General features: G+C 44.6%; 3 protein-coding genes across 3 annotated transcripts in view; 2 read left to right on the top strand and 1 right to left on the bottom strand.

Moving 5' to 3' along the window:
• The window catches only part of zbtb44 (zinc finger and BTB domain containing 44), a gene marked incomplete at its 3' end in the record, with an annotated part of 23,563 nt that extends 16,768 nt beyond the window's left edge, over positions 1-6,795 (top strand). Inside the window, exons 6-7 of the mRNA XM_083637884.1 lie at positions 6,183-6,277; positions 6,479-6,795. Of these exons, the coding sequence (XP_083494010.1) occupies positions 6,183-6,277; positions 6,479-6,795 (412 nt within the window). The remainder of the gene's footprint in view (positions 1-6,182; positions 6,278-6,478) is intronic.
• An 11,514-nt stretch (positions 6,796-18,309) lies between these two features.
• Positions 18,310-47,382, bottom strand: LOC310776771 (A disintegrin and metalloproteinase with thrombospondin motifs 8-like; the record flags this gene model as incomplete). Its single annotated transcript, XM_083636948.1, has 9 exons — positions 18,310-19,168; positions 24,883-25,058; positions 28,048-28,220; positions 30,362-30,548; positions 33,758-34,050; positions 37,628-37,795; positions 39,274-39,406; positions 44,361-44,600; positions 46,696-47,382. 9 exons carry the CDS (start codon positions 47,380-47,382, stop codon positions 18,424-18,426), a joined length of 2,802 nt encoding a protein of 933 aa, XP_083493074.1. The 3' UTR covers positions 18,310-18,423.
• A 1,996-nt stretch (positions 47,383-49,378) lies between these two features.
• Positions 49,379-69,091, top strand: LOC310776699 (A disintegrin and metalloproteinase with thrombospondin motifs 15-like; the record flags this gene model as incomplete). Its single annotated transcript, XM_083636855.1, has 9 exons — positions 49,379-49,853; positions 50,416-50,885; positions 56,792-56,924; positions 60,078-60,245; positions 62,535-62,818; positions 64,640-64,817; positions 65,206-65,381; positions 66,674-66,849; positions 68,317-69,091. 9 exons carry the CDS (start codon positions 49,379-49,381, stop codon positions 69,089-69,091), a joined length of 2,835 nt encoding a protein of 944 aa, XP_083492981.1.
• Between the last annotated feature and the right edge of the window lie 2,998 nt (positions 69,092-72,089).

The raw sequence follows: 72,089 nt of genomic DNA, 5'->3' as shown, positions 1-72,089 counted from the left end.
GTCTAAAAGTAAAATGTGAGAAAAATGGCTTTAAACATTCCACCACATTCCATTTATTTTCTACAATGGCATTCCACAAAAACCATAGAAATAAATACTTTCCCTTTTGTTTCATGAAAATAAGTATTCAGCATGATGTTCTACCGACATGAAAGTCAGCAAACCACGCAACATTTCAGACCTACTTTGGCTCATTGTCAACAATGTGAAGGGTTCTCCCAGACCACCACACATTCTGCTGATGTTTACATTCATTTGAATGAAGTACTATTAGTACAGACCAAGCTCAGTGCTTACTGAAGAAACGATCAGTTTGATAAAAGCTATAGATGTGTTATAACGGTGTTTATTATCCTGAACGTGCAAACCACAACTGTAATCATTTTGTCATCTTTATTTGACCTGTGTCTATATGAATGCATTGTTATTAAGGGACCACTTTGTGGATTTTCAACCAGCTTTGTATCAAATACAAAATTGATAGTTTGCAAATGACAAATGTTTAACTTCCCTTCATCTTGACTGACCGAGAGCTCCCCGCTCATTCACAGAACTTCCTGGTCCAAATGATGTCATAATGATGTCATTTGTAGGAGTTTTGCCATGGTGTTACTCAGTGTTGTGCATGAACGTGCTGAAAGAGCGGCGTTCATTGAACAAGCTCATATTTTGTTGAAAGCTTGAGCTGATTGAGCTGATTTTCTTCTGTGACTATGTAAACACAGAATATCTCAAAAGTTTCTTTCTGCCTTCTCTTGAATGTAGGTCATTTTCACTGTCTCTCCCAGAAAGCCAAGAAAAATGCCTTTTTCAGGGCCTGAAATTCACTTTGCTAACTAGGGGGAATTCCCCCTTATGTTCTTCAGATAGGGGCGATTTATAGATTTTGGGGAGGATTTATAGACTTTGGGGGGGATTTATTCGGTCGCCGGCTAAAGATTTTGGTCGTTTGAAGCTAGGGCAGGGCGATATGGTCTCTAAATAATATCTCAATATTTTTAGGCTATATTGCTATACACGATATATATCTTGATATTTTGAAATCTCCTCTAAAGCACTTCATAAATGTTCGATTTAACCCTTTGATGCATACAATTACACCAGTATGATGATTCTAGTCCCTGCAACATAAGTCTGCATTAAAACATTCTTGTTGACAGTCCACATCAACAACACTGCATCACTATCACTTTACTTTACTATCTCTGACTATCACTATCCATATTGCTCTCTCTATCTTTGTTCACAGAACATCCTGGACCAAATGACATCATGTCATTTGGTCCAGGAAGTTGTGTGAGTGAACGGGGAGCTCTCGGTCCAGGCAAGATGGAGGGAAGTTAAACATTGTTCATTTGCATAATATACTACTGATTTTGTAATGACAAAAAGCTGGTTGAAAATAGGCAAAGTGGCCCTTGAATCCAATAGAGTGTGTTGTTTTTTAACAGAGGCAGAACACAGTGTACATACACAGTGTATATACACAGTGTACATACATACACAGTGTATATACACAGTATACATACACCGTGTATATACATACACAGTGTACATACACAGTGTAAGTCTTTTACAGTACAAGTGTGGTTTTATTTCCCAGACTTTTCCACTTGTTAATCAGCTCAAGCCCTCACAGGTCGGCAAGGCTCAAACGGGCCGTTGACTCCTCAAGAGTTTTATAGTAGAAGCTCTACTACGCCTGAGATCACAACACTGTGGAAAAGCAGTCAGACTCTCAGACTTCACATAAACACATGTTCACCATATTGGATTTCTTCTAAGTGGCTGATTTCCACACTACTTTGTCAGATTGAGCTGTAGCATAATGAAGCCACAGAAGAACATTTATGTATAACCTGCACAATTTATCCTGCATACCAAGCTGTGTGGCCCACTCTGTGATAGTCAGTAGATACCAAGCTGTGTGGCCCACTGTGTGATAGTCAGTAGACGTAAAGATACAAGAGTAAGATTCTGATGAGTCTGCCCTCCCTCCTGTTTGTTTTGTTATACTGCATGTTTTAATTATCTCTATTATAGGAATTCAATTAACTTGTATAGATCAAGCATGTGTAAAGTAATGTGTAGCTTTTGTTAGAGCAGTTGGATGAAAGGTTGTTTGCATTTTTAAAAACACATCCATTTTCACAGTTAGTATCTGAGGGTGGATTTGTTTCTTGAAATCCATGGAGATTGTACTGTCAACCAATCAGGGGTCCAGTATGATGCATACTCTATGTGTGATGACAGGGTGATGTTGGCACCTGCAAAGCATTTCTTGCCTGTCGCACCTTCGCCTGAGTAGCAGCTGCTGGGTCTTCAGCTGGGAGCCATCCTTCATAGATGCGTTGCCCCTTTCATCCCCAGAACATCTCAGGAGGTGGTGGGGCGGCGGTCAGGGACGTCTCACTGCAGCTGGATTTCGAAATCAGGTGGTTCCACTGTGTGGTTTCTCGGCTCACCCAGCTCTTGTCTTCTCCGTAGCCAAAAACCTCCTTTTTTCTGCTTCTTCAGAGAGATCTTTAAGGACTTGTTTGACTTTTGCTGGTGTGAGTGGCAAATCTTCAAATCTGCATTGTAGCTCTCAATGATGTTATTGACACACACGGGCACATGGAACACATCTAGGGCGAAGCTTATTCCCTGATGTGGGACATACCCATATGCGTTCTCCAAGTCCAGCCATACAACATGGAGGTCCTTCTTGTATCTCTTGGCAGACTGTAACGGATCCCAGATTAGAGTTGCATGTTCCATACAACCTGGTAAACCAGGGACTTGTAGAACAATCTTGCTCTTTTGGTATTAGGGTGGCCACACTGTTGTTTCCAGATCACCCTCATCAGTTTCCATACTTCTTTCAGGACATGAGGGAATCTTTTGTAGAGCTTGGCCTTGCTCTTCTTACTATGCCATTCACTTCCTTCAGCTTGGGTGGTACCACCTCGAACTCTGTGGGGGGCACATAGCCAGTGGAACCAAGAGGGAGATGCTTTTCTGGATCTGACATCTGCTTCCTTACGTGGTCCTCAAGTTCTTCATTTGCCATGACCAACGTGTCACTCTTTTTCTCCTCCAGCAAGCTTCTGGCTATCTTGAAAGGGTCTTTTGTGAATTTAGAATGTTGTTGACTCTCTTCTTTCTCCTCTTTCTGATGCGTTCAGTCCTCCTGAGCGATGTTAGGCGGCTCTTGAGGCTTTCAGACCTCTCTTGTGTTGCGCCACCTTTTCCCCAAGCCTTGTTCGTTCTTTCACAAGCTGAAGGATTTCCTTTTCTTTCTTTTTTCCAATATTTTATTTAAAAATTTTCAGAACAAACAAAAGCAAAACAAACTCAGACACACACACAAAAAGAAGAAAAAAAACACATACCAAGATAACAATATGGTGCTACCAGCCGCATAAGGTGCTCAAGTGCTTGTAAGAGATGCTGTACGTAAAATCCCGTGCAAGGAGTCCATGAGAAATTAGCTTGGCGAGTTATTCGTCGCTTCTAACCTCATCAAAGTAGGCCAGGAAACACGATTTTAAAACACGATTTCAGACGGACAAGCCCGTCTTTATTGTCACACGGTTACACATCAACACATGCACGGAGGGCCACAAACACACACATGCTGACGGTGGCCGGTGAAATTTGTCCTCTGCATTTAACCCATCCTGGCTTTGTCCTTTCCTCCGGGGGGCAGGCCAGGAGCAGTGGTCGCTTTCTCGTACAGCGCCCGGGGACCGACTTCGGATGTTGTCGTCACTGGTCGGATGACGATGACGATCTGATCTTCTGCATGTTTTTAATGGGGGGGGGGGGTTATATACGGAGGAACCCCCCTGGGGGAGCACGGGGAGAACATGCAAACTCCACACAGACAGAAAGGCCCTTACGACGAGATACCCCACCTGGGCAGTAGGCACTGAAGATATGGGGGGAACACAACCACAGCGCCCGCAGTGTCCCAGGCGAGAATCGAACTCAGGACCTTCTGACTGCGAGGCGACAGCTCTACCACTGAGCCACCGTGTCCAAATAGTTGAGAACTTCCTAAGTGAGTTGGTCCTCAGGAACCCGAGTCTCTCCATACACACAACCGAAATCATGTCCGCCAGCCACAGCTGAAAAGAAGGTGGAGAGTGTTGCTGTTTGGATGTTCACCTGGGAGTTGGTGTTGGGGGGTTCTGGTCAAGTGTGACCATGTGCAACAGTGGGCTCAGTAGCGCTGTGGTGCTCAACCTGGCTCTGTGCCCTTCTTGTCTCTTCTGCCTGGGCAGTGCAAGGTTGCCTTTGTTCATCCCGGGCACACTTCTTCCCTTGGAGAATCATCTCTGTTCTGTTCGTTACCATAAGATCTGTCCTGGTTGGCCCTTCTCCCACACCTCCTCTTAGAGGACCATTGGGCTGTCTTTACTTTTCTTTGCTTGCAGTTGGATTGGGTTGGCCTGAGGCCTATGGGAAGGGCAACTAGCCCACTCACCCCAATAGCAGTCTTACCTGCTGCCAGTCAGTCTTTCCTGACATTCCTCCAGTCTTCCCTGAACTCCAACTGCTCTATTCTCAGTGGTCATTAGTTTCCCAGAAAGCTTAGTTTGATGACAGGTTGATGCTGGAACCTGCAAGGCACACATCAATGCAGAGGCGTTGTGAAATGTGTCTTCCACATTTGACCCATCCTGGCTCGTTCTCCTCCATGGTCAAGCTATGAGCAGTGGGCAGCTGCAGTGAAGTACCTGGGGACCAACTTCTTCCAACTGCCAGTGGTCAGACAATGATCTTCTGCATGTAGTGGGGGGTTATTATGGAGGAAACCCCAGGGGAGCATGCAGAGAACATGCAAACTCCACACAGAAAGGCGCATTCTTACAAGATAACCCACCTAGGCACCAGGCACCGAAGGCATGGGGAGACATACCCCCAGTGTCAACAGCGACCCACGCGGGAATCGAACCCAGGACCTTCTTGCTGAGAGGCGAGGCGATAGCGCTACCACTATGGCACCGTGGCCCCTGTCCCTTTCATCCCAGAACATCTCAGGATTTAGTGCAGTGGTCAGGGATGTCTCCCTGCTGCTGGATTTAGAAATCAGGTGGTTCCACTATGTGGTTTCTCGGCTCCCCCAGCTCTTGTCTCTTCTCCATAGCCAGAGCCAAAAACGTCCCTTTTCTGCTTCTTCTGAGAGATCTTTAAGGACTTGTTTGACCTTTGCTGATGTGAAGCCAATGTCTCTCAGGAAGAGCTTGGTTGAGAGGCTCACAAAGCTGTGGCAGCCGACTTCCACTGGATAGGTTGTTGCTCTCCAGCCATTCTGCCACTAGATTAGCATACCACAATATTTCTTAATTCCATATCGGTATTCTTTATTCATTATTAAATTCATTCAAGAAATACCCTATTATTTAATCTACATGTACTCAAAAAAACAGTCCCTCAAGGAAATTGTGATTTTGCAATCACAATAATTAATGCAAATTCAACCAATTCAACCAATCTCCGCAATATTTGCGGGGGCTTGCAATTTTTCAAAATGCCCGCGATATCTCTGCAAAAACTGCAAAATTGGTTAATCAACTTGCAAGTTTTGCCAGTTCCCGCAATAGACCCTTCTCACGGGGGCCATTTTGGGTCGAAAAGACAGGGTAAACACAGGTGCAAGCAAAACACTAATGAGGGTTTCCAACTTCCAATGATTGGAATTTGGAAACCCTCATTAGTGTGTTGCTTGCACCTGTGTTTACCCTGCCAATTTGACACAAAATGGCCCCCGTGAGAAGGGTCTATTCTACCACAAAAATCACATAAAACTTTCCAAATTCCATTGCAATTTTTGAGAAAAGTTGCCATTAAGGGGTAGTTAGGATTTTTTTTTTTATTCCTCAACTTGCAATTTTTGCCAGTTCCTGCAATTTTACTGCAAAAAAAATCACATGAAACATTTGAATCGCAAATTTTGAGAAAAGCTGCTGCAAAATCAGCATTTTTAACGCAACAATCATGAACAAAAACTCAGCAAAATCCTGGAGGGACTGAAAAAACCTCATGAAGCAATTGTTCTTATTCTGAGGCAATGTACAATACATTTAAAAACATCTGTTGAGTAATGTGTCACCCTTCAGACATGAAATGGGCAATTTAAATAAAAAATGTGTTAAGTTAATCAGAAGCTCAACTTACCCTCTCCGTCCTTGCAGTGATTTCCTCGTGCCCGACTACCTGAGCCAGGTGCAAGAGGAGGAGGAGGCGCTGGGAGTCCAGTACGAGCTGGAGGAGCCCCACCATCACCCAGAAGAGCCTCATCAGCACCCAGTCTACCCGGGCACCACCTCCACCTCTGAGCCCCACCACCACCCAGTCTACCCGGGCACCACCTCCACCTCTGAGCCCCACCACCACCCAGTCTACCCGGGCACCACCTCCACCTCTGAGCCCCACCACCACCCAGTCTACCCGGGCACCACCTCCACCTCTGAGCCCCACCACCACCCAGTCTACCCGGGCACCACCTCCACGTCCACCTGCACCACTGCTGCTGCCTCCTCCTCCTCGGTCCAGATGCCCTCTGTCATCTCCCAGGTCTCCTCCTCTACCCAGAGTTGCGAGAGTTCCTCTGGCTTCCTTTCGCCTGAGCCCCTGGACCCCCTGGAAGCCCCGACCTCCCTCAAGATGGACGCCGATGGGACGGCAGCCATGACGGAGGAGGAGGCCAAGATGGACAACAGCGGAGGAGGCAGTTCGCCGGAGGTGTTTGAAGAAGAGCAGCAGCATGACCAGGCTAATGAGCTGGCTGCCATTACCATAGAGTGATGCAAGTCCTCTACTTCCCTTCATGGCTTACGCTGCATTCACCTCATGTGGGAAGACCCGGCCAAACGACTTGACTGCTAAACGCAACGGAAATGTGCGCAAGTTTGGAACTTGTTTGAAGCCGTCTAGTTGCCATGATTGAAGTTTTTACTGTAGAATTGAATTGCACTTAGTGAGTGATACATTTGAGTTCACGTTTTACTGCAAAGTAAGTCACCCAACAAAGGAAAAATCCAGCAAAGTAGCTGCCAACGTAGCTGCATGGTCATTTTAGGCTCTTTTTTTTCCTGCTTTTTTTTCTTTTCTGAGTTGTGATCGCAAAATGACAGATGAGATGAAATGTGTTCATCTTGTTTGTTTAATTAGAACTGATAACATAATTTCCTAGACTTGACTCCAGGTATTTCCTTGTTGATGTCAAGACAGGGAGTCTGAGAAATTGGGGTCCAATTGGTGTGCATTGTGAAGTTTCTAAGTCATATTTACCACCTGAAAGAGGAGGTGAACGGTAGGAAGCTGTTACACCAAACTCTTCCCACATGACGTGAATGCATCGTTAGCTAGTTATTTCTCTCTTAGCTAATTGAATCTTTGTACTAAATTCTCTAAATACCAATGAATTACATTGTTTACATGAATTGTAAACTTCAAGCCCTGTGACTCAATTGCATGTGTTGTATTTGAAGGTGAGCAGTAGTCTGAAGAGGTTAGTTGGTGCTGCTGATCAAATGCTGCATTGCCTATTCTGACCTAGTTAAAGAGCGGCCATAGAGACGGGCACTTTAGCTGAGGGAGAATTGAGTACAAAGATTAAATTAGCTGTTACACTTAGCCAATTTGAAGTCTGTGAAGTCCAAGCCTTGCCCTACATTTGGAAAGTGCCTGAGAGTCCCCATTTGAACAAGTACTATGTCGAGGAGGAAGAGGTCTTGACTTTGCCAACGCTGACAAATCATGTCTTTGCAAAAGAGAAAAAAAATCATGAATAGTGATCATGCTAGTTTGTATGGGCAGAGACTGTGTTATTCCTTCAGTGCCGTCGCTATAGGCAAACTGTTAATGTCAATATTATCTATATTGCAAGAGCTTGTACTGTAGTTTTAATATTTGAATGCTATGTATGTTGGGTGTTGTGAAGTATGATATGTCAGGTGTGTGTATGTATGTATATCTTTTATCAATATGAACACAGTACATTTATAAAACATTTTTTTAACGTTTTCAAAACTTGAAATTATATTGACAGAATATTCCCTCAAGATGTTTGCGCAGTATGTGATTTTTCTGACGTCTATTCACCCCCCGCCCCCCCTGCTGCTGTCAAATCAAAACCTTGTTGAAATTGGACACGGTTACAATGTTTTCCCACAACTGCAGTAGTATTATTATATGGAGATGTAGCATTTCAGCTCACGTGTGAAGTTAGGCCTATTCTTTTTTCAAAAGGTCAGTCTCTGTCCCTCCCTCTGTTTGTGTCAGGAAAAACTTTGATAACACCCAAAATTCAAATTTGGGCTGGGTCCAGATTTATCAAGAGGGGCGCTGAGGTTCTACGACTATTGAAGTGATGTTTCACTTTCGTACAACATGATCATCTTTTAGAAGATTTACTTCCATGTCACTATTTTGCCCAAGTGTGCTTTACCAAGTGTGCTGGCTCTTCTTTCCAACTCTCCATCTAGAGCTGTAAAGGGCAAAAATTGTTACGTGAAAATTCATTGATTCTAATTGAGTGAACTTTCAATCTGCTAGTAGGGAAAAGAGAAGCGAAGACATGAGTACAGATATTTACTGTGTCAGAACACCGTATGAGACTGTTTGGTGTTAGCTCATAATGTGCAGAGACGTGTGTGAGAATGCAAATACTGTGAGTCAAATCACATTCATGAATTCAAGATTAATGTTAAAGAACCAGCATTTCCCAATCAAGCAATTTGGCAGTAGCTTCCTCTTTGATGTAGCTCATGTCATTTTGTTTTTGTTTTTCTTTTTTTTATCCAAACCTCAGACTCCTGTTAGCTTTGTTGTGCCAACCTAGTTGTCATTGTGCACTTGGACGTTGTTGTGCCTGTAATGATACCCCTGGTAATAACCCACGGGTTGAATGCTACTGACTGTGACTGCTTATCTTGTTCAGTGAAATCTTCATCACTTCATTTCATCTCAGACGCCGGCTGAAAACAGTGCAAACATTTAGGATCATCACAGTAGGAAGACCTCAACCCATTGGTACCCAAGTGCGTCGGCATTCTAAACCTAACGCGCGTTTGAAAACGACCCTCTTGAACAACTTAAATGGTCGGCGTTCACTAAAACCTTTATTTCTCAGGCTCTGTAGCAGAAAGAAACATGAAATGCATTTGACAGCTTAAACCTTTGACCTTTCATTAGTAATGATTATATTTGCCCTAATGTTCATTAACATTTATTTTTACCTTTAATCGCCAAAAATAAAAAATAAATTAATTAACGGATTTTAACAAATGTTAATGAACATTAGTGCAAATGTAAGCATTCCAAATAAGAAAGCCAAAGGTTTAGGCTCTCAAATGCTTTTGACTTCATGTTTCTACTGAGAAATATATAGGTTTTAGTGAACTTTGACAATTACTGCAGCCCCAGTAATGTTTAGCGATGTCTGTTTTGCAGTCATCTTCAACTGTCGCTCACCCAATGAGCCCTGGCTAGCGTGTCAACAGTCACATCATCTTTTGGGTCTGAATCTTCTGATTCATTCATGTGTTCGGTCAGGTCGTCATCACTATTTTACTTTTTTTTAAACGCGGCCGTGAGGGTTTTCTGGAACATAGCAGAATTGCTATGTTCTGAATTTAAGTCAACATTATTTTCACCCTCTACATAGTTGTCGTGCTCGGGATCAATGGCGCTTCCTTCACTCGCCTCGTCAGCCATGTTGAAATTCAGCTTTGAAAACTTTCCACACCTTCCAGGCAAAAAGAAAAATAATCCTACGAAACCCACAATGCATTTTGCCTTCCCCACGTATATTTAAGCGAATCACGATGCATTTCATAGGTCACGTGTCTTGAAACCGATACGACGAACAGACATCTACTATGCATGTCGCAACCGGCATTAAAGGGAAAAGCACACACACTGTGCCCTGCCTAAACACACCATACGCCAAAGCCACGCTGAAGCAACGCAGCACAGAGGCAGCAGTTTCATTTCAGCGTCTTTGTTAACAGGCAAGACCGATCACACCAGCCACGACACGCCACGCTGAAGCTACACTGCACTCATGCTGCACCTGAGCAGCCAAGTCTGAAGTCGATGCAAGTTGTGAGCGTGGGCAGGGCAAAAGTGAGCGAGGCATGGACAAAACACTGCTTCTGGTGTGAATGACAAGGCTCCTGCTTGAAGCTTCTGAGAAGTGCTGCTTCAGGTCTGCTTCTTCCTGGAAGCTTCAAGCAGGGGCCTTGAAAAGTAGACCAGACGCTGAAACTATCGCTGCAGCACGCGTGCAGCACGGTGAGGCGAGGCTGGTGTGGTCGATCTCCCCCTTAACAAAGACGCTGCAATGAAACTTCCTCTGCGCTACATTGCTTCAGCGTATGGTGTGTCCGGGCACTTAAAGGGATATACACGCAAATGCTGCATGAGGTATCAATGGGTTAAAGTGATACTAAGCCCCCCCAGAATCAGAGGTCTCAGGTCTGATGTTTGTCATTTCATTTCTGTTTTTGAAAAATTCACATTTTGATGAGCCTGGATTGTGGATTCAGACGTTCGAGCATGTTGATAGGATGAGATGTGGTGGGGTGTTGCATAGTGCAAAGCGAATGGGAGAGCTATGTGGGGGTAATTCTGGTGCATGCGTTATGTCATTCAGAGGCACATCTCCGGGTGGCGGACATCCACAGGGTCCCCCCACTTCCAGCAGCGGTGCAAGGCTGCCTGCTGAGCGCCGGGGCAGCCAGTAACCAGGAAATTGCGAGTTTCAACAATCCGATCCAGCAGCATCTATATCAAAATGAAGATGTTCATATATTTTCAGAGATTTTGACGTTTGGCTGGCTGGCTGTTCATTGGAGGAAAGGAACAAGGAGATGGAGGAAAGTCCATGCAATGCATTTGACAGAAACGTGATCATGGAGCTTTATAAAGAAAACCAACGCATTAAAATAAATCAATTCTGTTTGGACCCAGCAAAAACCCTGTATGGTTACATCTCCTCATCGCAACCCAACCGCCAGAATAACATTTTGGCATTTTGCATGTCTGAAAACCAGGATAATGTACAATATCAACGTAAATTTGAACATGTATACTATCCTAGTAGCCGTAGGCTATATACATTTTCCAGTGTCCTGTCTCTGCAATCTTTCGGTCTATCTCTCAATTCAAAAAGTTCACAGTCTGCGGGCGCCGTCTGCAAGGCTTTTTATAGACCGGGTGGGAGGGGCGTTGATGGGGGAGGTGGGGGTTGTTTGGTGACAACACAAACCGCCTACGTCAACCAATCATTTTTAGCCAATAAAGAAGAGGGAAATTTGAATCTAGTACTGGAGCTTTGAGCAGTTTAATTTAGTGATGGATAAAGCATGAGGAATTCCTCAGATTTACACTAAATGTCAGGATTTTGACTTGCATTCATCAATAACACTACTAAATTCCCATATACATACATTGATGTTCAGCAGTATCACTTTAAATGCAAGGTTGAAGGTGATTGTAAATTCAAAGACTAATATTGCTGTGAAGAAAGCATGAATAACACATTGTGCTGATGATCGTAACAGAATCGACTGAGATGTGTCTTAATGAGAGCGTATGTTGTGCCATCCTATCGGTCACTCTTCAAAGTTGTGCCATTTGCCCTCTTACCTGTGAGGTTTACCTGGGTTTACCTGGGTACAAAAATCAAGCTTTTTCTGATTGGACCAAATGTTCTCTGTCTCATTGAGGATTTGCCATGGCAAAGAGTAATTGCACATAATCAAATAAAGATAATCATTCTATGTGGTCCATGCTATTTAGCAAAGGGGTTGTGCTTTTGTGCCCCTTAAAACACTGTATGATTTAAGATGATGCATTTAAGAGGCTAGCCTTACTAAACGGACCTACTTAACTCGAGTTGCACAATGTCAAAAATGTTAAGACGTTTTCTATTCTCCATTGTATGTTATGCTTTTCATCCGTTCTGTTCGGTGTGTGTGTGTGTGTGTGTGTATTCAAACAAGTTTTTTATAATGAAATGCTGCTGTTTGTTGAAACGCAAAAGTGCCCAAAATATTTTTGTTAACCAATGGTGTGCAATAAATGGACAGGTGTTGTTATAAAGGTTCTAAGTTAGTTGTCTTCGGAACGGTGAATATAAGAAGAATGTATAATTTTTGTTTTTGTGTCAAACGAAAAGAGGCAAGGAACCCATTCAATCTGTGAAATAAGGAACAAGGCTTTGATATCAGATGACGGGTTGTGTTCAGCTCCCGTCTGTTTGCTTCCAAAGTAGCATGTTCAGATCCGTCTGTGAATTGGAGAGCATGTTCTGCTTGGTGTGTTCAGTTGGCCTTATTTGACAATGCCTTTGTATCCGACTTAGTTTTGTTTTTCTTCTGTTGTTCAGCATGACTTATATCGTTTTTTTCTTTTCCGTACGTATTCTCTTTTATGTGCAATGTTTCAAAATATCTTGATTATATACAGTACATGCCTTTTCAATGTACACTCGATGTTGTATACGTTTTCAGCTTTATTTAAAAGTAGAAGAAAACAAGACAAGAAAACTCACGGTAGCTCTTCATAACATATTATACATATATATATATATATATATTTTTGGTGACTTTTTGTATTATGGTTGCTGTTTCATGGGTATGCCATCTTTGGATATTGTTAAATGTGAATAGAACAGCTTAGTTTGGGAGTGTGGGGGCCTTGGTAGTCTTCACTTTGTGACTGTCTGCAATGTGTATACAGTACACACATACTATGTTGCATATTCTTTATACTGTAGGCTACTTGATTACAACCTGCTTTGAGACAGCTGTTGTATTTTGTGTCTTTGATACTGTATTTAAACGGTAGTTTGGAGAAACTGTAGAAAACATCCCGTATGATAATGCAGCCTGCACATTGTATATGGCCAACAGACGTTTGTGGTGTTGTGTTTAACTGGATCAAATTCCACAGTTGGCTATTAAAAACTGACAAGAGCAACTCTGTACTATATATATATATATATATATATATATATATATACATATACTGTATATATATATACATATATATATATATACTCTGTACTATAGAGCTGATGGTTGTTCTGACTCTTGGGTAGTGTTCTGATTTTGCAGTCCCGTTATAAAAAGAAAGAAAAAAAACAAGTTGTTTTTGTAAAAGTATAAAGTGTAAATAAAAAAACTTAGATTAAGCCAATAATGTTGTGTTTTGAGGTTTTTATTTTATTGCTGCACTATTGAGATTTGGACATGCAGTTGCACACATTTTCTTTCAGGTGTAATTCATTCATTTACTAATATAGCCTACCATACCATAGAGACAGTCCGCATGTCTGGGAACGCCCATACAGGCTCTAGGAACGCCCACAATAGACGCTGGTTAGCTAGCTCAGCCTGGCTGGGGGCGTGGTCAGGGTGGGGTAAAAAACCCCGTTCTATCCATTCAGCAAAGTTAGAATTTAGCTGATAGCCCAGCCCAGGCAGACACGATCAGGGATTTAACCACCGCAGTAAACGCACATCTGAGCAGACGTCTTGTGTTCTGCTCTAGAACCCCCAAACCTGTAGTTTAGAGCCGCAGCACCGTCTTTTGGTGAGTCAGCCCATTGAGATATATCGGCGGTTTTACCCCACTCGCGCGCCAGCCGTTTAACATTTTGTGGGCGTTCCCAGACATGCGGACTGTCTATGACGAGACGTGGCCTCAACCTATTGCAAAGCTGTGATTGTGTATCAACTCTAAACAAAGGTTTACAGAAAAATCACAATTTACATCACTCAAAAATAAAATAAAAATTATGTTTGTACTGGTTTCCATCAAAGAAGAATGCTCAACAGTAGTCGGTTTTTAACTAGTTTTGAGGTTATTAAAATCTTTTTATAGGTTGCTATACGAGGGATCAGCCGATCAGCATTTTGGTAAACAAACCGCGTCACTGGGTGGAAACGGATAACTTTATAATGGGACCCTATGGAGCCAGCCTTGAGTGTCTCACTCAGTCACTCTAGCCCCGCTGTGCTGTTTACAAAATTCACTTCATTTAAAAAGCTTTGACAGTTCACACAACTTCAACACGACATTATACATTAGACTCTTGAGCTTAGTCTGGGCACCTTTCACCCCGCTTTTTGTCATGGGGCGTAAACCACGGAACCAGAATGAACACCGGAAGGCAGTGCGCCAAAAAACGTCTTTGTTGCCGTTAGCTTGACGTCTCTTGCCTCGATTAATTGTCTGATGCAAAGCTTCTGTATTGGCTTAAAAGATGTGAGATTGTGAATCCGCAATGTTTCTAAAAGAACTTCTTCAAAAACTTTGTTCGGTACGTCCATCTTTTGTTTTGTTGTTTGCCGTTCTGATACTTGTGTCAAACTGTCAAGTTAACGTAAAAGTTGACGAGCTAGAAACGCTGCCCTTCCTGTCTAGGGCGGGCTCTAGGCCGGAACCAGGTAGGGTGACTAAATCAATTGTGAACCGAAGCCAGGCTCTTTCTCGCCGAGAAGAGCCTGGTGACGCGAGGTTACTTGAGCTACTTCTGCTCTCACTCTGAATGTCAAAATATAAGCGATGTGATGTATAGTTTTTGAGATACTAGCGTTTGTTTGGCACTAGTTAACTGCTGCGGGGTTCCGCATTTCTGGGTGGTTTTGATGGTCACACTGATCCCTCGTATATCAAGCTATATCTTCATTGGGCTACATACAATCTCACAAACTCATTCCTTCCAAATGAAAAACACTCAGATTCATTTATTTAAAGCATTTATTTAAAACTCAGCTACAGTACTACTGTATAAAGTATGATGGAAACACAATAGTTTGTCTTTCATTGGCCAAATTTAAAAAACAAACATTGTAATGTACTGCACCCAATTACTGATTAGACTTCTTCCCACATGTCAGAGAGGCCCACAGGCTCAACAGCAGGTCTAGTGTAGCAAATCTGACGCTGGTAAAGATCAAGGAGTCAGATGGGCAAAAGTTATTTCAGATACTTGGGGGAGCATGATTGGAATAAGGTGACTAACGTAGTCATGTTTAAGGCTAAACTGAAACAACTCAACTGTACGACTGTTGTTGTGAATACTTTTTGTGTTGGATGCTTCTGTGTTTTTATGTGTGACCAATGCTGTACTTCACTATCTCCATGTACATGCATGCACGCAGGCGCACACACACACGCCCACGCATGCCGCACACACACACATACACGCAGGCATGCACGCACACACACACACACACACGCATGCCGCACACACACACACACACACATACACGCAGGCATGCATGCACACACACACACAGACACACGCACACACACATACACTACATTTCTTTACAACAAGGACCACAATGGAAATAAGTTGTATAACTTGTTTGTGTTCTCCTTGATGTTCTTTAATTGTGCTTTAAATGTACTCTGGTGAGGTTACCAAGGAAGTGCCCTTTTATTTGAAATGTCAAATAAACTCAACTCAAACAACACTGGAACAAAAAACATCTGGAACTATTAGAGACATGATGAGCAGGCCAGGCGAATTTGCTGAAAATGAAACCAAGTCCCTGAACTTCAGGGACATGCCATCTCATGTCCTGTCCAATGTCTGCATGCACTTAGCCCACGTTCACACCATACGCCGAAGCAACGCTCAACCATACGCTCAACCCACAAGTTTAATTTCGGCGTCCTCGTCGTTACCAGGCGAGGTCGTTCAAGGCACAGTCAAGCCACGCTCAACCCGCGCTGAAGCGATCGTTCAGGATTCAGTCCTATTTTCCAAGCGTGAAGCTGCCAGGCATGGTCAATAGAAGTTGTGGGCGGGGTCGAGGCGTCCCGAACGAGGCGCTGAGGAAAAGAGAGTGCTTTTTGTGTGACCAAGCGTGAGCTCAGCTTCAGAGTGGCTTTAGCGTGGCATTGACATATGGTTGGCCTATGGTTGGCTAGCTTCCAGCGACGGACGTATATATCATCTACGGCTGGCACTGCGAGACTAGCATGCACTTCAGCAAGAGGTCTGTTACACCAAGAGCTCAACACAAATAGCTGAATTCCCCGTTGATCCGGAGTTGATCCGGAGATCGCACCGGAACTGCTGATGGCTGCAAACCTTTTGGAGTGTATGTGAAGTTGATCTCTTCTTCAGATGGCCACAATTTAATTGTGAAAAGAGAACATACCTTGATGTACAGAAAGCCATGATGAGCGAGCCAGGCCTATTTACTGAGAATGAAACCAATGAAGTGATGAACATCTCATGTCCTGCCCAAAGTCTGCTTGCACTTCAAGGTCCGTTACACCAAAAGCTCCACAGATCAACCTGGAACTGCTGATGGCTGCAAACTTTTGGGGAATGCTAAAATTATAGAGATAATGTAGCGGTTTAAATCAACCCAACTGTTTAACTTGTTGTTTTGCCATGTACATCATACAGTATGAAAACATGAATGACTATGTCCAAAATTAGATGTACGTATGTAACCTGCACATTATTTTCTTGTTTCCATTCTTTGATCAGTTTCTGTATTTAATGTGTGCAAAAAAAAAAGAAAAAAAAAATCACTTGTTTTGCCATGTACATCATATGAAAACATGAATGGCTATGGCTATGGCTGGACACACATCCGACTTGAACACTTGCCCAAATCAGAGTTGTGGCAGTGCGGACACACTCCCAAATCAGATTCGGGAAACCAATCAAGATAATGATGATTAATGACTTTAGCAGCAAATGGGATTTGCCTGTAGTGTGAACATGGCCTTAGACCCATGACGGTCTAAAATCTTTCCACTTTCCACAAGAATTGAGCATCATCAAGTAATTGTCTACCTTTGTAACCAATGGAGAAATGGATACAGTAGTATGGATCTGCATATTGTGAATCATTTCCTTTTGGTTGTTATGGAGGAGGAGCAGGAACAGTAAACGCCATTCACGTATTGACATAAATGTGTTTATTTGACCATTTTTATAGACACAAAAATCTCAAAGACAGCAGCATCTGAAATGTTAATTACATGTCCAAGGTAAAAACTTTACAAAAATAAATAGCTTAAAAGGAAGCTGTAATAATAAAATAGTATGTGGTCCTTCACTGAAGGTATATTGGCCAAATGCTTCATCTCTTTTGTTGTGTAACATACTGTAAATTAACAAGTGGAATGACGAATCAAATATACATACAATGATCTGAAAACAATTGTGAACGGTTGATACAATAACGTCTGAAAATGAATCAAATTAATGATGTTCCATACACACAGATAGATAGTATTAATGATGTTCCATACACACAGATAGATAGTATGCTTATCACTTAATGTTATTAAGTAATAACACCTCCAAAGAAACTTTGCACCATTGTTCCTCTCAACTGCATTAAAATTCACCTGTGAAAAAGTTCAAATAACACGACAGAGCCGAGGAAAAAGCTCTGTCACGGGTTTGTCTGAATACGTATTAATATGTAAGCTTCAACTGGCACATTTTAGCATCCACGTTATTCTCAGATTTAGTGTCAATGAAGGTTTTACGGTCAAACCTTCATGCATGTTGGGTCAAACTTTGACCCAACATCCATCTATTTAGCTATACCACAAATCCTCCTGGACCAGGTCACCGTTGTGGTGCTGCCGCACATGTGGAAGACTGCAGAAGGGGCACAGGTGCGCAAAGCATGTGGCACGCGTTGGCAGGAGTTTTGGGCACACCAAAAAATGAAAATGAAAAACAAAGGTGCTCCCATGGCGCATCATCTCCAGAGTCTCCACCCTAAAAATGAGGACATTTCCCAGAGTCATAAAATCCCAATGTATCCGTCTAATGTACCTACCTACCTTAATAACTTAGCTTCATGGCTCCATCAAAGCTTTATAGGGGATTGAGTTCTGTGGAGGACAATCAGAGGTATATTTACACTGTGCTGGTGTTTGACAGCAGATTTCATGCTATTGTGCTAGCCCCACTTTAAATGACAGCTAACTTAGAAAGACCAGGAGAAACTTGTACTGTCGATTATACCAGTGGTCGGAAACCAGTTGCAAAACCTCATTCAAAGTTATTCTCCATTTAGAGTGGGACTAGAAAACGTCCCTTTTGTGTCGAAAACACACACACACACACACACACACACACACACACACACACACACACACAGTACCTTCATCTAGTATCTACACACGTGTGCATCCTGAGGTAGAGAGATTTCTCTATAGTGGTTGTCAAATGTCAACAAGAGACGACAAAACAATGTTCAGGCAAATGCCCTGGATGTGACTTGATGTTGGTAAGTGCAGTCATTCAAAAGGGGCTTGTTCAAAGTTCATAGTTTCCACCCTTTCAGAAGGTCCTCTGCACTCGCTCGCTCGCTCATGTTCTTCACCCTTTCAGAAGGTCCTCTGCGCTCGCTCGCTCGCTCATGTTCTTCACGAGCACTCTTGGTTGAGGCATTCTCCGGAGACCGGCTCGGGGGTCTTGTTAGGGTCGCACTTGTGCGACTCCACCGTCTTCCCGGTGTAGTCTATACAGAAGACGCTGCGGCGACGCTCCCCCTGACCACAAGTTCGTGAACACGTGGACCAAGGCCCCATCTGCCATATGGGGCAGGGCAAGTCACCGCACGGCCTGATGTCCACGGGCTTCAGGTCTTTATCGCACTGGCTGGAGAGGAAGCCCGCGCTGTCCCGGCACTCCACGTTCCTCCTGGACCAACCCGATCCGCAGCTCTTGGAGCACTCGGACCACTCGCCCAGCGCCCAGTCGGGCACGCCGAATGGGTGGATCATATGCAGCGACAGCGACGAGCCCTTCCTCTCCTTGGATTTGTTGAAGGTGACGTCTCTCGGAATGAAGAACGTGTATTTGACTTTTGGGGGGTTGGAGTCTCCCGCTGTGGCCAGGAGTTGGACGGTGATGGCTTCCTGCAGCTGCCTGAAGCTCTGGATCCTCTCCAGGGTGGTGGAGGAGCCGCTGTACTTCAGCACGGCACCCAGCACGGGGATGTCCTGCTCCACCGTGGACACGGAGAAGTTGCCATTAAGGATGTAAGCGGCGCCCTCTCTCTTTATGGCCAGGTAGTTGCCGTCGTGTTTGATTCCCCGGTGGCTCCGCTGTTTGATGTCAATGTTGGTCGCGCCGATGGGAATGGTGACGATGTCACTGTATCCATAACTGCAGAGAAAGGAAAAAGATGGATTTAGAGTCTGTACATCCCTCTATCTTTAGTACTGGAATTCCCTGCCCCTTAACATCCTGTAGTCGATCCAGATATGCTGCTCTGAGCTCAAACTCTGCCCTGCAAGGCAGATTTCAGAGCGCAGAGCAGTAGATCAGTAGCATGCTCAACACCGCTGGCTGTTTTGATCTCGAGATTATAATGGCTATAATGGATTATAATTATAATAAAAAATAATTATAATATATTATCGTATATTTATATATACTGTATATAAATATACGAACTTGTGGTCAGGGGGAGCGTCGCCGCAGCGTCTTCTGTATAGACTACACCGGGAATTTTTAGAAAAAGTGTAATACAAAAAATATCTTTTAACACATTGAGTGCCAGCGACGCCATATGGCGTCATTAGAAATTTACCGTAGGCTGCCAGCGACGCCAAATGGCGTCAATAACTCGAAATTGTTTTTTTGACGGGGGGGTGTCGATCTATGCCTCTTACATCGCCTCTTACAATATGAGAGCTATTGAATGTGTCTAACCTATTTTACAGAACCCTTAGGTGGCGACAGCGCACTCCAGATGAGAGAAAGTAGAGTTATCCATGAGTTAAACACACAGAAGAAGTCGTTGTGGAAAAGGAAATCGCATCGCATCCGTCCGTATGCAGCTGGTTCATTGAAGCATAACATAGCTGTGCCCCTGCAGCAGCCAATCTGCTGTCACAATTGAGCACCTCGTGTCCGCTGCAACAGCCCATTCGCATGATCAGCCGTGGAGTTCTCAACTGGAAGCTGGTGACATACACGCGGCTGTAAAAAAGCTGGATCTAGCGGACTTTTCAGTGCTGAGCACACGCAGAGCAAACGCATTCACAGCAGAGCCGAGCAGAGCAGAGAGACACTCCTCCCACAACGGGGGGGGGGGGGGGGAGGAGGAGGGGGGGAGGTGGGGCACGCAGGACACTACAGCATACAACAGACCCAGGCAGCTGCAGCATTACATCAGAAAATATTAGCAATGAGTCAATGATGTGCTTGAAATGCTTCCTTTCACAAAAGGGTCATTATCTCAGCTCGTAGAAAAAAAGGGCTGTTTTTGGTCAAATCAAGCTATCTTCTCCGGCTCATAACTAAAGAACGGAAAATGGGATCAATAAACTTTTTTTTGCAGGTGATAGAAGAGAGTCTCATCGTTATTTGTGCGTGTTCAGTGTTTACATAGTAATTATTAAAGAAATTATATGACTGTTTTAAAATGCATTGCGGCCTATGTGGCACAGTACAGCACCTTTTGCCCAAGGGCCGTGGCACTCAAAGTGTTAATGTGAAGATTAAACTGGTAGAAATTCATGGGGATATATTTTAAGGGGGGAAAATCCCATTCACTTAAAAAAAATGTTTTTGCCATTTTTGCCATTTTCGGGTTTTTCATCCCGGAAATCCCAAGTTGTTTGCAGGAGTCATATTAGTCTATAACAGTTTAACAGGGGTCATATTAGTCTATAACAGTTTAACAGGGGTCATATTAGTCTATTACAGTTTAACATGGGTCATATTAGTCTATTACAGTTTAACAGGGGTCATATTAGTCTATAACAGTTTAACAGGGGTCATATTAGTCTATAACAGTTTAACAGGGGTCATATTAGTCTATTACAGTTTAACATGGGTCATATTAGTCTATTACAGTTTAACAGGGGTCATATTAGTCTATAACAGTTTAACAGGGGTCATATTAGTCTATACCAGTTTAACAGGGGTCATATTAGTCTATAACAGTTTAACAGGAGTCATATTAGTCTATAACAGTTTAACAGGGGTCATATTAGTCTATTACAGTTTAACAGGGGTCATATTAGTCTATTACAGTTTAACAGGGGTCATATTAGTCTATTACAGTTTAACATGGGTCATATTAGTCTATAACAGTTTAACAGGGGTCATATTAGTCTATAACAGTTTAACATGGGTCATATTAGTCTATAACAGTTTAACAGGGGTCATATTAGTCTATAACAGTTTAACAGGGGTCATATTAGTCTATAACAGTTTAACATGGGTCATATTAGTCTATTACAGTTTAACAGGGGTCATATTAGTCTATTACAGTTTAACAGGGGTCATATTAGTCTATAACAGTTTAACAGGGGTCATATTAGTCTATTACAGTTTAACAGGGGTCATATTAGTCTATTACAGTTTAACAGGGGTCATATTAGTCTATGACAGTTTAACAGGGGTCATATTAGTCTATAACAGTTTAACAGGGGTCATATTAGTCTATAACAGTTTAACAGGGGTCATATTAGTCTATAACAGTTGAGATATTCTCTCCTAAATGAAGTGCATACATATCTGAGCCAGGTCCTAGACTAAAAGTTGAAACTCATTAAAAAAAAAGAAAAAAAGATACCAGTAGTATAGTAGCCTGCAATGAAACAAGACAGACTTAATGGACTGGCAACCATGGGCGTCGTTAGGTCGTTCTATATCTATATATCTATCTATCTATCTATCTATCTATCTATCTATCTATCTATCTATCTATCTCATATGTTTTTTTTTTTGTTTTTTGTTTTTTTAACAAAAATAATAATAGCTCTCATTCATGCTTTAAAGCCCTAAAATAATAATAATAATGGTATTGGTGATCAGAAATACATGCAACATACTTCCTCTCTGTTTGTAAGTTACATAAAGAAGGAGGAGACATCACTCTCATTACAGGGTTCGAAGTTGGCATTGGGGTTAGACTTTGGGGGCATTTGTATTGAAGTGAATTGGGTGGGCATGGAAAGTCCCTCTATAAACCATCACCTTTGATTGAAAAATGCTTCCACATTGCAACAAGTGAACGCTGTTATGGTAGTAATGTCTCATCCTTCTTTATAGTTCCTTCGTTGTCTGTACAAGTGTGCGCTGCTGCTGATGTGCCTGCATGTTGTGATGAGCGAGGTGGAGGGGACATGTTACAACGTTTGTTGCCATCTGGTTGTAGCTAGCAAGGAGTATGGATATTAGAAACTATTTTGGGGGGAAACAGAGCAGCCGAGCACAGGTGCAGCCTTTAAGGGAAGAGGAGGTGGTGGAGGACAGGACATGAGCCAGGAGCCACTCCCTCTATAAGCTCAGGATGGTGATGAGATGACAGACAGGCTCTTTAGCTAGCTAGCAAAAAAATATATAAAGGTTTTTGTCACATCAGTTAGAACCGCACAGCACAAGAACAGCACAGAACAGCACAAGAACAGCACACAAGAACAGCACAAGCACAAGAACAGCACACAAGAACAGCACAGCACAAGAATTTCACACGTGATACTTGTACTACGGAGTGACAATAAAAATCTTGAATCTCTTGAATCTTGAACCACTGGTCTAACTAGCCTGCACTCACTGTGACATTATGTAAGGGTTAATGCACGACGAGGTGTCCATTATCACTTTTTAAGGGACGACGTGGAGGCGTGAACCGTCCGAGGTGAAGCCGAGGATGGTTGCCTCCGCGAAGTCCCTTAAAAAGTGATAATGTACACCTCGAAGTGCATTAACCCGCTTATACCATGGTCACTTGCCAACAAAACAATAAGACCAGTCATTTATATTTCCATGTGTAATAAATAAAGCAATCTAAATGGCTAAATGTCTGTATACTGTAAATCAGTCTTCCACGAAATAAAATAGTCCCTCCCACCTCCACCAACCTCCGTTTTAAAGCCGACTCAAACGTTAACTTTATCACAGGAATGCAGGTTTAACGATGTTTTGCGTTCTACATTAAATGAAGACATTACCGTTTGGCTGCTTGCTTTATTTTGTATGATAGATACGTATTGGCCAAGTATATTAACTTAAGAGCGAAGAGTTTCAGGAAGTGAAACAGTGCAGCGGGGGCTCGCACTGCGTGTGCTGTATATGGTGAAATGCAGCTCTCTCTCTCTCTCTCTCTCTCTCTCTCAAAGGGCTCGCCCCCGCTCATGCACGAGCCGAGGGAAATCTCCTCTTTGTCGCCGAGAAGAGCCTGGTGACGCGAGGTTAAAAATCTCCGAAACGAAAATCAAAATTGTAAATAAGAGTTATTTTTGATAAACTGAGCACACAGGGGTGATTTAAATAGTTACTTTGACCGACTCAATTTTTTTCTCAAGTTGCAAAAGTGCCCTATTAACCCTTAACGGGGGTATAGAGCTCAAACAGCTCTCTTGATACCACTCTTGAAACTATGGCGCATTGATATGAACGGTGAACAGACCATTTAGCTAGGTGTACATTATCACTGTACAATATCACAAAATAATGGACACCTTGCAGCCAATCAGAATCGAGTATTCACCCAGACCATGGTATAAAATACTAATATTATATACAAAGTAAATTGCTACATCATCCTATACGAGGGATCAGCGTGACGTCACTTGCCACCCAGAAATGCGGAACCCCGCGGCAGTTAATAGTATGAGTTGTGCCAAACAAACGTTAATATCTCAAAAACTATACATCACATCGCTTATATTTTGACATTCTGAGTGAGAGCAGAAGTAGCTCAAGAGTTTGATGTATAATATATACATGGCGTGTTAAAGTTGTGTGAACTGTCGCAGTTTTTAAAATGTAAACAGAGTTAACTGGCTAGAGTCAGCCACTCAAGCCTCGCGCCACTTGGGCTCCATAGGGTTCCATTGCCGTTGCCACCCAGTGACGCGGTTTGTTTACCAAAATGCTGCTCGGCGGGGAGTCTACTCAATCAGTGCCACTTTGTACAATAATCAATTCATAATTATACCTTGTATTAGTGTATCATATTTAATAAATAAAATGTATGTCAAAAAATGTATGCATATGGATGATAAAAGAGAGATAAATGAAAGTTATAAAAGACAAGGTGGTGATTAAATTAGGCACATGGCATAACAGGTGTGAAATAAATCAAATGTAGACTAATATAGGACAATAACAAATAATACAGTAACCTAGAGTGATTAGGAAAATATGTCAAAAGAAAATATAAAAATATGTAAACTAGGAAAACAATGGAAACAAGTCATGGACTTTAAGTCTATGTATAAAAACTCTTGCAATTACGTAACATTTTGCAATAGGACCTGTCATTAAGTCCACATTAGGGTCACAAACTCTCCATTTGATGAGATTTTGTCTTCAGGACCCAAATCTGAGATTTGTATTGTTGGTGTTGTATTGTATTGTTTGATATGATTTTGTCCAGAAATCCATGATCTGTAATGTAACAGTGTAACTATCAATACAATCTTTCTTCTACATTCTCTAAATGTGTTTACTTCTTGTAAATGAAATACGCCAATGCTGAATAATGCCCTCTCAGGACCCCTGGTGGTCCCTGGACCTCACTTTGAGAACCGCCGATCTAGTTCTTCAGGATTCATCTAAAATTGCACAAATTGTGTTGGAAAAACAAAAACAAAAATGGGGATGTGCTGATGATATAACTTACAGTAATGTGCTCGCGCCGCCATGCGCACATTTCATGTGTGTGTCTTTTACCCACGTGAGAAAGTGGTGTAGACACAACTGTGCTGTAGTGTGTCATGACTGCTGTGCTTATTGGAGTTATTATGCACACCTGTGCGCACCTGTGGTACCCTTGCAACATGATCTTATCTAGTGAATCTCGACCTCAGTGGACTTGAATGAATATCAGATGTGGGTGCTCTCCTCAGTATATTTACCTGGCTTTATTGTAGGAGCCTGTGATCTTCCTGCAGGTGAGTCCACTTCCTCCACACACTCCACACTTATCCACTCTCTTGTTAGATCCGATCACCTTGTCACAGCCTGCCTTCACACACTGGCCCTGGACGCACACCGACGTGGTGTCAGGACCACAGGTCGTCCCATCAATCACCTGCAGGTACACACAACAAGGCATTGTTGACCCTTCCAATTCAGCCAGCAGGGGGGGCCACCTAACCTCTTAAACTCCAGCATCCGCGGGCCGACACGGTCTTTCAGAGGCAGTAGCGGGATTTGGACCTAACATCCATCAACAACACTACTACACCACCATATACATCAACAACACTACTACACCACCATATACATCAACAACACTACTACACCACCATATACATCCTCGGGTTTCAACTGAAAAAAAAGTGTATTTAGTGCTCAGTTACTCTTTAATGACTTAATCAGGCTCATGTCAACTAATTCAATTAAGTCAGTCAGTTTCTCAATGTCAGTTTGGATCTCGATACATTAATCGGTTAATTGCCCAGCCCTGACTTACGCAGAGGAATCTCAGTTGAGTAGGCGGTCCTTAACACATTGAGTGCCAGCCATTTTTTCATCCTGTAGGTAAGTTGTGCCAGGTTTTTTTTTGAGGATTCTGGCTCATTTTACAAGAGCCGAGGATTATTTTCTGTTAAGAATTCATGAACACCAATCATCTAAAAATAACTAATAGAATGTGTGCTTTCTCTGTCTAAAAGAGTTAGTTTGCAGAGTTAGTAGTTATGTAGATATTAGCCGTTGAGTACAGCATGGTTTCAGCGTCTGGAAATTTATTCAGAGATAAATGGCTTTTTGTGAAATTCGACAGAACAGTCACTTTAACCATTCATTTTTGGCATCAGTAAGACCGTCAGACATTATAAACAATAGTTTTGAACAGTAATTTCCTCCATAACAACAGGAAACACCCCTCTCATTCAAACTCCTCCCTCCGTGTGTCTTCTCCTCCTTCCTCCTGGCTCTACAGCGGGCGTGTCAGAAGCGCGTTGCTGCTGCCTGCCTGCCTGCCTGCGTGCCTGCCTGCCTGCTTGCCTGCGTGCGGACGCTCCTTGTGCGAGTCAAGATGGGCCGGGGAATGCGTGGGCGATGGGCAGATGTTGATTCTGGCCTTTCTGAGGTGTTTCAAAGTGTGTTTCACCTATAATCTATTTTGCAAATCGCTCTCCGCTCTCTGTGTGCGGCTGCCTGCGCGGCCGCTCTCGGGCAAGACAAGTGGAATGGATTAATGTAAAATCGCCTCGCCATTTCCTTGAATGGCTTGCTCCCGCGGCAGTTTTTTCTTTGATTTCGCTCTCTGGGGGAGCACTGTCAACACTTAGTGGGTCGGTAAAATAGATTATACACATTCTCTTGCTCCAATAGTGATCTCGAAGATGTAAAAGTTGTTGATTGATGTCCCACCGTCAAAAAAAAAAAATGTTTATGTAAGACGAGATATTTCGGCTCTGGCACTCAAGCGTTGGATTATGTAAGACGAATTATCTCGGCTATGGCACTTAACGTGTTAAATGTCCACACACACACACACACACACACACACGCACACACACACACACACGCACACATAAGAATGCTGACACATGCGGCCCAGACCACCTCCGAATGTGGTCTGAGGATGTCAATGCGTCCTCAATGCGTCTTGGGTGTGTTCACACCTGTACTTACAGCTAGGGCTGGACAATATGGCCAAATTCTATATCACCATATACTTCTTCATATCAGTCGATACGAGAATTATTACGATATTAGTCAATTAGTGTGTTCACAGTGAGGCCACGGGGAAAACTGACAGGGATGCCCATTTATGTCACATTTGATGTCTGCACATGTCTGAAAAATGTATTTACCACGTCTACTGCTTTACGCTTGAACAGTGACTCATGATGCTGTAGTTAGTTAGTTAGTGAGTTAGTTTTTATTTCCGTGTCATGCCATTTCTGGCCCATCCCACATGGGATTACAAGACACTATCACACCAAATTATATATAAACATAAATAAATAAATAATTTTGAAAAGAACAGAAATGTATTGGGATCAGAATTGGGACACTTTGAGCTGCAGTGTGAACAGTCTAGTTTCATGAATGTGTTGCTGTATGTGTAAATGTATGTGTATGTGTATGTGTAAATGTATGTGTATGTGTAAATGTATGTGTAAATGTATGTGTATGTGTAAATGTATGTGTATGTGTAAATGTATGTGTATGTGTAAATGTATGTATATGTGTAAATGTATGTGTATGTGTATGTGTATGTGTATGTGTATGTGTATGTGTAAATGTATGTGTATGTGTAAATGTATGTGTATGTGTAAATGTATGTGTATGTGTAAATGTTTGTGTATGTGTATGTGTGAATGTATGTGTATGTGTAAATGTATGTGTATGTGTATGTGTAAATGTATGTGTATGTGTAAATGTATGTGTATGTGTATGTGTAAATTAGGGGTGTCACAATATATCGTCCCACGAAATCTCGCGATAGTAAAACGTCACGATATGTATCGTTGAGATGAAATCTCATATCGCAATTTTTTCAAAAATAGACAAAGAAACGTCTTTGTTTGTTGAAGTTCAATGTGTGGAAAGTAGTTCAGTTGAACAAGTCTCTGAAGAGACACATGAGAAGTTATACAGGAGAGAAACCATTCAATTGAGTTTCTGGCAAAACTGTTTACTTGACAGGAAAAACTGAAGATGCATAAAAAATAGACTAAGAAAAGTCTTGTTGTTTGAGTTTGAAGAAAAACTGAAGATGCATAATGAGAATTTATACTGCTGAGAAACCTTTTAGTTCAAAGTAAATCTAAGTGACGGTGTACAGTAACTCATTCTATTTCAAGATAAGCCTTATCTCCAATCTCATGTTTTTTCTAGTTGTTATTGTAATAACAATTTCCCACAACAGCATGTTTTGTATTTGTGCATTTCAAATAAAATACTACTTTTCCAGTCATATATTGTCATTATTCAAGTTTAAAAAAATATTGTTAAAATCGTATCGTATCGTATCGTTATCGTGAACCCAGTATCGTGATACGTATCATATCGTGAACTGAGTGTATCGTGACACCCCTAGTGTAAATGTATGTGCACGTTACCTTGGCTTCAAACACCTTGAATTCACTGCTGGCTTTGGCCCTGCAGAACAGCTTGCACCGGTCCCGTGGAGAAACCCCGGCATACTTTGGGATCCACTGCTTGATGTTCCCGCTGAAGTCCAGGTAGGTGGCGCTGTTGTACTTCTCACACTGCTCCTCTCGAAAACTCTTTCCTGAAAGTAAAAGGCGTAATTAAGTAATCAATCCCGATCGACCTGCTGACGACAAGCTCTTGAAAAGTAAATTCACTAAGAAACCTAACCTTAAATCTGGTCAGACTGACATATTGGATTGCTGATGTGTTAAAGGCAGCCATTGCTCTGTTTTGTGCTGCTGTGATATGATGCAGCTGATTACATCATTGTAGAATTGATCAAAACGACACTGATTATCTACGGCACTGGTTCCCAAACACCGGGCCGTGGAGCACAAAGCAGACAGAGAGAGAGTGAGCGAGAGAGAGAGAAAGTGAGAGAGAGAGAGAGAGAGAGAGAGAGGGAGAGAGAAAGTGAGAGAGAGAGAGAGAGAGAAAGTGAGAGAGAGAGAGAGAGAGAGAGAGAGAGAGAGAGAGAGAGAAAGTGTGTGAGAGAGAGAGAGAGAGACCTAGGTCAGGAGCAAGGAGTGAGCATGGAGGATGGAGCAATGAGAGGATGATAAAACATGGTGCTGGATCGGTCGGTGCTGGATGGGTTTGCAAGTCAGGTTACAAGGCACACCTCTTTTGTGTAGTGAACAGGACGACAAACTATAGTGAAATCATAAAGTGTTGCAAATGCATTTCTATCTTTGTTCTCTAGGTTGTGTCATCAGCTTAAATATCGCATTCTGCTCTTCTCTCTCTCTCTCTCTCTCCCTCTCTCCCTCTCTCTCTCTCACTTTGCTTGCACGTGCACATGCACACACACATGTGGGAGTTGGACCCCCATTGGGAGTTAGACCAGGGGTGGGCAATTATTTTTCATGGGGGGCCACATGAGAAACCCAGATTGTTGCTGGGGGCCGAACAAATATTGTCATGCCGTAACCCAGGAACTTTGATGATAGAGAGGACCACAAAAAAATGTCCTCGCTACCAGAGCGCCAGATTTTGCTGAGCGTTGGGGGCCGAACGGCGCCGGCGCAAATTTTTTGGGGGCATTTGAAGTCAGGTTTAGAGGAATACCTCATTTTAAATTAACAGTTGTGATGTCATTATTCAGTCTTAAACACCAATATTTGATCCTTTTCTCACTCACTCCTATGTCATTAACTTTTTTGACCACCTGCCAATGGCTGCTATATTTTATAGTTACCAGCCAATTAGAATTTCCACTAGCCAAAATGTTTTTCTTTAAATAAACCAGAATATGAGTGTGTTAATTTAAGCATAAGTATCAGTAAGTGGCCCGGGATTCTCAAAGCCTGTGTTGAGGGTCACACGAACAAAAATGCACTCTTGAAACTAAATAAATCCAAAACCAACAAGTTAATTATTTCCATTTTTACTTCAAAGTAGAACAGTCATTTCTTACACATGAGATTACTTTTAGCCTTTTAGTCATAAAGATTATTGAAAGATATTCCATACCAGACTGAAATGTTATAACAGAAGTGGAGTATTGGCCAGAATGACATGAACATTTTATTTGGACACTTATTCAGCGGGTACCTTGCATGTTGCATTCAGGTGCACTGTAAAAAATTTTTTTTTTTTTTTTTTTTTTTTTGCAATTCCAGCGCGGGCCGCACAGGGGGCGCTCGCGGGCCGCATGTGGCCCGCGGGCCGCCTTTTGCCCAGGTCTGAGTTAGACCCACCCAGTCTGCCCCCCCCCCCTCCTGTGAGTTGGACCCACCCAGTCTGCTCAGTCAGGAAGGATGACATCCTCACTGATGACATAATTATAGTGAGGAGTCCCCTTCCACTCTGACTGAAATAGTTGGATATATTCCTTGCCTACTTCCATTGAATCAGACTAGTGTCCTCTAGAGAGAGAGTGGCATCAGCGGAGGACCAAAATGCAAGACTCATTAGCCAATGAACAGCCAGGAATGGGTCTCGCGCTACTTTTGCATGCTAAAATAAAGCTGATAATGTACAATTTGATTCAAGGGGGAAAAAACCCTTTCAGAGTACAACACAAACTGTCTATTTTGCTGCAACTCGACAGTGCTGCTTGATCCAGGACCTTACTTCCTGGAACTCCTGAGAGTAAAAAACTGGTCCATTGGAGTGAATGGAGATGTCGGAACTCTTCTATTATACGGCTCTGAGTCAGACTCATTCAGATATCGATCAAACCCGAGTAGCGATGACCAAACCCAAATTGCGGCTCACCGTCATCCTGGTGGCAGGACTGCGTGCTGCAGGACTGGTACTGCACCCTCTGTCCCTCGCAGTACCTCCCTCCGTTCTGAGGCACAGGCTCTGTGCACTCCCTATAGGAGAACTCCACCCCACCTCCGCATGTTCTGGAGCACTGCTGCCAAGGTCCCCACGAGCCCCAGCCTCCGTCCACCAGCACCTGCGGTCAGGAAGAAGAGCCAAAGTAAAGCCAAAGTAGCTGGTTAGACCTCAGTGCCAAAGCCCATCTCAGCTGTGCAGTCGAAACCACAGTCTGGGCTTCTGGGTTTGAGGCCGCACAGTGTGCTGGCGTGTGTGTGTGTGTGTGTGTGTGCGTGTGTGTGTGTGTGTGCGTGTGTGTGTGTGTGTGTGTGTGTGCGTGTGTGTGTGTGTGTGTGTGTGTGTGTGTGCGTGTGTGTGTGTGTGTGTGTGTGTGTGCGTGTGTGTGTGTGTGTGTGCGTGTGTGTGTGTGTGTGCGTGTGTGTGTGTGTGTGTGTGTGTGCGTGTGTGTGTGTGTGTGTGTGTGTGTGTGCGTGTGTGTGTGTGTGTGTGCGTGTGTGTGTGTGTGTGCGTGTGTGTGTGTGTGTGTGTGTGTGTGTGCGTGTGTGTGTGTGTGTGTGTGTGTGTGTGCACACAGTGTGTTGGCGTGCTGCGACTCCAGGCTAAATCTGTGTTGAAGTTCGGCACGCGCCTGCTGTCTGCCTCTACCCACATTCCTGCCACATGTGTCAGTCACCACGAGTGGAAGCTGCCATGCTACAGCTCCGTAAGCTCAACTCAAAGTGTGTGTGGGTGTGTGTGCATGGGTGTGTGTGTGTGTGTGTGTGTGCATGTGTGCGTGTGTGTGTGTATGTGTGTGTGTGTGTGTGTGTGTGTGTGTGTGTGTGTGTGTGTGTGTGTGCATGTGCATGTGCATGTGTGTGCATGGGTGTGTGTGTGTGTGTGTGTGTGTGTGTGTGCATGTGCATGTGTGTGCATGGGTGTGTGCATGGGTGTGTGTGTGTGTGTGTGTGTGTGTGTGTGTGCATGGGTGTCCTTTCCAAAGCTTTTATGAGTTTGGAGCCGCTCGTCTTCTCCCTGCCAGCACGTCTGGGTTCATAAACAGATGTGTGATCATAGTGTGCGTGTGCGTGTGTGTGTGTGTGTGTGATCATAACACAAGGAGAACATATCAAGGCAACGCAGCTGAAATGAAACAACCACAGGCACAGTGAGAAATCAAACGCACCCTTACCTAATACTTAATACCTAATACTGCTCTAATCCACATGTTTACCCCGTCATTCATACATTTACACTCCAAGCTACACTAAGGTAACACTAAGGTAACACTAAGGTAACACTAAGGTAACACTAAGGTAACACTAAGGTAACACTAAGGTCGCAGGTTCGCGCCCCCGTGTTACCTCCGGCTTGGTTGGGCAGCCATACAGGCATGATTGGGCTATGTCTGTGGGTGGGAAGCCGGATTAGGGGTATGTGTCCTGGTCGCTGGCGCCTCATCTGGTCGGTCGGGGCGCCTGTTCGGGGCGGAAGGGAATTGGTGGGAATAGCGTGATCCTCCCACGTGCTACGTCTTGCCGGTGAAGCTCCCCACTGTCAGGTGAAAAGAAGTGGCTGGCAACTACGCATGCATGTGTCGGAGGAAGCATGGTGCTAGTCTACGGCTCTCCCCAGATCGGCAGAGGGGGTGGAGCAACTTTTTGAAAATTTTTGAGCAATTGGCCGAGTACAGTTGGGGAGAAAACGGGGGGAAATCCGGGAAAAAAACTATAAGAAAAAAATCACACCCAGGTGTTGAAGTAAGGGGTGCAGTGTGTGTGTGTGTGTGTGTGTGTGTGTGTGTGTGTGTGTGTGTGTGTGTGTGTGTGTGTGTGTGTGTGCGCAAATTTCAAGCCCCTCTCTCCATAGGGTGCCAAAGCCTCGCCCATGAGAAAGTGAATTGTCCATCCATTTCCAGACGTTTCTCAAACTGTGCGTGTGTACGTGCATGTGTGTGTGCATGTGTGCATGCGTGTGTGTGCGTCCGTGTTTCACCGGGTTTGAACCGCTATCGACCTCGAGACGAGACGATCTCTCCCTCTCTCTCTGTGTCTCTGTGTCGACTGGGGGAGGGGCCTAGGCTGCAGATCTCGTGCGCACCAACATCCTGTCCGCATCCCGTCCAAGAACGGACGGACACACGTCACTTAGAAGCGGCTGCACCGCTTATACAAATAGAATAGAAACTTTCTCCTAAACAGAAGTGAGCACGTGCGACGTGTGTATTTCAGATCAGAACGCTTTGGAAATCATGTCGAGTGCACTTCCAATGCAAACAGACCAGAAGCCCGGAGCAGGTTTTTGTGTGCTTTTGCCTGCCGTACAGTTCAGGACGCAATACGGTCACACGGACGGTAGCCAGCTAGTTTCGTCTGTTTGTTGTTGTTGATTATTCGCACTGTAAACATGAAAGCCAGATTATTGGCAATTCTGGCAGCAGCGGAGGTTGAAGATCCCCCTGGCAGGAGAAGAGGTAGGAGGAGTGACAATGATGAGCAGCGCACTTTTCCTCCAAATGTTCAAAGTTTTTCAGCTTGAGACGTCCAGAGCGCTCTGCCCAAAAACACTAGCCGCCAACAGCGCTTAAACGCCAGGTGCGCTCCTTGAAAGAGGAGCGCTCCTAGCGCGTCCTTACCATGGGCATAGAGAATGAATTGCAGAAAGGCGCTGGCTTCTCAAATACACACGACACGTCCTGTGTGAACAGCCGCTAACAGAGCTGTAGTAGTAGTGATGGCTGAACTTGCTAAGAAAATATTGACCACTGAAGCAGAAAATCAGGTTTGAAATGAGTGTGCATTTTACTGATGTCATGTTATACATGTCCTTCAAACATTCATAAATCCAAACACTTACTGTACCTCCCACAGCCACTGAGGAGCGCCAAAGTGCAAAGTTGCCTACTTAAGCTTTAACATGATCTCATGTGGGAATTGTCACTTGTGTATGTTTATAATACCTCAATTTACTATATCCTCGTTTATATTCTATTTTCCTGTTTTTGTGCTATTTTTCTTTGTCACATCATTTTACAGTTTGCTGCTGCAATGACCCCATTTCCTCAAAGGAATCATGGATCATCGTATCTTATTAGGGGCATACTGGTAAACAACATGTAAACAACATACTGGGGTAAACAAAGTAAATGCAGTGTCACCCACCTCTTAGAGATTATGCAGAGGTTTCAGATCAACTGTATCAATCAATGAGGGGAAACAAGGTGGGTAAACTACTCACCTTGGATAGTTTACCCACCTCTCTGTATTTACCACTGCACACGCCTGCTTATAAGCCAATCAGCACATAGTACAGCAGCACATGTTCAGGTAGAGAGGCAGTCTGTCTCACCAGTGGCTGCAGAACCTCCTGGGTTGCCATGCAGGCTCCGTGGAGGCAGGTCCGGTTGGAGCTGCAGCGTGTGCCGTCGGCCCAGGCCAAGCTGCCGTTCTTGGTGGTGCAGTGGGGCTTCCCGTCCTCCCGGCACCACAGCTGGCTGCACACGTCGCTGTCTGAGGTGTTGGGGCAGTGGACGAACTCTTCTCCAAAGATCTGCTGGCACTGTCGGTCCAGGCTGTAGGTGGTGCCTGGCAGCTCTCTGGGTAATGCCATGGTACTCTCCGGGGCATCCAGTAGGCAATCCCCTGTGGTTTAGATAAGAACGTAATGCTACACATGTGTCGGGCTTATTGTTAAGCATAGTAGTGTTTGCTAGTGGTGGCGTTGTAAATTGCAAGCACGTTGCCCTTTGTGTGCAATGTATGACGGGGGTGTGGGGGGGGATTCCGGGCAAGTTGTATCCTGACTATAAAAATTAATAACTTGGATTTAACAATTGCAGTTGCACTTTTATAGGCAGGCTAGGATTCCGAGTGTGGATGTTTGACAGGCGTTCTAAAAGTTAATTTATTCATTGTTTCTCTAATGATCTTTTGTTTGAATTGAAGACGCTTTTTGTCTCGACTTGTCGCTGACGTCTACAGTTTGGAATGAACTTTCTCAGCCACATTTGGAGACATTTTCCAACTGATAAAGAGCATATTTTGCGGACACCAGCTGTTGCTTTTGGCTGGAGAGGTGGAGCACAGGAAAAAGTCCATACCATAGTATGACTCAGTGGAAAAGAAGGTTCACTAATAGGTCTCACGATGACAAACAATACAAGATGCAAAACACACGACGGAGAGAGAGGGGAGGGAATAGCAAAGGACAGAGGGGAGGGAATAGCAAAGGACAGAGGGGAGGGAATAGCAAAGGACAGAGGGGAGGGAATAGCAAAGGACAGAGGGGAGGGAATAGCAAAGGACAGAGGGGAGGGAATAGGAAAGGAGATAGAAGGAATGGGGAGCCCGGGTAGTGCAGCGGTAGATTCTCTGCCTACCTACACAAGGGTCGCAGGTTCGAGCCCCCGTGTTTCCTCCGGCTTGGTCGAGCGTCCATACAGGCACAATTAGCCGTGGCTGCGTGGTGGGAAGCCGGATTAAGGGTATGTGTCCCGGTCGCTGCACTAGTGCCTCCTCTGGTCGGTCGGGGCATACTGTTCAGAGGGGAGGGGAACTGGGGGGAGTGGTCCTCCAACGCGCTACACCCTGCCAGTAAAACACCTCGGTGTCAGGTGACTGTGCTATTCTACAACTCAACCTCAGATCAGCAGAGGGGGTGGAGCCACAACTGGAACACCCTAAAGCGTCTGGCATACCCTTCGCGCACGCGCTGGAGGCAGGGCTCCGAGGAGGGCGCATACACACTGCGCGGGCCAAAACAGAACATAGTCAGTGCGCAGCTCGCTCCTCCCACCCCCCTCCTCCTGTGGAAACTCCAGGGGAAAATGGCGGCGATTAGTGCCAGGCAGTCTGAATGAAGTTGAATGTAACATTCCCAATTCTATGTATTAAATTCTAAAAAACGACCCTCAACATTTGGGAAGGCTAAGCCACACAACTAGTTCGTTAAAATCGAACGTCATGCTTCGAAGGCGACTTTATGACGATGAGGACGGTGAGGACTCAATCACAGCAGATATCCGCTGATAGCCTACCACGGAGATCTCACAGGCACAGGCAGCAAAACCCGATGCGCTGATAGAAAAATCTCCATGGACGCGCCGCGCCGCGCTCAGTCCTCGCCCCCCGACATGCCCCGTGCGATGACGTCAAAAGCACCGCGCGCCCTATGCGCTTGGCTGGGCGTGAAGACTATGCCAAAGGCTTAAGAGGGAATTGGCCAAGTACAATTGGGGAGAAAAACAGGGGAATCCAGAAAATAAAACGAGATAGCAGGAATGAGAAAGAACATGAGATGCAGGAGTGGAGGATGTGGAGAGAGGAGGTGTGGTAAGAACATGAGATGCAGGAGTGGAGAGAGGAGGTGTGGTAAGAACATGAGATGCAGGAGTGGAGGATGTGGAGAGAGGAGGTGTGGTAAGAACATGAGATGCAGGAGTGGAGGATGTGGAGAGAGGAGGTGTGGTAAGAACATGAGGTGCAGGAGTGGAAGATGTGGAGAGAGGAGGTGTGGTAAGAACATGAGATGCAGGAGTGGAAGATGTGGAGAGAGGAGGTGTGGTAAGAACATGAGATGCAGGAGTGGAAGATGTGGAGAGAGGAGGTGTGGTAAGAACATGATGTGCAGGAGTGGAAGATGTGGAGAGAGGAGGTGTGGTAAGAACATGAGATGCAGGAGTGGAAGATGTGGAGAGAGGAGGTGTGGTAAGAACATGAGATGCAGGAGTGGAAGATGTGGAGAGAGGAGGTGTGGTAAGAACATGAGGTGCAGGAGTGGAAGATGTGGAGAGAGGAGGTGTGGTAAGAACATGAGATGCAGGAGTGGAAGATGTGGAGAGAGGAGGTGTGGTAAGAACATGAGATGCAGGAGTGGAAGATGTGGAGAGAGGAGGTGTGGTAAGAACATGAGATGCAGGAGTGGAAGATGTGGAGAGAGGAGGTGTGGTAAGAACATGAGATGCAGGAGTGGAAGATGTGGAGAGAGGAGGTGTGGTAAGAACATGATGTGCAGGAGTGGAGAGAGGAGGTGTGGTAAGAACATGATGTGCAGGAGTGGAGAGAGGAGGTGTGGTAAGAACATGAGGTGCAGGAGTGGAAGATGTGGAGAGAGGAGGTGTGGTAAGAACATGAGGTGCAGGAGTGGAAGATGTGGAGAGAGGAGGTGTGGTAAGAACATGAGATGCAGGAGTGGAAGATGTGGAGAGAGGAGGTGTGGTAAGAACATGAGATGCAGGAGTGGAAGATGTGGAGAGAGGAGGTGTGGTAAGAACATGAGATGCAGGAGTGGAGGATGTGGAGAGAGGAGGTGTGGTAAGAACATGAGGTGCAGGAGTGGAAGACGTGGAGGAAGGAGGTGTGGTAATCTGGGCTGAAGTCAACTCTATCCACAACCCCTCATTTGTGGGTAGTGACATGTTGAAGCAGGAAAGCAATAGTAAAAGAGAAAGGGAGTGCGCCAGAGGAAACCAGAAACAGTATGGGCACACTACACACACACACACACACACACACACACACGCGCGCGCTGCGCGCGCGAGCGCGCTAATTAGCGGCTGCGTGTGTTTAGCGCTAACTAGGAATAAAGATTTCTAAACTAGGAATCTGGCGCGCTACGCATGCCCGATTCCTAGGGTGTAGTATTCCTAGAAGTGGTTTCAAATCGTTTAAGCGCAATAGCCCCCACAATGGATTGACAGACGATATCGTAAGGCCAGGATTTAGCGCAGCCACGCCTGGTTTAGCTTAAGGCACAAACCTCGACGCAAAACTGGCTGCTATCCGGATGCGCAGATTGGCAGCTGCGCGGGGCCGGACGACAGCACATGACACACACAACGGCGCACAAAGCGGCTCACAAGCGCTAAAATGCAAATAGCGCGTGTGCGAAGATAGAGGGCCCTATGTCTTCTCATCCCTCTACCCTAATAAAGCAACGCACGCTTCTATGGCAGACTTCCTGCCTTGTAGACAAAACATCTACAAGGCAGTTGACGCTGTTGAGTTCTTCATTTACACTCAGTGTGATGTTGGATGCTTGACATGCTATCAGATGTGGTCTAGATGTACTGTGGTATTCCCTTGATTTGTTTGGCTGGGTTCCTTCTGTTCTGTGATAATCCACTGTGAAGGACTTTATAGCTGTGGTTATACTGTCGCGCTGCTCAACGGCACATTCATCCCAAAGACACTGACGTCTGAGAATGGCGGCGTTTCCTACCGTGTCCGTTGTCGAAGAAGTCGGTGACGTAGAGCGCGCTGCAGGGAGACCAGGGCGAGGTCTTGTTGAGGTTGACAAACAGAGGAGCCATCAGGTAATGTCCTCCCAGGTCCCCAAACAGCCTCTCACAGGTCTTGGAGTCGTCATGAGGCATGCTCAGCACATGGCCTGCAGCGGGAGACCAGACAACACACCATTGTCGAGGGAAAAACGTGACCTTTGTTGGTTTTCAGACCACTTTGCCCATTTTCAACCAGCTTTGTATAATTACAAAATGGGTAATATATACATGTATGCAAATGAACAATGTTTAACTTCCCTCCATCTTTCCTGGACTGATTATGGATCTCACGCCTCTTCTAGGTAAGACCCGCCCTACTCTTCCTCTGAACGCCCTACTCGGCCTCTGATTGGCTTACCCTGATATCCTTACCCTAAACCAACCAGTCGTCACTCCTCATGCCTAAACCCAATCCATCACCACTCCTCATGCCCAACCAGTCACCACCACTCCTCATGCCTAAACCCAAGCTGTGAATGTACGGGGAGCTCTCAGTCCAGGCAAGATGAAGGCAAGTTAAACATAATACTATGTATTTTGTAATGATGAAAGTGGCCCTTTAGTGAAGGTATGTGTGACTAAACATGATGTTGAAGCCACATAGAACTTGCCCATCCCTCTTCTGCAGAAACAGTGGGTGGTGATGGTTTATTAGCCCATCTTGCTCCAAGGCTAAGAAACCCTTTCAGAAACACTACAGGACAGTCTATAAGTCTATAAGGAGCTCACCCAGCTCGGGGGTCAGGACAGTCTATAAGCAGTCAGGTCAGTCTATAAGGAGTCAGGACAGTCTATAAGGAGTCAGGACAGTCTATAAGCAGTCAGGACAGTCTATAAGGAGTCAGGACAGTCTATAAGGAATCAGGACAGTCTATAAGGAGTCAGGACAGTCTATAAGGAGCTCACCCAGCTCAGGAGTCAGAACAGTCTATAAGGAGTCAGGACAGTCTATAAGGAGTCAGGACAGTCTATAAGGAATCAGGACAGTCTATAAGGAGTCAGGACGGTCTATAAGGAGCTCACCCAGCTCGGGGGTCAGGACAGTCTATAAGGAGTCAGGTCAGTATATAAGGAGTCAGGACAGTCTATAAGGAGTCAGGACAGTCTATAAGGAGCTCACCCAGCTCAGGAGTCAGGACAGTCTATAAGGAGTCAGGACAGTCTATAAGGAGTCAGGACAGTCTATAAGGAGTCAGGACAGTCTATAAGCAGTCAGGACAGTCTATAAGGAGCTCACCCAGCTCAGGAGTCAGGACAGTCTATAAGGAGTCAGGACAGTCTATAAGGAGTCAGGACAGTCTATAAGGAGTCAGGACAGTCTATAAGGAGTCAGGACAGTCTATAAGGAGCTCACCCAGCTCAGGAGTCAGGACAGTCTATAAGGAGCTCACCCAGCTCAGGAGTCAGGACAGTCTATAAGGAGTCAGGACAGTCTATAAGGACTCAGGACAGTCTATAAGGAGTCAGGACAGTCTATAAGCAGCTCACCCATCTCAGGAGTCAGGACAGTCTATAAGGAGTCAGGACAGTCTATAAGGAGTCAGGACAGTCTATAAGGAGTCAGGACAGTCTATAAGGAGCTCACCCAGCTCGTGTGCAGCCGTGAAGGCAGCCTGGAGGCCGTTGTCCTCGATGACAGAGCAGCTTCTCTTTGGGTCGCACATGGTCCCCACATCGGCCACGCCCAAGGTGTCACAGCTCTGGTGTCCGCAGATGTCCTGCAACACAAACACACAGCAAACACTGAAACAGATGTCCTGCAACATGAACACACAGCAAACACTGAAAAAGATGTCCTGCAACACAAACACACAGCAAACATTGAAACAGATGTCCTGCAACATGAACACACAGCAAACACTGAAACAGATGTCCTGCAACATGAACACACAGCAAACACTGAAAAAGATGTCCTGCAACACAAACACACAGCAAACATTGAAACAGATGTCCTGCAACACAAACACACAGCAAACACTGAAACAGATGTCCTGCAACATGAACACACAGCAAACACTGAAAAAGATGTCCTGCAACACAAACACACAGCAAACATTGAAACAGATGTCCTGCAACACAAACACACAGCAAACACTGAAAAAGATGTCCTGCAACACAAACACACAGCAAACACTGAAACAGATGTCCTGCAACATGAACACACAGCAAACACTGAAGCAGATGTCCTGCAACATGAACAAGCAGCAAACACTGAAACAGATGTCCTGCAACATAAACAAACGGCAAACACTGAAACAGATGTCCTGCAACATGAACAAGCAGCAAAGACTGAAACAAATGTCCTACAACACGAACAAACCGCAAACACATTAGAATCAGTGTTTTCTGATAGACAACCAGTGTTGATGATTCTCCGATAAATATATATTAATCAATCAGCCTGCATCATATCATATCATATCATAACAGCGGTAAAAAACACGGTGTTGTGCCAAAAAGTGATTGCCATCAGATTGAAGATATTTAAACTGGTAAAAATAACTGGATTGGTGAGAATCTAGGGCAGACGGCAGGTAAAATAATGCAGTTATATGGACAATTGCAAAAGAGATAATTTCTTTATTTTACATATAACCCATCCATAAATCATGTTTATTAGTTTCCAAGGCTAAAGGCCTAAACAAGGATAATAAACAGATACCAAACATATAAACGTCGGAAACAATACTATAGTATTGTTATACATAAACTGGGCAATATACAGCTTTAACAGGCTGCACTGTAGACAGCAATCACTTTCTGGCAGATAATCACTTTCTGGCACAAAACATTGTGTTGTTTAAGTCCAGTATCGGCCTGATATACTGTAGCCATGTATCCCAAGATAAAGCCCATTTCTCTTTAGGGAGTGCTGGAAATGTGGTTAGAAACAGCTGCCACAGTGCAGCGGACTCTCCTGCTAAATAGTTGAAGACATTCTACATTGTTAAATAGTAAATATAGTAAGTGCATGGGCAGTCCCCAGTGACTGTTACATGAATCATGTAGGATGCCAAATCTTCAGATATATTTCTGTAAGCTTTTCCATTTTTCAGGCAAGAAAAACCCCAAATATGTTTTTCAATGTTTCCGTCATAAAACGCAAGCAAATAAATATAGTTGGCGTGCAGCTGTCCGCCCGCCCGGGGCTGATGTGGGAAAAGGAACAGCGCGGTGTATCAGAAATGGATTTGAAACAAATCTTTTCCCCGGCCGGCCCGTCAGATGGCTGGCTCAAGAGATGGGAAAAGTACACACATTCTTTACTTAGTAGAAGTAGAAGTACAGTTACCTTGCGTTAAAAAAAAGTAGAAGTATTGATTCAACTTGTTTACTCAAGTAAAAGTAAAAAAAAGTACAGGCTCTGAAATGTAATGAAGTAGAAATGTAAGTATTTCTGCCGGCTGTTTCTGTGCAAAGCTAACTGAAACTCACGTCAAAATAATATAATTCGAAGAGTATTCAACTTAAAAGATCTCATACAAACAATGTATTAAGATGTATAAAGATTATACTTTGATTATAATTTGTGTGAGTTTTTTCCACAAAAAAGGTGCACATAATGCGTGAAAGCTGGGAGAGTGCGAGACAACAAACAATGTGACATAAGGTCACGATGTACTGCAAAGGCTTCCATCAAAGGACCATAGCCTCAATCAACATTGTGAGTGACTCTTATTTTTATTTAGATGAAAATCTTTGAGATTATAACTTTAAATCTGAATTCTGAGATTAAAGTCAGAATTCCGAGTTACTGTCATAATTTTGAGAATAAAGTCATAATTTTGAGATTAAAGTCAGAATTCTCAGATTAAAGTCAGAATTCGGCAGGAAAAAAGAAGCATATTATGTGACATCACTGACGATGTCACTGATGACATCATCGATGGTGTACCGAAATTTTAATGTCTCGGGTCCCTAGATTTTTGTGGCGTCAAAGTAGGGTCACAAGCCAAAAACAGTTTGGGAACCCCTGATGTCAGGAGTAGAAAGTACAAATATTTGTGTTAAGATCTAGGGAGTAAAAGTACAAAGTTGCCAGAAAAATAAATAGCTACTCAGCAAAGTACAGATGGGCTACATGAAAATCCTACTTAAGTAACAAACTATTTGTACTTAGCTACTTCCCATCTCTGCCTGGCTGTGTTTGACGGAGATGGATGCATCCTGGGCCTCGCCTTAGACCCAAAACCACAAGGCAGAACCGCCTGTGATTCAAAACCCATCTGGACGGGGAGCTGAGGTTGAACGCAGCTCAGCGGGTGTTTGTACACCTTGTTCTGCAACAGCTTCCCTCACTCACGTACATGGTCGGACACATGCACGCCAGTAAGAAATCTATGTCTGTAGGAGTACAGTTCACGCAACTTTACACTATTCCATTTTCACATAGCAGGGTCCTTGAAATCCTTGAAAGTTTTTTTTTTTTTTTTACCCATGTCTATTGAATAGACATGGGTCATTGAAAGTGGGTGTAGAAATTTAAGTTCATTTATTTTTTCCCTCCTTTTTTCTTTTATTTATTAGTAAATAGCTTTAACACAGCTATAGGGTGACCAGAGTTCTCATTAGAAACATTCTCAGTGTTGTAACAGTAATTAACCTTGAACCATGCCTCAAACTATGCTGTGTTGGGTCCTTGAATTTGAGTAATTGGGCCTGGAAAGTCCTTGAAAAGACCTTGAATTTATTGCTCAAGAACGTGTGGGAACCCAGTGTGACACACACACACACACACACACACACACACACACACACACACAGAACCACACACACACACACACACACACACACACACACACACACACACTCAAAACCACGGGCCATTTTAAGTGGTTTCACCGTGTCACAGCTGATTTGTGGCGGCACTAAAGTCAGCTCATCCACGAGGAGCCTTTCCGTCCGCTGCGTTTCAAACCACATCTCTGGAAAAACAAACACAAACTGGTTGAATTTGCTTGAATAATGGCTTCCCAATCGTAAGTAAGCCACTTAAGCAAATCCAACGTAAAACGAGCGAGGCCACATGTTCTATTCATCACTTTCCCATCTGAGGTCAGATGACGCCTCCAACGCTCAATTCATTCAGTAGGCGGATAAATGTCAGTGCTGTCACCAGATGGAGCGGCGAGCAGGGCAACCCGACACCCTGCTATTAAAACGCCATATGTATTGTCTGCTAGCACCATGTCAACGCGCACATACCAGACGCAAAGAGGCAGCCAACTATAGCACAACACCCCAAACACAACTCAGACCTTAAGCCTCAATGTCCAACGCACTGACACATGACTTAAGCCTCAATGTCCAAAGCACTGACACATGACTTAAGCCTCAATGTCCAAAGCACTGACACATGACTTAAGCCTCAATGTCCAAAGCACTGACACATGACTTAAGCCTCAATGTCCAAAGCACTGACACATGACTTAAGCCTCAATGTCCAAAGCACTGACACATGACTTAAGCCTATAGTCCAATCTCCTCTGGAGAATCTGGGCTTTGAAAAGTCTTATTTAACCTTCTCTTATCTCACTGGCATTGTCTCATCATACTTGCGCTCCTGAGCTCTTCCCATGTTGAATGGGCTTATTCGACACATGGCATGGCAGTAACACATCAACGTAAGACACTTAGGAGCCATTGAGATGGTGGAATCTCCTGACTCTGAAACCACATTAAGTGCCCCACTGTTCAATTAAGTTCCCCCTGCTCTACTGGACTGTTTCGGTGGCAGCCGGATGTCCGCTCCCGGCTTATTACAAACTCTGTCATTGGGTCAGACCATGTCAATCAGAGCGGCTTCCGCTCCCTCCTCCCTGTGTGTCGCTGTAAATAGTGCCCTGCTGCCTCAGTCAAAACAACAATGCTAACTAGCTAGCAAGCTAACGGCAGAAACCTACACGCTAGCTTAGCGCTGCACGATATTGGAAAAAACTGACATTGCAATATTTTTTTATTCTGCGATATTGCGATATGAAAAAAAACAGGAATTTTCACCAAAAGTCTTAAATAGGTCTATCAAGCCTTGCCTGTTTAAGAAGATGGCCTAGTGGGTAACGTGCACGGTTGACGTAGTAGGAAGTGAGTGTGTTTTTAGCCGCAGCCAGGGTGAGTTGCAGGATCCTAAGTGAGTAAAGGTACTATAGTTAGTAGGAAAAGAGCTTAGAACGTCACAGAGTGGTGCATTACTGTATGTTATGAGTTAATTTGCCTTACTTGATATTGCATGCTCTGCGATGTGACTATTGCGCATGTGCGCATTGCGATGACGATGCTGAAACGATATATTGTGCAGCCCTACGCTAGCTCGTTGCTACACGCTGAAAACGGCAAGTTGGATTGTTGGAAACTATTTTCCAAGGGCACTGCGGCTAAGCGCCGCCCATCGCAATCCCACTATGGAGACCTGCGGCGCCAGACTCTTAGGGAGGGGATGCTGGCCAGCGAGACTGTGTCATAGTGCTCAGGTTGACTCACCTCTCTGGTGAACAGTAGTGCCGTGTCATAGTGCTCAGGTTGACTCACCTCTCTGGTGAACAGTAGTGCCGTGTCATAGTGCTCAGGTTGACTCACCTCTCTGGTGAACAGTAGTGCCGTGTCATAGTGCTCAGGTTGACTCACCTCTCTGGTGAACAGTAGTGCCGTGTCATAGTGCTCAGGTTGACTCACCTCTCTGGTGAACAGTAGTGCCGTGTCATAGTGCTCGGGGTGTCTGTGGCTGGGCGGGTTGAAGAGCTGCTGCCAGGAGCAGAAGTTCCTCAGGGCCACTCCTCCGTTGCTGGAGAGCTCAGGGCCCACCTCCTGGTCCTCCACCACCAGCAGCTTCACCACAACCATGCTCACGGAGTTCTTGATGCTGGGGTGCTTGTAGAGCTGGGCGGCCATGGACACCAGGCTCAGAATGTAGTGCTGTGGAGAGGAGACAGGATGGTTCGTTTAAAGCCCTTGGAAACCAAAAATAAATGTTTTGAGTTTCTCACACCACAGAAAAATGTGTTATTAACCACCCAGCCAAATTTGAACGATTAAATATGTCGCCAAGTATATAAAATTTGGTTTCAAAATACTAAGCGGTATTCTCTGCTCTGAAACTGTGGATGTGTGAAACTAATGTCTAACACTTTTAGATGCTTACTATTATTATGCACATAAGACCCTCAATTCCATACTTAGAAGGTTATTGTGGATTTGTGTTTCTAGGGGCTTTAAACAATTTGGACGACAGTGGGCCACAGTGGAGAGGGAATGGACACAATGTGGTATTACAATCAGCTCGGGTTAAGAGCTTCCCATCGACCAGTGGTTCTGAAAAAATGTCATATCAAGGACCCTAAAGTGACAGAAATTAAACCACGGACCCCCTGGAACCTGCTCAAGGATCCACTTTGAGAACCACATAGACAACTAGTGTATATTGATCAATTCCACAATAATTATCCTCCCATTCACACCTGGTTTTTAAATGTGAGCTGTATCTAGATAAGTTATCTGGATGTTATCTGGATAAGAAAAATGCATGCTAATGCAAGGTGTAAATGCACCGTGATCAAGATGTGATCAGATCTGCCTGACCACATCTGGAGGTAAGTCTGGTTCACGTTGTGTCCAGATCTCTTTCACCCCATATACACCTTAATGCAACGATTATCCACATAACGTATCTGGATACAGGTCACATTTAAAAACCAGGTGTAAATGGGGTGTAAGTAACCAATCAAACTGCATCATATCAGAAGTGGAGTCTGACCTTAGTCTAGTGCAGTGGTTCTCAATGTGGGGTCCGGGGACCAACAGGGGTCCTTTGAGGGGGTCCCCAGCAAATTGATGAATTTTTAAACTTCAATATTATTTCAATTACAAGAAGTGAACACAATTACGGAAGAATGTAGAAGAATGATTGTTTCGATCCTAGTTTCTGTTATTATCGCTCTACAGATCATCATGGAATTATGGACAAAATCATATCTAACAATACAAATATTGACAGATGTGCGTTCGAGAGAGAAAAATCTCATCTATTGGGGGACTAAATGAGGGGTCCTTGGTGAGAAAAAGGTTGAAAATCACTGGTCTAGTGTCTCCGAGGTGTCTGAATGCTTATGCTTGAGCCCGTTCTATACTGCACAGACTTTGGCAGGCGAGTGGCTTGTTAAATACAAACAGACTCCAGCTTGGCTGCAGCAGGATCCAGAGTGTGGCATGTGGGAAGACGACTGTCCTACTTTTGTTTTTACTAGTTTGTTCAGTTCTGAAGAACTGTGACCATGGCTGTTTAGTCATGGAGGATGATGTCATCCACACACAGACACCCCCTGAATCCAAATATTGGCTTTCTATGTCACCCGATTAGACACTATAGCAGGCATGCAAGTGCATAGAATGAATCCTCTGGACAGTCATGGTGAGATGGATGGATGGAGCGAACTGTGTCATCTCTGAAGCTTCCCTGGATGATGGAGTGAACTGTGTGTCATCATCTCTGAAGCTTCCCTGGATGATGCGGCGAGGTTCGCTGCCAAGTTGTGACCGAGCCCAGAGGAATGTAGATCAGCATTGCAGACATGTCTGTCCCCTGACAGCTGTGGAAAACGGTGAGCCCACCCAGGCCATTTCCCCTCCAGGTTTTGCATGGCTTTTTTCACCGAGATGCAGACCCAAGTCCACCTGGACCTCCTTGTCTCTGTCTGTCTGTCTATTTGTTAGGTTTGTATCGGGGGCCACCATTTTTTACGTTACACAGTCCCTTTAAAGTAGTAGCCTACTTTATGGCAAAACATGCTTTTATGAAGGGACATACAATTCAGACATTCCCTACCACCGATCTGCAGCCTATGAAGTCTGACTTTTACCTGGCTGGATGATACATAAGGGAGAGAAGAGGTGATTTACGCCCCCCCCCCCCCCCCCCCCCCATCCTCCACCATGTATGATCTAATGTAAAAATGACAAACTTGTTTTCGTTGGACTGTTTGCAGGGAAAGCGTGCGTTCAGCTCATGTCTGACCTTTATTTCATCTCCATAGAAGTGGGTCATGGACGCGTCCGCCACCACCAGGGTCTCTATGAACCGTGGCGCGGACACAAAGCGTCTCCGCCGAGATTCCCCTCGTGCGTCACCGTCGCCCCGGTGCGTCAAAGTTTCCCCGTCATCTGTGGCCGCTGGGCTCTCCCCCTCTCCGAGAGTCCTCCTCCTGATCACATGCAGCTGCTCGGCCGAGTTTGGCCCGCGTAATTTGGGCTCAATCAGGTACTCTTCCCCGTCCGTTACGAAGGATCCAAATATGCCGGAGCACAGGCTGACGGCGACCATCGAGTCCTGCTTGTGGTCCACGTTCCCCGAGTAGAAGCAGCCTCTCAGATGCCCTTCACTCTCCTCTGTCTGCTCCATTTTCTGCCCCAGATCCGCGTCCTGGACACCTGAAGGAGCGCTGCGTAAAGCGCCAAGATCTCTGGCTCTGAGGCGCTGTATGGTGAAGGAAGGCGCTATAAAGCTGGTGTCTGGCATCAGATTCAGAGTCAAGTCTTTGCCAAATGCGCTGAGGTGAAAACTCGGCTGTTCCTCGCTTCTTTTCCAGAACCGCCCGCTGCGTCTTCCATTGATCCGAACAGGTAGCACATCCTCCGACTCAAAGGGACTGGACAGCGCAGTGTTGATTACGCACAAGGAGAAAAGTAACAAAGCGGAGCACATGTCTTGCGATGGAAGAAGAATGGTCAATAAGCAACAAAAAAAGACGATCGATCGAGAAAAACACTTTCCTTCCCTTATTCTCGAGCACGTCGTAGCCTATCTTCTGGAGAGAGAACAAACACCACCAGCACCACCACAACAACAACAACGATCTTTTGAAATTAAAATATTTCCAGTGCTGTAAAACCAGTCTTGGTCAGAATATGTGTATGTTATTTTCCTTATCTCTTCTCATTCTCGAGCCAAGCTCAATCTTGTTCTCTCGCTCAGTGAGCAGCAGCAGCGCTGAAGTCTGGGCATGGCGCTGCTATTTATACTCTCTGCTCCTCCGTGGACATCGGGGGGGGGGGGGGGGGGGGGGGGGTATTTTTGATATCCTCGTTGCTGGAAATTCTCCTCCCACTCGCACTTTATGAGAAACTCTGGGATCAAACGGGCCCAATGAGAATGGACCTACGACACTCCCCCCTTCTGAAATAGCTTGACAACCGCGCTCCTATTATTAACCCAGCGTGCTATATCACATGTATGCATAGCAGTCCGCCGCTCACTTATTTGGGAGCAGTGTGTGACTGACGGGCCCCCGCAGGGCCAGGAGCGCCGCCTCCCCGCCCCCCAAGGCCAAGCTTCTTTATCCCACCACAAAGGACCACAGACCTATAGGCCTACTCACAGCGCCACCTCCACCAACCGTGAAGTGTTTCATGAAATTGATTGTGCAAACTGCAAATCAAACCACTGTTTCTGCACCGTCGGCCTACATGATTGAACGTTTTTTCCTCATTAATATCAATTCAGCGTCTGCAAGCATCATTAACCATTTTCTCTCACCATGTACATTTTTTTCGTGTAGCTGTATTTGATTAGTTACTTATGCATTTATTTATTTATGAAGTGTATGACAAAATCATTCACTTCAGAAGTTAAGCATTTATTTTTCTTTTGTGAGGTGCTGGTTCATCATTTTACCGCCAGATGGCAGTAGTGCATAACAAACTCCCTCTCGGGCGCAGGACGCACGGCACAGGCGCTCCAGCACATTTCTCCGCAGATGCAAACAGGTGTCGCTCTTTGCCTGCGTCTTTCTACTGTCTCACTCTCTGCTGCATGGTTTGAGCATAGGCTACACAGAGAACACGAATGAGTGATTTTATTGCACATCCCATGCCATTCCAATGTGGGTTTGTTCTTAACTTTACTCATTTAAACTTCTTTTTCCATTTTTCATTTTGCAGAGTACAAAATAAATTGTCCAGAAAAAGTGAGGGTATTTACATGCAATGAGGTTTGCTATATAGTAGAAGTAAAAACCATGATAATTTTCACTTCTAATGTAAAATACAAATTCGAGTTAATTCTAAGTTTATTCGGTGTGTGTGTGTGTGATGTAAAATACAAATTCGAGTTAATTCTAAGTTTATTCGGTGTGTGTGTGTGTGTGTGATGTAAAATACAAATTCGAGTTAATTCTAAGTTTATTCGGTGTGTGTGTGTGTGTGTGTGTGTTTAATGCTTTTGCCTGTTTGAGCCCACACATCTGATCCATCCAGTGTCCGTTCCCCGGGGAGCCTGGGCGGGCGGTGGGAGGAGGGAGCAGGGGCGGGCCGGGATGCTGCAGCTGCTGTCACACATGCTGTACAGCAACAATAATATTTGGAGAGTTACAAGTGGCTGCGGTCTGCAGCACAGCCCGAGAGAGAGGCATGACCAATGAGCTCTCTGTCTCTGCAGCGCGACTCCTCGCCTTTCACTTCCCTGCAGCTCTCTGGTGTTTATACTCGGCTCTAAGCTGTCAGGGCGCAGCAGAGGGCAAGCTGCTGCTGGCCAGAGTGGAAGCAGCCTGGGCGCAGGATGGGAGCGGAGCAGGCACGCAGCAGCTCATCTGCCCTCTGAGGGCGCACACCCGGCGCTCCGTGCCATTGCGCACGGCTGTTTTATTGCGCGCAGACGCACCGCAGTCGAATTACTGAGTGGAGTTTGCTTCCTTGGAGCAGAGATGGCGATAGTTATTAGATCTCTCATGATCTTCATGGATGTCCTGCTTTATGTGAAAGTGAGCCATTGCATGGAGGTGGATTTCTGTGTACCTGTGCGCTTGGATCACCAAAAGACAGAGAAGCATCTCCAGAGGAGGCTGGGTGAGAGACAGACCGTGTTCAGACTCAGTGCTTTCAGACGGGACTTTTACCTCCACCTCACGCCCGACGCTCACTTCCTCGGGCCGGACAGCGTGCGCCCTCAGGGCGCCTCCTCAGGGTCCGCCAGGGAGCTCAGTCGGTGCTTCTTCTCCGGGGATGTGAACGCGGAGCCGGACTCCTTCGCGGCGCTCAGCCTCTGCAGAGGGCTCCAGGGGGTTTTCTCCTCTGACGGCCTGGAGTATTTCATCAGCCCGCTCAAGAGCGAGGGGTCTGCGGGGAAGGCTTTGGACGGGACGCACGTCATCCGCCGGCGGGGACGCGCGGGTCAGCCAGGTGCAGTGTTGAGAGGAATTCATTTTAAAATGTATTCCACTACAGATTACTGAATAGGCTACATGCCCTGCATTTATAAAATGTCATTTGTAACACATTTCATTACTCAAGTTAGGTAACGTAGGCTACTCTAAATCGAATGCTGTCACTAGGCTATACTGTCCTCTAGTCAAAGGCGTCAACATGTGTCGTATTCCGCTCACTTTATCAGCCATTTAGCAGTAGCTTAAGCTCTCTGCATTATTGTCCAAGTAAAGTCGGTTACCCCAAAATGTTTTGCACATATCTGTCAGAATATGACCCACTGACTCACACCATGCAGCTGCTGTGTGGCCAGACAGGAGATGTTGGGGCATTGCAGGCAATCAGAGGCATTTAGCATGTGTTTGACTAATTCACTAATGTGAATTTGAGAGCAAACAAAAAAACAAAAAAAACAGTCTAATTTTAAGATGACCACTGATTTAAACGAACTGTAATGGAATACAGTTACTCATATTTAGTATTTTAAAAATATTGTATTCTAAATACATGTATATTCCATTACTCCCCAACCCTGCAGGGGGCAATGTGACCAGCAGGTGTGGAGTAGCGGCGACAGACAGCGACTTCAACATGACGGACTCCCTGGAGAAATACAAGCACATGAGGGAGCTGGAGAGAGATGGGCTGACTGAAAGTGTCTTGAGAAGCTTAGGCCGGTCCAAAAGGTTTGCGTCCATCCCCAGGTTTGTGGAGGTCCTGGTGGTGGCAGATGAATCTATGGCCAAATTCCACGGGGACGACCTGAAGCATTACCTGCTGACCCTGATGTCTGTCGCCGCCCGCCTTTACAAGCACCCCAGCATCCTCAACTCCATCAGCATAGTGGTGGTGGGCTTTATGGTGCTCGGTGAAGCCGACATAGGACCCAAGGTTTCCAGTAACGCAGCGCTGACTCTGCGCAACTTCTGCTCCTGGCAGAAGAAGCTGAACAAACACAACGACAAGCATCCTGAATACTGGGACACTGCCATCCTCTTCACCAAGCAGGTAGGCCTGATGATGCACAACACACAGCTGACATGCATGCCACTGCTGTTATAGAATAGAATATGGCAGGGCAAAAGGCTGTTGATATTGTGATATGAAACTAGATATCACCTTAGATTTTGGATATGGTAATATGGTGATATGGCACAAGTATTGTCTTTTCCTAGTTTTAAAGGCTTTAAAGGCATTTTCTGAACTTACCAGACTGTTCTAGCTGTTCTATTTGTGACCAGGCCCAGTAGGAACAAGAACTGGTCTTGCACCACCTATAGCTCAAACCAAATACACGGGCTGTACCACAGTGTTCAATTTAAAATGTCACAGACAGAGCAGGAGACGTGCATTCAGTCAACAACATGTTGATTTAAATTAGCTGTAAAGAAAGAATGATAGCTGTAAAGGAATTGAAAGAAAAACTGGTTAGTCAACAATAATCTCTTTATTACAAAATATTAATCCCCCAAAAAAGGTAGGACTAGAGAGTGTCAAGTTGGACTATATAGCAGAGGGCAATACTATAGGAAAGCCGCCACTAGGGGCCAGACAGAGAAAGGGGCTTTGCTGCAGGGAAGGCCGAATTCAGACACAATCCGTCGAGACGTACTGTATAGTAGTCCGGCTGTAGTCCGGCTGTAGTCCATCAGGGTGGGCGGATCTCACTTCACCCAATTGCGGCCCGCGGACAGATTTTAAGTGGCCCTCGGCTTGTCTCTCAAAATATACTATGTGTGGCCCTTCACACAGTATTGGTTAATCGAGAAGGTTCAATTTGCATTTTTTCCTTTCACCTAACGATAGACAGCACTATCATACAGTTTGTACAAGCACCAAGTAGGTACAGCACATGCAGAACTAATGTTTTCAGATGGTAAACAAAATACTTTTTGATTTTATTTCTTTTATAACCCATATGATGCGAGAAGCACCTGGCCCCCACGGCATTTTCACATTATTTAATCTGGCCCCCAAAAAACTTTGGACACCCCTGGCCTAGTCTCGCTGGTCGGCCTCCTCTCCCTTCCATCCGAGGAGTCTGGCGCCACAGGTCACCATAACTGGGATAAACCCTCCCCTGCTCTACTCTGCTCTCCCATTCGAGCGACTGTTTCAGTGGCAGCCGGATGTCCGCTCCCGGCTTATTACAAACTCTGGCATTGGCTCCGACCATGTCAATCAGAGCGGCTTCCGCTCCCTCCTCCCTGTGTGTCGCTGTAAATAGTGCCCTGCCGCCTCAGTGAAAACAACACCGCTAACTAGCTAGCAAGCTAACGGCAGAGACCTACACGCTAGCTCGTTGCTACACGCTGAAAACGGCAAGTTGGATTGTTGGAAACTATTTTCCAAGGGCACTGCCGATAAGCGCCGCCCATCGCAATCCCACTATGGAGACCTGCGGCGCCAGACTCCTCGGACGGAAGGGAGGGGAGGCTGGCCAGCGAGACTACCCCTGGCCTAACCCCACTAACGCCACTTCACATGTGCACAAACCAATACACTCCATTTCACAGCAAATCTAAGGAATACTAATAGCTTTTGCACACCAAGTCCGTATTTTTGTCCGAAATTGACGCACAGGGAAAAAAAAGAATACGACCTCATTTGTGTCAATCATCATTGACACACCGAGTCCGACAATTACGTCCGTCATTTAAGTTTTCGGACGAGGTTCGATTTTCTGCGTTTTTCGCATCAGTCAATAGATTTTTGCGAGCTGGGACCCGTCTGTGTTTTCAGATGACGGATTAAAAAACACGCATATGAAAACAAAGTGTGCAAAGACTTTAAGTTAAGATGTTTTAACTGCAAACTGTAAAGCTCCGCACACACCACAAGCTTACCACACCGCATGCAGTCAAAAAAAACTAGCACCCCGTCTAGTAAACACAGGTGCAAGCAAAACACTAATGAGGGTTTCCAACTGTTTAAGTTGGAAACCCTCATTAGTGTTTTGCTTGCACATGTGTTTACCCTGCCTTTTCGACACAAAATGAAAGTGAAAAGGGGACAAAATGTTCAATACTATTTAGTTAAAAGAAGTTGAACTTGTAAAAGACGATGAAATGATTCACATTGTGCAAAACAAAACTAAGCAAAACACTGGGCAAAACAGCAGCCTGGATCAGCACTGGATCCTGCTTGGTGCCAAAGGAAAAGAAGTCTGGCCTTATGACTGCCTGGAGCATCTGTGGACCAGTCTGAATCCTCCTCATATATGATCAGCTCATAAGCACTGAGCTACAGCACGGACCAGTCTGAATCCTCCTCATATATGATCAGCTCATAAGCACTGAGCTACAGCACGGACCACAGGAAGCACCAAGGGACAAATCCAGCCTACAACCTGCATCAGAGGAAGGGAAGGATCTCTACACACCAAACATCAGGCTCAAAGTGAAGGCTGGCTGGCACACCTGTCCTTCTTGAGGGGAATGATGACCAACCTCCTAAAGGCAGTGCCCTTTACTCACATATAGTCATTATATCCACATTACTGATGATTATTGATCAGAAATCTCATTGTGTCAATATTTGGTGAAAGCACGCAGTCATCATATTGCAATCTCAATTTCAACGCATTATATTTGGTAAAAAATATTGTGATATTTGATTTTGTCCATATCGCCCAGCCTTAAACAGAATAGAATAGAAGCATAAAGGTTTTACCTAATAGTTAATAGACTTGTATGACATCCACAGCTCAGGCTGCATTGGTACATGGTGGTAGCTGGTGCTGCAGTGAAGTCAGTGGAAAAGACTGACCAGCTGAGTCAGTTATTTCCATTAAAGACCTCACCTCTATCTGCTGTCCAGGGAATAAGAAGTGTCTCACTGTGATATGATGAGACCTCACCTCTATCTGCTGTCCAGGGAATAAGAAGTGTCTCACTGTGTGACATGAGATAAGACCTCACCTCTATCTGCTGTCCAGGGAATAAGACGTGTCTCACTGTGTGACATGAGATGAGACCTCACCTCTATCTGCTGTCCAGGGAATAAGAAGTGTCTCACTGTGATATGATGAGACCTCACCTCTATCTGCTGTCCAGGGAATAAGAAGTGTCTCACTGTGTGACATGATGAGACCTCACCTCTATCTGCTGTCCAGGGAATAAGAAGTGTCTCACTGTGTGACATGATGAGACCTCACCTCTATCTGCTGTCCAGGGAATAAGAAGTGTCTCACTGTGTGACATGATGAGACCTCACCTCTATCTGCTGTCCAGGGAATAAGAAGTGTCTCACTGTGTGACATGAGATAAGACCTCACCTCTATCTGCTGTCCAGGGAATAAGACGTGTCTCACTGTGTGACATGATGAGACCTCACCTCTATCTGCTGTCCAGGGAATAAGAAGTGTCTCACTGTGTGACATGAGATAAGACCTCACCTCTATCTGCTGTCCAGGGAATAAGACGTGTCTCACTGTGTGACATGATGAGACCTCACCTCTATCTGCTGTCCAGGGAATAAGAAGTGTCTCACTGTGTGACATGAGATAAGACCTCACCTCTATCTGCTGTCCAGGGAATAAGAAGTGTCTCACTGTGTGACATGATAAGACCTCACGTCTATCTGCTGTCCAGGGAATAAGAAGTATCTCACTGTGATATGATGAGACCTCACCTCTATCTGCTGTCCAGGGAATAAGAAGTGTCTCACTGTGTGACATGAGATAAGACCTCACCTCTATCTGCTGTCCAGGGAATAAGAAGTGTCTCACTGTGTGACATGAGATGAGACCTCACCTCTATCTGCTGTCCAGGGAATAAGACGTGTCTCACTGTGACATGAGATGAGTCGTACCTTCAGTCATGGTCAGAGCATCAGGCCAAATGAGGGATGTTGCACTCGGACACTTGAACCTTTCTAGCATCGAGCCCAGTCTCAACCGGCTATCTCTGTTAGTGTGACATAACTCAGAGACAGACCCGCCTGGCCACCAGAGCTGTGGCCACTGGCTAGTAAATCTATCAGGATTTCCACTAACCTCACACACAAGCTCTCTCTCTCTCTCTCTCTCTCTCATGCCTGATCTATGGTGCATGCTTTCCATTAGGTCCAGTTTGGCTTGTGCTCTCCATGTGATAGCAGGCCTCTCTCCTTCCCTCAGTGCGTAGCAACATACAAAACACATGAAGGTCAACCATACGAGGGCTCATCCAAGTACCGGGAAAGTCTCCTTATTTACAATAAGGGCAATTATATGCAGGAAAGTACAGGTCCGCGGGCTGTTGTCCTTGTGGGTGGCAGTGAATGCGGCTCCATTGGAAAAACTCTTCTCATAGGTTATGGAGAGTGTGTGTGTGTGTGTGTGTGTGTGTGTGTGTGTGTGTGCGTGTGTGCGTGTGTGTGCGTTTGTTGTGGAATACACATGGCTGGCAGAGGGCGTTTCTGGCACCTCTTTGTAAACCTGGGTTACCAAGTTCACTGTCCGTTCTGTGTTCATCTTTGCTCAGACGAAAACCCAATTAAGTCCTTCCTTCTGGTGCAGTTTGCCAATTAAGTGTGACAACATAACATGTCATCCAAAAATATACAAACATGACTAAAATAAGTGTTAAATTAGATGCAGAAATATGTATAGTTTTGACAAACTAATCTTAGTACGTTTAATTGCAGAACGAGCCAATCATCTTCTTGATAGCCAATATGAGTCATGTGATCATTGCAACATTGAAACAATGATACAATAGCAGAAATGTTGATTAATACAGGAAAAACCTGGTCTGGACTAATAAGTTTGACCAATTAGCAAAAGAGAGGAATTAGCATAACAGAGAGGAAACAGGGGAGGGAGAGACAGACGGTTGGGCTTGTAGTGTTCAAATATTTCAATTTGTAAACTGCGTTGGCAAAATTGTTCTTGCAACTTTCATGCCAATAAAGCCATTGAATTGAATTGAGAGAGAGAGGGGGGGGGGAGGAGAGAGAGGGAGGGGGGAGAGGGAGGGGAGAGAGAGGGAGGGAGAGGAGAGAGGGAGAGGAGAGAGAGAGGGAGAGAGAGGGGGAAGAGGGAGGGAGAGGAGAGGGAGGGAGAGGAGAGAGAGGGAGGGGAGAGAGAGAGAGGGAGGGAGAGGAGAGAGAGGGGGGAGGGGGCTTGTAAAGAACACACTGTGATGGAAAGTCAGTGTGCTGCAGGTGGGTCTCATCTAGACCTTACCTCTGTCCAAACAGAGAGGCAGTCTGTGGTGGGATAGGTCTCATCTAGACCTGTCCAAACAGAGAGGCAGTCTGTGGTGGGATAGGTCTCATCTAGACCTTACCTCTGTCCAAACAGAGAGGCAGTCTGTGGTGGCACATCTCCCCTGACCTTCTGCCTCAAGATCTTTTGAGGACAAGTCCAGAGGGAGAAGAAGCAAACCAGAGTCCCATGTGCTTTGCATTAGTGCCCTTCGTGGTCCATTCATTCTGTAGCCTCAGAACATGGCTCAGCACAGGCTGCATCAGAACATGGCTCAGCACAGGCTGCACTCAGCCAGGGAAGACCAGCAGGCATCAAGCTCTATCTCATTTGAGACACGGTCCAGTGAAAGTGGTAATAAGTAGGCAACCGTGAAATCTCACAAATCAAGATAAAACTTGTTTTATTTAGAAGGCAAGTTTAGATGTTGAAGAACACACTCAATAAAAATCACACTTTTAGGATTACTAAATAATCTTAGTAATTTACTAATAATTTTTCTACTGTAATGCTAATTTGTTAGCAAATGTTTGGGGGTGGGTGGGGGAAGATTCAGATTGACATGATATATCATTTGAAAGCTTACAATCTGCACTTTCACAATCTGTAAAAGGGGGGGGGGGTGAACTTGATCCCCAAAACAGCAGTTTTGAAAGTGCAGTCATCCTATGAGAATAAAAGAAGAGGGGTTTCACCGTGGCCTCTGACCTCTCCATGTCACTAGGATCTTTGCGGGGCCACGACCTGTGACACTCTTGGGATGGCTGATGTGGGGACCATGTGTGACCCCAAGAGGAGCTGCTCTGTCATCGAGGACGATGGCTTGCCCTCGGCCTTCACCACCGCTCATGAACTAGGTGAGAAATTGGTTACGCTTGAGGAAAGTGTTTGGTGACTGTCAGGGATTGAGCACAGTATATGGCTATATGGCTAAATGTACTTTTGGACTAAACCTTCAGAATGAGATATGCCCAGACTTTACAGAACCTTGTCTTAAAATATCAAAGGGTGTGTGTGTGTGTGTACTCTGATTTGTCTACAATGAAAACCGCAGGTCTCTGAGTCCAGAGGACACATGTTCAAGAGTAAAACTGCACATAGCAAAGCTGTTCGAACAATTTGAAATTCAATACTCAGAAAGTAAGTCAGGTGATGTCAGTAAATTCAGAAAGTAAGTCAGGTGATGTCAGTAAATTCAGAAAGTAAGTCAGGTGATGTCAGTAAATTCAGTAAATTCAGAAAGTAAGTCAGGTGATGTCAGTAAATTCAGAAAGTAAGTCAGGTGATGTCAGTAAATTCAGAAAGTAATTCAGGTCAGTGAATTGAACACAGTAAAAACTAAGCTCATATTTGCCAATCTGGCCGGTTTGTGGTGCTTCATACCAAAGATACCAAAGGGATGAGAGAGGAGAAGGTTGAGAACGTTGCTGAGTCCAAGTTTCTCTGGACGGAGCGCTGCTCACTGCTATTTATAGTGGAGCAGATTAACGACAAGTCATTCACATCTGGCAGGAAGCACCACAATTGGCACAAATCCTCCTTGGGGATCCACAGCTATTGCTCCTCGTGCAAATAAGATGTACATTTTCTGTACATCATTTCTAATAAAAGCATGGCTAAAATAATGCTTACGCATATTTTTCACATTAATTAGAGAAATGCAGAGTAAATGGCAGAAGGAGATATAAAAAGGATTTCTGATGTATAATCTTGAATTTTCCATAGTTGAAAACCTGTCATTTGACACCAGAAACATCAAAATCGTCCTGGACAATGAAAATACATGGTAAAAATGACTGAAATGGCAGCCATCTTTTAAAGTGGCAGCCATTTTGAAATGTATGTGGAATTAATCTGACTTCTCTGTGGTCATAAATGTATGGTTTGTCCAACATATTGGACAATTCTACACAAAGTTGACCCCAAAATAGTATTTCCGGGGTGGAAATGGCAGCCATACCACCGACAGTCAGGACTGCAGAGAACATCATCAGTGCAGCACTGCCAAACTGTCCTCCACTGACCTGTACTCCTCCAGAGTAAAAAAAAAAGAGATGGCAGGAAAGATCATCACTGTCCCATCTCACCTTGGCCATGATCTTTGAACTCCCCTCCCCTAGCAGGCGCTACAGAGCACTGTGTACGCCAAAACCAGCAGACACAAAAACACTTTCTACCCACAGGCCATTACTCTGATGAACCCTTAAACCAGCCACTTGAACATTTAGCTTACACGTATTGTGGAATAACTTACTGTTATTGTTACATTACTGTGCGCATATACTCACATTGTGTGTATATCCCTCATTTGTGTCTGTATCCCTTTAAGACCGGGATACACACACAAATGCTGCATCAGGTATCAATGGGTTGAATGAGCAACTTGAACGTGTCAGAGGAGAAGGGAAACAGAGTTTAGGTTGAGCCTGTCTGATGCAAGCAGCATTCAGTCCAACAGACACTGACGTCTATCTAGTTCAGACAGATGTTTTGAACCATACAAGTGACAGTTTCCTTTCACATGTTTTCAATAATCATGTGTTGAGAAGAAGATGAAACAAGTGCAAATGGTCTGTGAGACCAGATGTGTAAAGTAAGATGACTGGAGGCCCCATGTGAGGCATTGGTTTACAACAGTGCCCTCATATGTGAAGTCATTACACAATTTCCCTTCACAAACGATCATGTCCCACCATCGAACATCACGTCGCTTTGTGAAACCGCAGTTTATGACCCCCCCCTTTGTTCATATTTAGGGAACGGAACGGTTTCCTTGGGAACCAAATTCCCCTGTCAGGCCTGGTTTAGTACATGGACGTATGCCATGCTTTATATTCCCATGCATAACTGCCATTCCTCTTTGCTATGACATCATTCTGAAGCTGAGTCCACTGTGCCTTGAATGTATAGTGAACGTTTGGGGAATGGTTTCACTTTGTGTTCGCTTGTCCTTGGAAACATCATTGTAATTGCCTGCCTGCCATCTTTGCCCTCTAAATCCAGAGAGACGTCGTTTTTGAGCTCCTAATCAAACGGCACGATTCCAAATAGAAGTTCAAGTTCAGGTTTATTGTCCTGGCCGTCTGGCAACAATGAAAACATCAGTTACCTTCAATGAAAATCTTATACTCGCAGAGTCCAATCAATTTCAACCATGACATAAGCAGAAAGGAATATCAATAAAGAAGCAAGGAGTACTTAAAAGCAGACATAACATACTTATAGTAAATAAATAAAAACTAAACCCGAAGTGCACAGCAATGACACAGAAAATACAGAGTATCCATACTAGGGCTGTGAATCTTCACTGGCCTCACGATTCGATTCGATTACGATTCATCTGTCAACAATTCGATTCGATTCCACGATGCATCACAATGCATCTCAATACAGCTCAAAGTATTGCAGCTCCACGTATCAAATCCTAAATTTTCTGTATTATTACTGCACATGGCTACTTTTTCATCAATTAATACAAGCAGTCAAATAAATATCAAGTCCCTTTTTTATTTAGAAAGTGCTTTAAAATCTCAATGTCAACAGAAATTTTAACATAAACGATTCATCTGTCAACGATTCGATCCGATTCGATTCACACGTCCGCATCGCGATGCATCGATTATATGATGAATTTTGACACCCCTAATCCATACATAAGGCAATTACAAACATGAAAGTCATTTAAAACAGTGTAGGAGTGATTATTTAAAATAAAGTGTGCTACTGTATGTAGTGATATCAATTAAAATGATTGTCTATGTCAGTATGTGACAATAGTTGATTAAAAAGAGAGACAGCCACTCAGCAGTTCAGCAGCCTGATGGCTTACAGAACGACCTGATTCCAGTGTTGTAGTACTTGAGTCCAGGACTTGGACTTGACCACTCGACTCAGACTCTTCAGTGACTCACTCGGACTGGAACACTGGGGACTGGACTGGGAGTGAAGATATAGTGACTGGACTATATGACACTGCGACTATAAGGTGTGTGGTGAACTTCTGCCTTCAGGCCATGTCTTCAACATGCCCCATGACAACGTGAAGGCCTGTGAGGAGGTGTTCGGTAAGCTGAGAGACAACCACATGATGTCTCCCACCCTGATCCAGATAGACCGCACCCGGCCTTGGTCTGTGTGCAGTGCTGCCATCATCACAGACTTCCTGGACAGAGGTCACGGTGAGTAACCATCTCCATGCTGAGGTCAGAGGTCACGGTGAGGAACCATCTCCACACTGAGGTCATACCAACTGCTAAGGCTGGCCTTGCTCCATGGCCACAAGCTATTAAGGAAACGGTGTTTATTTGGATCAAATCAACTCATACATCATACAACTAATACCTCAGAGGATCAACTGTTGATATGTGTGTGAGATATAGAGCCTGCAAAAGCACAATATCAACAGAACTAACATGACGTCTAGCAGGAGTGATGTAACACAAATTATATATATATATATATATATATATATATATATATATATATATATATATATATATATATATGTATATATATATATATTCTTCTGATTCTGATATATATATATATGTATAGCATCACAGATGCCAAACCCAACCACTTTTTTGTCAATATTCTATAAAAATTCTGTTTCAACTGCTGCTACAAATGGTCACGTGCTGTTTCCACCCGGTCAAACTTCTTATCTTTCTGGAGACATCTTGTTTGAATCATTCACTATAGCCGTTTCCTTACCAGAGTCTGGGAAGTGACGTTATTGCTGGTGAAGAAGCTGCGAGCTAAAATACCCAAAGCTGACCAGTCCTCTCTGAACGTTTATGCTGCTAGCGTAGTTTTACAGGGCCTTTCTTCTTCATGGTATATTCTTCTTCTGTGGTACCGTCGCCCAAGCGGCTCACTGCTACTTTCTCTTATCAAAGGTACTTTGAATCATAAGGTATTTGGACCTTTTATCATGCACATTTTAATATGAAACTTTACACATAGACTGTCGGATATCTGCAAATAAAAGCGACTTGTGACAGCGGACAATTAACCTCTTGAATAGCCTGCAAAGAAGGAGGAAGTACGTCACTCGGTCCCCAAACTAACGCTGGTCGGGTTTGGGTACAAGTGGTCATGTAAGGCGTCAGTTATATATATATATATATATATATATGTATATATCCTTCCTCCTCAACTAAAGGGATTACAATTTTTTACAATTTTCTTATATTACAGTTACTAATCCAATAACTTCAACTTACTGGATTACTTTCTAGATAATGTTTAAGGAAACACTTCATTATATTCCAAATTACTCTTCTGGTCCTCCATACACAACTAGCTTGCCCGTGGTACAGTAAGTCTACCTTGGGTGGTTACGACATTCTGGCTCATAATCAAAATCTCATTACAGAATATGAACGGGGGAAATAGTGTTCTGGAAGCGAGGTGTCAGAGAACTGTCACATGACTGTTGAGCTCTATTCATCTGAATCATGTATAGCAGGAACATGTTGATTATTAAACATGATGTCTAAAAAATATAAAAAGAAAGAAAGTTCAATATGGCATCTTGGTAGAGATGGAGACTGATAGAGATGGGGACTTAAATCACAGCGACAAAAACACATCCTCAACAGACTTGAGACTTGGCTCAGACTCGAGATTTGGGGTTTGTCAACTATCTTTATTTATTTTCATTAACATTAAGGAAATGTCTACTAATAATGTCAACTAATCAATGCTGATAGTCTGCTAATAGATAAAGGAGTGAGGATAATACTAAGCAGTCTAAGCAGACAAGATGGCATGCAGCAGATGATAGACCGCTCATCCATAAGATACTTGAGACTTGATTGGACTCTAGCTCAAATACTTGAGACTTAACTTGGACTCCAGCTCAAAGACTTGAGACTTGACTTGGACTCTAGCTCAAAGACTTGAGACTTGACTTGGACTCCAGCTCAAAGACTTGAGACTTGACTTGGACTCTAGCTCAAAGACTTGAGACTTGACTTGGACTCTAGCTCAAAGACTTGAGACTTAACTTGGACTCTAGCTCAAAGACTTGAGACTTGACTTGGACTCTAGCTCAAAGACTTAAGACTTGACTTGGACTCTAGCTCAAAGACTTGAGACTTGACTTGGACTCTAGCTCAAAGACTTGAGACTTGACTTGAACTCTAGCTCAAAGACTTGAGACTTGACTTGGACTCTAGCTCAAAGACTTGAGACTTGACTTGGACTCTAGCTCAAAGACTTGAGACTTGACTTGAACTTGCCCCTCAAAGACTTGAGACTTGACTTGGACTTACGAAAACATTACTTGTGAGCATCTCTGCATCTTGACACCTTCAAACAAATCTGAATGCCAAAATTGTCGTTGCTCTTAAACCCTTTAGTCGTTCTTGTTATTGACTGTTGTGTTTATTCCCCTATAACACGGAAAGCAGCATGAATCCAGTGTGACTTCATAGCGCTGCTGGTTTGTTGTGCTCGTGTAGGGGAGTGTCTTCTGGACCAGCCTCAGAAGCAGCTGTCTCTGTCGGACAGCTTGCCGGGCTCCAGCTACAGCCTGGCCCGGCAGTGCGAGCTGGCCTTCGGCCCCGCCTCCAGGCCCTGTCCCTACATGCAGCCCTGCTCCAAGCTGTGGTGCACCGGGAGGGCCCGCGGACAGCTGGTCTGCCAGACACGACACTTCCCCTGGGCTGACGGAACCAGCTGTGGCAACGCTAAGCTCTGCTACCAAGGAGCCTGCATGGAGAAGAACAGCACCATGCACAGCAAGGTGTGTGTGTGTGTGTGTGTGTTTGTGTGTATCATCATCACTGATGATGCCATAGACATTGTAACATCATCAGTGGGACAAAAATGGAAACATATAGTATATGTAAGGGATAATGTATTGTGAGCCGGTGATTACTGGCGAAATAATGACCGACAGGTGAATGATTGAGCCCAACGCGCAGCGGAGGGCTTAATGATTCACCTGAAGGTCATTATTTCCAGTAATCACCGGCTCACTATACATTATCCCGCTTAGAACACGGCCTACAACTAAATTATTTCAGTAATCTGACAAAAATAATTATTCAAATAGATTTTTTAATAGCGTTTTCAACGACAAAGCGGTTTCATTCGTAATTGGCACACAAGACACCACAGCTGCAACTGGTTGGCCTAGTAGTGTCTGCAGACAAAATGCTCTTATCAACTGATTAATCCAGGTGTGGCAGAGCAGCGGTCGGTTGTCGAGAAATAATGACCGGTGAATCTTGTTGATTGACCAATCAGAATCGAGTATTCAAGAGAGCCGTGTTATAAGTAAGGGATAATGTATACTGAGCCGGTGATTACTGTTGAAATAATGACCGACAGGTGAATGATTTAGCCCGACGCGCAGCGGAGGGCTTAATATTCACCTGAAGGTCATTATTTCCAGTAATCACCGGCTCAGTATACATTATCCCGCTTAGAACATGGCCTACAACTAAATCATTCAATAATCTGACAAAAATAATTATTCAAATAGATTTTTTAATAGCGTTTTCAACACAAAGCGGTTTCATTCGTAATTGGCACACAAGACACCACAGCTGCAACTGGTTGGCCTAATTAGTAGCGTCTGCGGACAAAATGCTCTTACCAACTGATTAATCCAGGTGTGGCAGAGCAGCGGTCGGTTGTCGAGAAATAATGACCGGTGAATATTGTTGATTGACCAATCAGAATCGAGTATTCGAGAGAGCCGTGTTCTAAATATATATACGGTATATATATATATATTAGGGGTGTCAAAAATAATCGATTATAAGATGCATCGCGATGCGGACGTGCACGATTCTGCATCACAAATGTCAAAAATCGATTATTAATTTTTATTTTACTTTTTTATAATCAAATAAAATATAATGGAAGTACATGCAGTTGTTTATTTTAATCATAGATCATAATACAATGCAATTCCAAATGCATTTTTATTTTAAAAGTAGCCACACAGTGAGAAAAACGAAAGTGAGAAAAAATAAATCATGTATTGCGGAAAAAAGTGATGCATCGATTTAAGATGCATCGAGATGCATCGATAATCGTAATTGAATCGAAGCCCTCTGAATCGTAATCGAATCGAATCATGAGGCCAGTGAAGATTCACAGCCCTAATATACTGTATATATATATATATATATATATATATATATATATATATATATATATATATATATATATATATATATATATACATATATATATACACATACTCCAAGCCCCCCTCCAGTCAGTTTGTAGTACCTGCAATCATTGATGTTCTATGAAAACGTACATGTACATTATAAATTGGCTCTAGTGTACTTCCTGTTGCAGTGTTTGCAAATAAAATAGCTAACAGGAGATAGACTCAAGTCCAGAAAACGTGTATAAAACCGTGTATAAAATGAAGAGATTTACTTAAGTCGGATGGAAACATAGCTATTGTACTGATGATGTAGGTTACAATCATGACATGAATGCAGCTAAAAGACATGGACAGTGCTGTCCTATACAGGACTTGTTAATTTTAAAGTTTGCTGAGCCAACTGCTGTAAATGCATGCGCGTGTGTTTTTCCCCAGGTGGACGGCCGGTGGGGGAAGTGGGGTGCATTCGGGGATTGTTCCCGAACGTGTGGCGGAGGAGTTCAGCTGGCCAAGAGAGAGTGTGACAAGCCTGTCCCTGAAAACGGTGGCAAATACTGCTACGGCCTCCGTATCAAATATCGCTCCTGCAACCTCAGCCCTTGTCCTGAAACAGGTAAACTCATTCCTACAGTACCTACACACAGGAAACAACAGTACCTACACACAGGAAACAACAGTACCTACACACAGGAAACAACAGTACCTACACACAGGAAACAACAGTACAAACAACAGTAAAGAATAAAGAAATCTTTAAAAAAAATCACTGATGCTTATATATACCACAAGACCACATATATAGACCACAAGTGTGACGTTTCCTCAGACTGCAGGTCTGAGGAAACGTCACACTTGTGGTCAGATCTTGGGAGCAGCTACCAGTGTGCGCACTCTACTCCTTTATCATTCACTGTACTTCGGTCCTGCACCTGGTTTTAACTTTGTATTGCTGGATACCTTTTTGTACCTTTCTACAAAAGTGTTTGCTCGCTTGTCCTCAGGTAAGAGCTTCCGCGAGGAGCAGTGTGAGGCCTTCAACGGCTTCAATCTGAACACCAACAGACTCAGCTCCTCTGTGGTTTGGGTTCCCAAGTACTCTGGCATCTCACCCAAGGACAAATGCAAACTCATCTGCCGCGCCAATGGGACTGGATACTTCTATGTTCTCGCTCCAAAAGTATGTCACACATTTGCTTTTTCTTTTCTTTCAACCAGTTCAACAACTAGGGACATCGTCTCAACGTTTATTTTGGTGCTATTTTCAGATGGCTTTCTAAGGGGACATTCAGACCCAAAAGCATTTTTGGAGCTGCCAGCGTCTTTCTGCAATTAATTCTCTATGTAAGGATGCGCTAAACATGCTCCTCTTTTAATGAACGCACCTGGCGTTTAAGCGCTGGTGGCGTCTGTTGTTTTTGGAGGAGCGCTGTGGGCGTTTTTAAGCTGAAAGAAGTTGAACATTAGAGGAAAAGTGCCCTGCTCGTCTTTTCCACTCATCCTACCTTTTCTCCTCCCGAGGGATTTTCAACCTCGGCTGCTGCCAGAATTGCCAATAATCTGGCTTTCATGTTGACAGTGAACAACATCAAACAGACAAAACTAGCTGGCTTCCATCCGTGTGGTCGTTGTGTTCTGATCTGTACTGCACGCGACTACAGGGGAAAACAAAACGAAGCGCAAAAAGAACCGCTCCGTGTGCTGTGTTTTGTGCACAATGGAAGCGCTCTCAACATGATTTTCATACCGTTCTGACTGAAAAAAACGCTTTGGGTGTAAATGTGCCATAATGGTCGTATCAATCTCTAGGTGAAAATCTTTGCTGGGTTTGAATCAGCTCTTCTCCACAAAAGCCATGAGAGGAGTGAGAGCAGTTCCATCAACAGCAGCAGAGCAGTGAGAGGTGTGAATGGCAGCAGAAGCAACATGCTGTGGCACTGGATGGATGGATGGAGAGGGGAGGAATGAAAGGAAGCAGGCACAGTATCACTTCACAGCTGCGGCTTGTCAGCAAGTATTTATGCATCGAGCACTGAAGCAAGCTAGCAACAAGCCAAACATCTGCTTTACACAGAAGACGCTGGAGCCTTTGGTGCTACCTCTGCAATGCTGTCATCATGCTATGATCGTTACAGCACATTTGCAGTGACAATAGTGCCCCAGGGAGGAGGGACTGTATTTCTGTAGGCCAATTAGCAGAAGTTAGCATCGCCCTGGGGTCGCTCCAAGCTTGAAGTCAATGGGTTTTTAGAATGGTTCTTTTGTTAGATGTTTGAAATACGGCCTGTGGTTAACAACAGTTTATGATACTTATCTTCTGTTCAGCAAGATCATCTTTACAAAAGAACATCGCTCCATTGATTTTTGAAGCACTTTGAGACGAGGGAACCCATAACGCATTTCCACACTCTCTCCCACACTGAAAGATTAGCCAGCCTGCTTTAACATCGACATCCTCCAACCCTTCTTCAGGTGGTCGATGGAACCCCCTGCTCTCCCGACACCTCCGCTGTGTGCGTCCAGGGAAGGTGCATCAAGGCGGGCTGCGACGGCAAGCTGGACTCCAACAAGAAGTTCGACAAGTGCGGCGTGTGTGGTGGAGACAACCAGGGCTGCAAGAAGGTCACAGGGATGTTCACCAAACCCATGTAAGTAGGGGGACACACTCGTGCTGTTTTACATGCTCATCATGCCCATCAATCAATCAAATGTTAGTTTATGCATACATAACGATGCAATGCAACGCACTTCAGAGAGTAAGATCATTGCAATTTAAAAGCAAAAACAGCATCGCTATGTATGAATGTATCTATATAAGGAGAAGGAAAAATAAAAAATTTGGGCTAGGCAATATATCAATATTATATCAATATCATGATAAGAGACTGTCTTAGATTTTGGATTATGGTGATATGACATAGGCTGTGTTGTCTTGGTTTTAAAGCCTGCATTAGGGTAACGTGGTGTCATTTTATGAACTTACCAGACTGTTCTAGCTGTTTTATTATCCACTTCACTCAGTCATTACATATTTTAATAATTTACTTTATCAGTACTGCATTTAAATAGCCCCTTGATCAACAAAAGCCTCAAGTGAGGATGCACTAAATGAGTAACATCTGTATAACCACATTACTGACAATTCTTTATCAAAAATCTCATTTTGTAAATAATTAGTGAAAGCATGAATAGTCGGGGAAGAAGAGCCTGTTTTTGCATTTTATTTTATTTTTATATATTGTGTATCACCATTCAGCCTAGAAATACCAAGTTATAATTTTTGGTCCATAACAATTTGAGGAGACAGAAAGATAGACAAACCATTGCAGAAGGTAGAAAGACACATTGTGTGAAGTTCAGACTGGACAGCCTAACACCAGCATTGTGTGAAGTTCAGACTGGACAGCCTAACACCAGCATTGTGTGAAGTTCAGACTGGACAGCCTAACACCAGCATTGTGTGAAGTTCAGACTGGACAGCCTAACACCAGCATTGTGTGAAGTTCAGACTGGACAGCCTAACACCAGCTTTTGTCAAGTTCATATTTTCATTGCAATCACATTCCAGCAAACGTTTGTGTTTGATGCCTAATGCCTTTGAAAAGGACAAGTCTGGATTTGAACACACAACCTTCCCCCTGAAACGCTAATACTTTACATGTATCTACTGAGCCAAAAACCTCTTATAGATTTACTGGAGAGAAACTAATTAAAGGGAGAAGTTGTGTGATACTGCAACCTATGATTGACAGACTGACAGTGCTAATCTCCATTAACCAATAACAATACTAAGTCACATGGGCCAGAAAGCCGCTGTCTATTGGCCACAACCAAATCACTGATGCCAATCCAGTATTTGCCCATTGACAGATGATAATAATAATAGATAGGACTTATATAGAGCTTTTCTAAATTTCTAAGTACTCAAAGATGATGATGTCAAACTTTGAGTTTTGAGTTGAGCTTTGAGTTTTCTACACTCTGTGATTTAGAGTTGATTTACTTCTGATGAAACTTCAAAAAATGGCCACTGATGATGAACTATCAGGGACTTGATCTCATCGCAACCTTGTGGTCCAAAGACCTGAGCTTTACCACTTCCTTTTCCCCCCCAGACATGGCTACAACTTTGTGGTGACGCTGCCTGTTGGAGCCTCCAACATTGACATCCGCCAGCGCGGCTACCGAGGGCTGGTCAGCGACGAAAACTACTTAGCAGTGAAGAACCGGCACGGGAAGTACCTCCTGAATGGCAACTACGTGGTGTCTGCGGTGGAGCGCGACCTGCTGGTGAAAGGCAGCCTGCTGCGCTACAGCGGCACCTCTACGGCCACGGAGATGCTCCAGGCCACGCGCCCCCTGCTGGAGGCCCTGAGCGTGGAGGTGCTCTCTGTCGGGAAGATGACTCCTCCCAGGGTGCGCTACTCCTTCTACGTCGCCAAGGAGAGCAAGGAGGAGAAGAGCCTGCGGAAAGACGAGAGGAGCCAGAACAACGTCTTGGTGGATAGTAACAAAGTGGAGGCCAAGAAGCAGGCGCTGGACAAGATGGCGGTCAGCCAGTGGGTGCTGGGGGGGTGGGAGGCATGCACGGTGACCTGTGGGAGTGGCCTGCAGAGGAGGCCGGTGCAGTGTCAGACCCTGGGCGGGCGTCCGGCAGTGGACTGCGATGGCGCTGCCCGGCCCCTGGGTGGCGCCACGAGGGTGTGCGGGGACCCCTGTCCCACGTGGGACATTGGGTCCTGGTCTCACTGCTCCAAGTCGTGCGGGAGGGGCTTTAAGAGGCGGCCCCTGCGCTGTGTCACCCAGAATGCTCTGAGTCTACCCAGAGAACACTGCTCTAATAAGAAGAAGCCTCAAGAACTGGACCTCTGTAACCTCAGGCCTTGTTAGAGCAAAATAGACGGGAGTCCCAAGAACTGGTTTTGGGCGGTGGAAGTGATGATTTGACGCAGATTTGGGTCCAAATCATTGTAGGGATGTTTGGTGAAAACACTGAGAACTCAAGGCTCAAACGCAGCCTAACTGTCTGCAGGAGCCGTTGAGCTCCAAACAATTAAGTCGACGGAGATGTGGTCTTGCTCCATATGTGTTTACCCAAGACTAAAGAAGGAAAGCTGGTGTCTTGTCAAACCATCTCTGGTCGGTGTGACTTTTGGTTAGTCTACCTCTATTGGGACATATAGACCACCGAGCGAGAGAGCAACAGAGGGAAAGAAGATGCAGAGAGAGATTGAGATGGCAACTGCGTGAGACGCATACAAAACATAAGATCGACAAAGGAATAAACACAATTTCCTGGCCTAGTCATATGCCGCAGGCGTGAGATTCCAAAAGAAAAAAGAAATGAAAGTCCAGGATAACTAGATGAGATGAGTGTTACAGGATTCAACGTCAAAAAACCCATTGTACTTCTCTCAGAACCAGGTCTCCCATCTGTGAATTGACATGTTGTTCTCATGTCAGCGAGGAATTTAACTAAATGTGAAGCACGGTACTGTATTTCAACACGTTCTCACTCTGAGCACGTAGCATATTGACGCTTTGTCCCGTCCCTTGTGCGTCACTTGTTACTAACATGGTACCCTTGAGCGACCCATGAAACGACTTGGGCTTTCCGACTAAACTCAATGCAAACCCATGGAAGTAATCTTTGACGCTTATGGCAACTGTCCTCCATTAGCCTAACTGCTCCCCCATTAGTCAACTGCTCCCCCATTAGGGTCTGGGGGGAGGTTAGGTTTAGGCGTGGGGGGTGGGAGAGGTTAGGTTTAGGGTTAGGGGCTGGGGGAGGTTAGGTTTAGGCATGGGGGGTGGGAGAGGTTAGGGTTAGGGTCTGGGGAAGGTTAGGTTTAGGCATGGGGGGTGGGAGAGGTTAGGTTTAGGGTTAGGGTCTGGGAGAGGTTAGCTCCTCCAGACCCTAAGGCTGGTTTCACACCGACGACCCACGCCTTGCCTTGCCTCAACCCACGCCTACGCCGAGCTGGGCGTGAACCTGTTACACGCTTTTGCGATCACACCGCACGCCTTTTGCACGCCGAACCTGGAGCCGAGTCACAAGCGCCTCTCCTCTCTCCCGACTGTATTTTTTCACGTGTTGTCCAGAATTGTCATGGGTAGCCTCTAGGTAAAATAAATCTGATATATTTAATGTTCTATTGATGCTGGATATGTATAGCAGGTCTGACTATAGTCGGACATTTTAGAGAGGTGATCTTGCAAGAATATGTGCTGGCACAACAACATTGTCCATCTTGCTTCTTCGGTCGCTATTCTCTCTCATGAAGATTTGTTTGCCGACAGGGAGAAAGCCCCACGTGATAGCCACCCGTCAATATCTCTCTCGCTCTCTCTCTCTGCTCAATACTGTTGTAGAAACTCCATTTTATTTTGAAATTCAGTTTACTTTGCCAGTTCCCACGGATATTGTCGCGTTTTTCTTTCATGGCTTGACAGAAAAGCCTGCCTGCACGCGCCTTGTCGGCGTGAAAATAGAACTCTCGCCTATTCGATAAAATCGGCAAGGCACAGGCAAGGCGTGGGTACACGCAGGGTTCACGCTCAGGCGGCCGGTGTACACAGCCTCGTTGACTAAAACGGACGCCTATTTAAAAGCGTGGGTAAAGGCAAGGCATAGGCAAGGCTTGGGTCGCCGGTGTGAAACCAGCCTAATGGGGCAGCAGTTGACTAATGGGGGAGCAGTTAGGCTAATCAGTTGCCATAAGCGTCAAAGATTACTTCCATGGGTTTACATTGAGTTTGGTCGGAAAGCCCAAGTCGTTTCATGGGTCGCTCAAGGGTACCATGTTAGTAACAAGTGACGCACAAGGGACGGGACAAAGCGTCAATATGCTACGCGCTCGGAGTGAGAACGGGTTGTGTATTTGCATACATTCAAGACCTGCTCGGTCCATGCACTACTTTCAAATTATATACATTTTTTTAATATATTTTGTTGTTGTTGCTTTAGTAGTATTGGCTGTTGTCAAACTATCCAAATGACTTAGAAAAATCAAAATTACAAATCAATCACAGCATCACAGTGTTCAGTACAAGCTTTACGTGCCTCACCGTGAATATGTAATGTCTGACTTTTTTCTGCTTCTCTTTACTTAAATGAATAACAGTCAACAAAATATCCTCCTGACATTTTCAAACCAATTATAAGTTCAATATCAACACCTCTGAAGCTTACTTGCGACCAAAAAACAAAAATTATACTCAATGGGAGAAAAATATGTATAGCTAAGCTGTTCCCATATTCTTTAAGCTGTTTTTATGGTGCAATGTTATCCGTCGTTCTGTATTATTGCAAATCTGCCGATGCAGAAGCTCAGTCATTGTTTTGATGCTGCCAAAGACATGTGACACTGAACCAAGCCTTAGTACTGCAAGAGACAAGGGGCCCTATCTTCCGACAGGCGCTATCCCCTAATAGCGCTTGCGCACCCTTAAGGCACGGAAGATAGCAGTCCTCCTTGCGCCGTCCGCCAGGTGTTCTGCCGAGTTTTGCTCCCCCGCCCAGCATAAAAAAAAGCATCCCGACCTCACGGAAGCATACTTGTAATGATTTATACAGAAATGTAACTGTTTAAAAGTGATATAATTGTCTGGTAGACGTTACCTCCCTGATTTCTAAGTTAAAACAGCCCCGAAATATGTTGGGGATGCAATTCTCGGCGGGGTGCTTCAAACGTTCACGCCACGTGTCGCAAGCGCAAATTAGAGCCGTGCCAAAATCATCTGCGCCCCAAAAGGCCTGCACAAACGGGATTTGGGTGGTCTTAACTACCAGAATTATTCACGGGTGTGGCCAGGCAAGGTTGGGCATTACGTCAATCAAAACCAATCAGATTCCCGTCTCGCAATGGCTGTTTGCGCGAGGCATGCA

The sequence above is a fragment of the Poromitra crassiceps genome (genome assembly GCF_964638095.1).
Source record: "Poromitra crassiceps genome assembly, chromosome: 5".
Classification (NCBI taxonomy): domain Eukaryota; kingdom Metazoa; phylum Chordata; class Actinopteri; order Beryciformes; family Melamphaidae; genus Poromitra; species Poromitra crassiceps.
The sequence above is the reverse complement of the archived record's forward strand: the minus strand, read 5'-3'. Positions and strand labels throughout refer to the sequence as shown.